Raw genomic sequence first — 72,089 nt, 5'->3', positions numbered from 1 at the left:
AGAGCAGTAGCTTAATTAACAGAAGAAATAAAGCCTATTGCATAATTAACTAGACATTTACCCAAAATCAATAATCTAATTGCCACACCTACATAGGGGATGGCCTGTTATCCTATTGAAAACAATTCATTTACATCTACACGTTAACGAGGTGATTGGTAGTTTATTTAAGAGACTAAACCGATCTGTAAAGTGATAATTTATTGAACAATCAATTAATCTTTTCCATACTACAAGTATAAATAAGCCAGGAAGAGCCATAAGTGTGTCTGCTTATGAGAGATCGGATTTAGCAGACTCTTATCTTGAGTTCTTCTTCAATCAGCACAAAAATATGTGGGCAATGAACACGATTTTATTTTAACACTATTCCTTTGGACATGTTTCTTCCATGGGGAGCAAATCACATGCAAAACCTTCGTAAATACATAAAGCGCCGATTTAGAACTGTATCCTGTCTTTACAATGGGTTCCTAATCTAAATGGTATTTCCCTTTTTTCCAGATACACAGCAGCCTAAATAAAGTGGTTTTGATACAGCCGGCTATATATATTCTCCCTGGGCTTTTAATCCACCAGTGTGAGGAATTGTTTCATATTTAGGAGAATGAATTATTACATTTATCCAAGAATATGGGTCAAAGTCAAAAAAACCATAAAAATTTAGGTTGAATTAAGTATCCTTCAGTCTGCAATCTTATCCAAAGTTTATTTTAATCTTTTCACTCTGTACAATTGGATATGAGGTTTTCCAAGACTTAAAACCCTTCCTGCTTTATGACTGTTCTCAAAACATTTTATTTTAAAAACATTGTCACAACTTAGTATGAATTCTCTTGTATCTATCTTCAAATTTGACTATCATTTAAATTCTAAAATGTATACCAAGGTACTCCTATCCATTAGACACAGATATTGTATAATAATTATGATGTCAACCTGACTCTTAGGTAGGTGGGACAATCAAAGTATCTGCAAAAATCTGTAAGACTTGGACTCTTAATGGCTTTATGGACTTCATAGAATGGAAGAGTATGTGCTGAACAGCAAACAGGGAGCGTGATTACAGAAAAACATGGCATTCAAACTGAGTCTGTGAAAACAAGGTTTTAAATTTTATATTAGGGATTCTTGGGGTTCTAAAAGAAAGATTCTTTAGGGTTCTGGGGTAATGGGGCTGTGAAATTTAATAGACAAAAATTGCATCTTTATTTTCAATAGTTTTAAACAGAGATTTTGCATTTTCTCTCATTACCAATGTGGACAACACATAATGGTTATTAGTGATACCTAAGCTTTATCACCAAGACCTAGCATGGAGTGGTTCCTAGGATGTTGCAGGTTGCAGCTGTTTCCATATCTAATATGTGTTTGCTGTGTCTCTGGCCTGATGGTAGTCATTAGGCCAGCCACAAAATCTTGTTATTTGATAGGTTAAAACGTCACATATTACAGTATACTGAGTTTATCTTTTTAATATTTTATGCTTGTGTTTTTGACATATATTTTATATTACTCATTTAAAATTGTTTTTCTGGGACTGTAGGCTTAATCCAATTTCTGTATAAATCCATGGGCGACTTTCTTTGAAAAGATCCCTGCCTTAGAGACAACATGGAAAAGGCCTAACACCTCCCCGCACAGTATATAAGGCAGACTTTGCTTATAGTTCAGAGGCTAATTGCCCTGAGTGTGAGCTCAGACACAGAATCCTTCTTATCAAAGCACTACTAAAAATGGATAGTTCCTCTAAATCTTTCCAGCTTATGGGAACCATCAGGGTAAAATTTTCTGCAAATAATAATCATTGAGAAAAATGATCATTTATTGATTACCAACATCTTTACACCTTATTTCACCATAATTACTTCAATCCAATCAGCTGTGGATCACTATTTAATAATACAGAAACTAGCTTAACAGGGGGCAGCTCCCATTTTCCAAAAGCTCTGCTTCTTCAACATACAGACACCAACAATTGCATTTTGTTTGAATGAGAAAAGATAAGGTCACAGATATTCGTGGACCCCCTGTTGTAGGTAACGGACACTAACATAAACATTTTACTATTATTGTAATATGGTGTGAGATAAACCTATCAAATGTAGAAGATGTTCATATCTTGGGTCTGTCTTTTTAGGCAGAGCTTCTGGACAAGGTGAACAAGACTATTCTTGTCATATCATAAAACCTATAGCCCAAATGTAAGGTCCAATGATCATTAGAACTGACATTTATTGAGTATTGCCATAGGTCAAATGCTTTTGTAAATGATTTATATGTATTTACTAATTTAATTGTCAAAATAACCCCCAAAGCTAAGCACTACCATTATTTTCTTCATTGTACAAATGAGGAAACTAAAGCAAAGAGAGACTGTGGAAGTTGCCCAAATACACATCGCCCTAGTGGCAGAAATGGGATTCGGACCAGTGACTAGGCTCTTGGGTAGCTCCCAACAAACTAAGCGTTCCAGTAGTATTCTCTCCCAAGGGGTGTGGAATTAAAATGGAAAGATTAAAAACCACAGATCATTATCCCAAGTCGTACGTGCTATACATTTGAAAATTTACTTGGCTTCAAGGAGAGTTCCTGAGTTTCTGCTTTGATATTAGCTGCTTCTGACTAATGCTTCATCTCTGCTAATAAGGACATTTTTAAAACCATTTCTCATCTGACCAAAGAAAGACAAAAGCGGATTGGATCAAATTTCACATAAATACAAAATTTTTCATGATTATTTTCTCACTAGAAAAGTTGTCATAGTGAACAAAACAATTTTCTTTTTAAATTTAAAGAGAGAATCACCCAGGAGCAAAAATCACAATGAGTTTGGGAAATAGTTAAATGCATTCATCACCACGAAATCCCCTCCATAGTCACACACATTTACTTTTAGGTAAATTTTTTAAACTCGAGGAGTATGTTTGGAATAAGAAGAGGGCATTGAATGATTAATTGATTGGTTTTGACCTTTTCAGGGTTTTGATACTGTGTTGTATTTGGTGTGGAAAGAATATTGTAAAAGAATGCTCTGTCTTACTGATTCCAATTTTTTTTTTTTTTCTGAGAGCTTGTCTTAGTCTGTTCAGGCTGCTGTAATAAAAACGCCATAGACTGAATAGTTTATAAATAACCAAAATGCATTGCTCATAGTTCTAGAGGCTGAGAAGTCCAAGTTCATGACAATAGCAAATTTGATATCTGGTGAGGTTTTGTTCCTCGAGGATGATCCCTTGTCCATGTCCTCTTAAGGTAGAAGAGGCTAATAAGATCACTCTGGTCTCTTTTATAAGGCCACTCACCTCCCAACGGTCCTATCTTTTTACACTATTGCGCTGCAGTTGAGATTCAACATACAAATTTTGGAAGGACACAAACATTCAGACCATAGCAGAAATGAATTTTTCTATCGCACCAAGGAGGGTTTATTTTATTTTTTGTCAGTTTTAAAATATATTTTACACTTATTCTTAATGTAACTTCTCAAATAAACATTTAAATATTTTGGTCACTGGAGTGCCTGTTTAAAATAAATGCTTTTCGTTTTTCCATCATTTCTTGAATCATCTTTTTTATTAATAACTATATTGTCACTGCAATCTGATATATGGTTATTCCTATTGTAAAGAATACACTTGGTGGAATGCTATACTAATGGTAAAAGGCTAATTTTCTAACTCAAAGTTGGTGAGCATCTCAGATGGGCCATTAAGGATTTGTATCTATGCTCAGGATATATATCAAAATAAGGTCTATCACATGATATTTGAAGTATTAGAATAGAATGGAGTTTACTTGTGGCTAAATAGAAACCTAGTTATGGACCATAGAGGAATGTGAGTCCAAGTTCTCAGAAACTAGTTCATTGCAGAGAAGGCAGGAACAGGCCAGGCAAGGATGGGATCCTTACTATGCCAAGTCAAGACAGAACAAATACCATATAAGCAGCAAATCTGAAATTATACTTTACAAGGATTGATGAGATAATATAAGATAAGGGACATTTATAATTTGTACATTGGAGGCCCAGGAAAATTCATCTAGACAGGATTTTGAAATAGTGAAAATTCTCTATTCAAAACCTACAGACCAGACCATGAGATTTGCCCCCTTGACCAGTGTTAAAATATCAGTATTAAAAACTATCACCTCACCTGCTTTATTTTACTTTTAATTCTCCTTTGTTAATTTGAAAGAGCTCACTGCATCTTTGCCAGAAATAAACTCAGCTATTTTCTTAGACTCCATGAAGCTAGACAAAAGGTGGATTCTTGTTGTCAGAGGAACTCGAGTGGGGGAGGGGGGAGCTGGTGAGAGGAAGCCCACACAGGTGAACTTTATTTTTTTTATTATTATAAAGAGAGCAGGTACGGCTGCTATTTCTTTTAAAACAGAGTTTTCACTTCACCCCTCAACCTGCCCCCGATAGTTTATTTCTAATGGTTTGCCCATTATCAATTATTTCTCACCTTATCTGTTACGGTTATCTGTTACGGTTTCTGCCTTTAACCCTTTCTGGGTTTTGCCCCCTCCCGTTCTGTGCCTCACTGTTATTTTATTGGGCTTTAACCAGCCATACACAAACATCCCAGCTAATCTTTCCAAATTAGCACAATACCAGCTCTGGAGGGTCTCATTAGATGTGCAGCTGAGATTTATCAGATCTCATTTGCCTAATATGGAGCCTAACTTTGGGCACCTGGCCCTTGCAGTAGGGGGTAAGGGAGAATAGGAATGGGTCTTTTGTCACTGCTATGCAGACTCACTAATTTGCTCCGCCTAATAAAATTACAAATGGATACAGCTTTATTCACATTGCCTTTATAGGTTATAATAACCTTGGTACCCCATAACCTCCTGCTAGCTGAATTAATCAGATCATATTAATATTTCTTCTTACTTTCTTTTAACTGGTTCTTCTCTTAATTAAAGGGGCCAAAGATGTAAACAGGGTAGGTGACTGGAAACATGGCGTTGGGTTATAAACAAGGCTCATTAAAAAGATGGATGTGCAGGCAGACTGCAAAAATTGCTTACTTTGCAAGTGTACATTTTGTAATTTCCTGACGACTAAAAGAACTAATGCCAGATTCCAACCCCTCCCTTTCTCCCATGTATAAAAGATGATAATTTTTGAATGCTAGGGTGGGAATGGTGAAACTGAGCAACCTATTCATCAACTAGAATAAGGTTTCTCACGATACGAGACTGTCCTCTGTTCCCACAAGCCTCCAAAGGTGAAATATACTCAAAAGTGGAGGAAAGAAAACAAGAACCACAACAAAAAACAAGCAAATGATTTTAAAAGAAAAAAAGATGATAAACTTTCAAGACAGAATATTAAACATACTGAACTATAGTCAAGTTTGAGAGAGAAAATGAGAGACTTTGGAAAAGACTAATAAATAAACATTCTGGTGCAAATGTCAGGGATTTGGGGGGACCTCACCTGATGTGCATGATGCAATGGTACATTTCAAAACTATTAAGAAATGAGTATAATTGTGATGGATGTGCTATTTAGTTCAGTGTAAGCATTTCACATTGTATATCAAAGCAGTACCTGGAACCCTATAAATGCATCAATGTACAAAGTTATGATTTAATAAAAAATAATAAAAGACTAATAAATCTCCTGAAGTTGTACACGTTCAAGTGCGCATGGACTGTGCACACATGTGTTTGCTGGCACACAGAAGGCCAAGGAGAGCTCATCCTTCATGCCTGAGAACAGCAATTGTCAGAGTAAACAGTACACAGTATCAAGCTTACAGGAGCCTACAACTGCAATGATATAGAACAACATATAATTGAAATAGCTTGGTTTAGGAAATTTAATTCAGGTATGTATTATATTATTACAAATATTTTGCATCCTTTTTGTGCATTGAATTGATGGTGGATCTATACAGTATTGACAAATTCACGTAAATGAAATACATCTTTGTATTATGTATTTATATATAAAATATGTTTCTTATTTATATTATGTATTGATGTATATAAATATTATGTGTATGGCATATATTTTTTCCATGCACTCATACACACACATATATATCCATATGCTTATTTAGTTTTCATCCTTGTTTGTAAAACTTTTGCTCACATCCAGCAAACGAAGCAAGAAGGTGCTGGCGTTTTTATTCTCACAGCAATTACTAGAGAAGCAGGAGCGGCCGATTTCCTGTCTTTCCATCTCCCTTCTCAACAAGAGAGAAAGTCGTTCTGACAGAATGATGCACGGCACGGCCAGCCGAGACTTCGCTCCTTCATGAATAAATTAGAAATGAAACTTTAACTGATCCCCTTGCATTTTTATGGAGGGACCTCATCCTCATTTACCTAAATGCTTTGAGTGGAAGGAAAGAAAATGTAAGAGGCTAAGGTGGAAAGGTTAAAATCCATGTTTAAATGGACAGTTGTTTTTTTTTTTTTTCTTTCTGAACACATCACAACACATAGGTACCTGCAGCTGAACCAATGATGATTTCTTATGCAAATAGTTAAGGGAGGAAAAATACCAAAGAGAGAAAAATGTTTTCTTCCTCCCCTGCCCCTGTGTTTCTTTTTATATAAACCATGGTTGGTGTGACCAGTAATTCTTAGTCTAAGAAATTCCCTGCTGATAGGAGACTATATATATTTGATATATATATATATATATATACAGGCATCAAGACTCTGAACAATCTATGTCTAAGATATTGTTTTTCTCAATGGAGCTCAAATTCTCTGTAAATGGCGTTTTGCTTAAAGTGCTCCTAGGCTATGCTTCAATGAGTGACCTATTACAATATGTTCTTCATCAATGCATTTTTAGTACCTGGCAAGCGTGCCACGAGATGGGGTGTGTGATCAAAATGTTAGGTTTTTCCATCCACGGGCAGACCAGTGGGCTAATGGTTTTGGAATCCTGCCTCTGGCAGTGGCCATTACCTGATGCTTCAGAAGCCAGCAATGAGTTTGCATGACCCCAGCCCTTAAGACGTCCCCATGGAAAAACAGGAAATTGGCAAGTAGGATCATTTCACGGATGTGCTGAAGCTGTCATTCCTAGAAGTCTCTGGTTCCAGCTCTCTGCCTGACAAGTTCACCTGAGACCATGGGGTGAACTGTTCCCATTTGCCTATAGCTCATTTTCTAGGGAGATGAAGAGCCCCACGTCCATGTCTATTCTTAGTCTTCTTTGCCTTTGGCTATTGAAAAGGCTGCCAAGTTCCACGGCCTGATAATATTGGGGTTGAATGTGCCACCCCCTCTGGCTTGACTGGAACATTGGGATATAACAGTTCTTAGGAAGGGTCAGTGAGGTAAAGTAAATCATTTCAGTCTACCACTCCTTTCTTTGTCTGGTTTGGTTTTGGTTTTACATGAGAGTTTAATATTTAGTTGTAAAGCTGCAGAGGGAACAAAATAAGCAAAAAGCAGGCATAAGACTATTCATCTTGTGAGTACGCTATTCCCTTAAAACTTAGGCAAAATATCCTTGGGGTTGAACTTTGTTTTTTTCTAGCCTAAAATCATGCAGTTATCTCATTGTACTTGGTCCTAATAAGGTCCATGGTCCACAGCATAAACATTTTTATATGAACCTTTTTAATTTTGCTTTTTTTATTATTTAAGAATAAATAAACTTAAAGACGAAATACAGTATTTTCACCCCAGTTCTGTGTTAGTCTGTGTTTAAGTAACAGTTATAATTTAGAATTATCTAAAAGCTCCCTGTGTGATAGGAGATTCTTATTCTACTTTGTTTTTTGTTGTTGTTGTTGTTAAAATGAATAAAGTTTCTGATATATTCAACCTGATCCACCATTAAAAATTTTGATAATTTTTCAATTAGCATTTGGGTGCTCCCAGACGAATTTTACTAAACAGAATCTTTTTTCAAAGGACCCTCAGGCAAGCAAGGTATATTTTTTGAATGTTAAAACTCTTTTTACCCTTCCTCTTTTGATCATTTTTCTGAAATGGTTTGTCTCTCTCTCTCTCTCTCTCCCCATGTGTCATTAAAGGAGTGTAATTTCATGACCCTGTTCTTCCACTTGCAACTTCCTCTAAACAAAAGGACATAATAAACAAACATAGGAGATAAGGCCAGCTCTTCCCCCACCCTCCTCCACCCGCTTCCTTTGACCGTCTGGAGCAGCCAGAACCACTTTAGCTCTTCAAATATTGTCCTGAATTAGTATCTACACTGATGCAGAGAGGCTAGAGTGCATGATAATAACAAATACCAAATGGGGGCCAGCTGTAATATGTGCCGTGATATATATTTTTTCTAGGACTTTTGGCAAACCTATCTTGCTGACTCTACTGATGAAGGTTGCAAGTAATTGTGTACGTGTTTCTGTGAAAGATAAATGACCTTCCTTCCCAAGGACGCTTGGCCAGGCCTTAATGCTGAATGAGGGTGTATGTGAGAGTGTGTGTGTGTGTGTAACTGTTTTCTGACGGCCTGACAAGGCATCTTGATCATTTCCTCATTTTGAGGCCTACCCAGAGCCTCGCACATGGCCCCCCTCTCTGAAATGTTATTATTCTGTCGTGAGGCCTTCTTCGGCCAGGATGTTACTTCATTTCCACCTTTTGTCTCGGCCTGAATGTGAATGATGCTCTTTCAGCAATATACAGCCGCTCAAACTCCCTGCCGCTGCCTTACATAAATATACAACACCCGTCTCGCCCTATAACTCACTTCAGGCCTGGAAAAATAGTGACTTCCTTTATTGGTCAGATTCTCTCGCAATTCCCAACAGCTGTGTGTTCTCACCTCGGAGGATCCTTATCTTCAAGTTTCCATTTGTCTCAGCACTATTCCAGTGGATTGCCAATAAAAATGATTCCCATTTTTATAACCCCTGAGATCACAGGAGCCAGCTTTCCAGAGAAACTGATATTCCCTCACACACATACGCACACACAACAAATAAACACACACACAAAACCTCTGGACAGCTTAACAAAAAGGGATATTTTGTCTTCAGGAGAGGTGACCTTAGAACTGAGTGTGTAGGGAATTCAGTAAAATGTGAAATGTGGTCTCTAAGCACAGGAATTACATTTGCGAAAATCTGTGTTTATTTTCCTCCACGAGAGACTCCATAGAGAGACAGGGCATGTAATCGTTAAGACCACACATGCTCATTGGTATCTAAAAGGAAGACTGCGTTAACATTATATTAATGACCCTACCCTCATTAATACATTTAATCACTTCTCCGTGCCTTTGAATTCAGGGCAATTTTAAAATGTGGCCGGGTTCTCTTAAATTTACTTTTTAAAGAGATAGATGGAAGAAAGAAAGAAAAGTGCTTTGGGAGTAGAAATTGCTGTCATTGTAAGGGAGGAGGATGAAGGAGGCACTTCAGTGATAGGTGGCGACAACATGGGATGTAAGCTCGGTGTCTGCTGCTTCCTGCTGTGCCGTTAGGGACGACTAGTTAAGTAACTCTGAGTGTCAGTGACTATATCTGCCAAATGAGCACTAAGTAGCTCGCTTTCACAATGTTTGGAAAATTAACTAAGAAAGTGTGCACTAAACAGCAAACTCCAAAGTGCTCCACCAATACCTCTCTTTCATGATACATCTGTGGTCATTATAGGCAAACTTTAGGGAAATGTTTGAAAGAGTAGGGGAATAATATGAAAAATATGAATACTTAGGGCATCTGTGTTACAGGACCACATACTGAATTAGAGGACACATTACTAATGTGTCAAAGCCACACCTTTCTTTTTTAGGTGCGAATTCAAGAACAGAAAAATACGTCAGATTGAAGTCAGTGATACCCCTCTATTTTCTGACTTCACAGCTTTCTACAGGAGGAAGGCAGACACTTACTGACAGACATTAAATGTTGGGAGAATGGCTTGTTGGGCAGGTTTATTGCCAAGGGGAAACTGTCAATTGTTAGCATCTTATTCAAAACTTTGGCACTGGGAGTTGTTTTCCCTTTCTGCTTCCTCCGTCCAACATTATCCCAAAGTGTGACTGATGATTTTGGAAGTCACCTGGCTGTGATCAACACATCCAATCTGTCCCCAGAGACAATTCCCAAATAAACTAACATGGTCTGTTCAGCATTTATGCTGAATATATACTAGAAATGTGCAGTGTCTTCACTCTGACAGCTCCTGGTCTTTGGACCTATGTCCAAAGGTAGCCTTTTATAAATTCTCCTCTCCACTTTCCATTTGAACCAAATCATCATAACGACATTTGCACTCGAATGTTTATAGCAGCTCAATTCACAATTGCAAAGATGTGGAAACAACGGAAAAGCCCCTTGACTCATGGATAGATTACCAAACTGTGGTACATATATATCATGGAGTACTATTCAGGCATGAAAAAGATGGAGACTTTGCATCTTCTGTATTTACCTGGATGGATTTGGAGAACATCCTCCTAAGTTAAACAATTCAAGAACAGAATTGTTCATTCATTCTTTATGAGGTTTTTGTTTCTAGTCCTTATCTTAAACATTGTTATTGTTATTAAATGTCAAGCCTTTTTAATTTTGTGAAAGCAAAAAAAAAATGGGAACCTAATAAACACATGTATATGTAAAAATAAAAAAAAATAAATGATTCAAGAACAGAAAAGCAAGCATCCAATGTACTCGATGCTGTGTTGAAACTAGTAGATCAACAATTACAGGTCCATATGAGAGAAAAAGACAATTAAATTCCAGAAGGGAGAAGGGGCTAGGTAAGCTCCCAGCCAACTGGTACAATGTAAGTATGGCACACATCCTTGGTGAAGAACTCAATTGAACTTCATTTCACAAACATAAACAACGCAACAATAGTATATACCCTCATACTAATCCTAATAAAGAAAGAAAGAAAATATGAACTGTGGGGGGGAAAAAGACCCAAAGTGAGCTGGGGAAAAGAAGCCAGAACTAAACAAACCTGAGGGCCTCAAAGAGAACTTGTGATCCTCAGTGAGTTTTAAAAATCACATGCTTGAGATCCAAAATGCTATCATTTTGCATCCTTCTCTCTCCTAGACCTTCAACTTTTAAAAATAGATCCGAAAAGAAACATTGACATTGTAGGTGGCACTTCTCAATCAGGGCTCCATCCTGTGGCTTGTTCCCGAGAGAACTTCCTGTGCTTCATGAAAGGGAAAAAAACCTGGTGTGGGGCAGCCAAGGATGGGTCTGGACTAAACTGATTTGTGTTCGTAAGAAAACTGATCACTTTATTAAGTTCAGAAAAAAGGGCAAAACCAAACAAAAACAGGTGGGTCATTTACCCGAAGCAGCACATATTGGTGAAGGTGGCATAATTCCTTCCTGACCCTTGCAAGAAATCAGTTTATGGCCTGAAGCATGAAATTTGATTGTAATTATTTTAGCTTGCTCGGCTACATATGTTATTGATGATCTTTCCTAAAAATCACCAGCCTTTTAGAAATCTTGCCACAGTACTTGACTCAAAGACCTATAAAGTATACATAATGGAAAATAAACCATGCAGGCTTTCTGTATCGATTTTTCTATAGAAACTCCACTCTTCCTAAAGAGCAAAGTACCAATGATACCCAGCAGCAGCACAGAAAACAAGACTACATTTACAAATGTCTAAATATTTATAAAAGATGCAAAGTTCACATGACTTAATCACCTGCCTAAAAATCTCAGGTATCTTAGAACACCCCAAATTCAAATAGAAATTTTACCCTTAGTCGATACATCCAAAGCCATTTTGTTTTGTAGGTACACTGGAGTGATGAGTTAATTATCCAGGTGATACAGGCTTCCAACTTTTGAACACCCCAAGTGGTCCCCGAAATTTGTTAGACCTTTTTAATAACTTGGCAATTTCTTGCTTTGCCTCCCTGCTGAATGAATGAGTACACGTTGTAGATATGTACATAAGTCATCTAGTCATCTATCAATCAAATAAGCCAGACAAAACCAGATTATAGCTTCCTAGGGCCTCTGGCTCCCTGAACTGAAAAGGGGAGGCTTGTGGTATCTATGGGTTTGGTTGCAAAATAAGTCACCTTTCCCGCAGTGTCTTCATAAAGTCAGAAGGTCTTCCTGGAAGGGAGAAAAAGTTCCTTTTTTTGATCCAGGAACCACATGGCAGCATATCTATGCTTGATGTCATTTTGCTCTTTATAGACTCTTCTTATCCCTTCGGAATAAGAAAACCTAGCAATAAAATTAAATCTTGATTATACCTCCCATCTCCACCTAAACGTCCTGTTAAAAAAGTTTTACTCCAAAGTTCAAATGGCTTTAGGCACATTTGTCTGTTTCTTTTTATGCTGTGCTTCTAAAGATTTAATACAAATTCACTACATGTTGCATAACTGGCTACAATTGGGTGCACCAATGTGAGTACCTAGCAGGTGGAACTTCATCTCACTCTGTGAGAGCAATGTTTTAAAAAGGAACAACGCAATTAATTGTTGACCATCCTTGTAATAAGTATGAAGAAGTAATAGTGAAGGCTGTTCTCTAAGGGAATGGCCAGAGAAACTCAGCCCCAGATGGTGGCTGAGAGTGAGGGGAGTCTCCTTGAGTGGGGATTTCTGAAGTGGGCTTTGGAGTGCCGATAGGAGCTAAGTGGTTAAGGCAAATACGCTCTTTCAGTCAAGGGCATTTGAGTTTGCTTGAAGGTCACAAGTTTTCATCTGAAGAACAAGTCAACTTCAGCACCATTAAGAGACAAAGTAGGTACCAGAAACCTGTTTCATGAGTTACTGCAAAGACTCTTCTACTCTCAGGGCTTCCCTCTGGCTCTTTTCGACTCCACAGTGATTTTTCTCTAGCTTTGGCTCCCATGGCCCATGATTTGGCTCTGGGCCTTACGAAGTCCTCTGGACATGAGATATGGTTCTCTAAAGTACAGCTCAAACCAGGCTCACGTCAGAGTGAGGACGTTAGGATATAAAGGGGTAGGAGAAATATTTTACCACATGTGCCAATACTGAGAGAAGAGGATGAAAGGGAAGTGACAGGTGTAGAGGAAGAAGGGAAACTCTTCTGAAGGTGTTTCCTATATTGTTAATAAAAGACACAGGCGCAGAATGCTTAAAGGAGTGACAGCAGGCAAATAATGGAGAGGAACCTGGGGAAGGCAGACTCGTGTTGGTTTGTGAAGATGCAGTGTTTCCTTCTGGCCTCCGTCACTCCCACCAGGTTAGGCTCGGCAAACTCACTCCTTCCCTCAGGGGGAAATTCCCCCCTGCAGCCTGACTTCTACCAGGTTAACCTGGCTTATGAACACTGAGCTGTATCCTGTATATTTCATACATTATCTCTAAGGATAATCATTCTGGAATCTGAACTAGTTTCTGTTGTCTAGCTCCGTTTGACAATGATTTATGAACCAGAAAACAAGACGGCTTCATTTTCATAAAGCAAATGGAACCTTCTGGAACAAGAGGAGCCGGGAAACTTGTTTTGACTAGGAGACTGAAACAAACATGACATAAAAGTCAATACAACTGCACCACTGGGTTCTCATCAAACAAAATAACTTTTCCCCTCACTCCAGCAGGATGACAATTGAAATGTTGCATTACCCAATAGCGGTTTTTATTTGCATTAATTACCCGCCTGATGAGGTGATGAAGGAAGCAGGAAAATGAAAATAAGCACAGGACAATCATCTCTTAGAAATGTCAGTCTCATTCAGAAATTGGAGCGTACAAAACATTTCAGAGGAAATATTTTACGGTTCCTATTAAAAACCCTTTGGTGTCTTAACTTACAGTGTGGACATAATTTACCTTCAGTAAATATTACTTATAACGAGAAGTTGCAAAGTAATTTAATCGTGAACATGAATTACACTAAACACTTTGAAAACAATCTTTTGCCCATAAATGTGCACAATCTATGCGTAATTACAGCTGTAAACTTTTTTGCTCATTCACGTGGTGGGGGAGAGTGGGTAACATAGCAGAGCAGGACAGAGGGAAAATCACTCTACTTCAGACCTGAGCGTGAATAACTTGTTTCTGGCATCTCTTTATCTTCTCCATCTATCAGTTTCTCCTCTGTAAAAAGGGGGGGGGGGATAACAGTGATGTGAGCCTCCTGGAGACGTTGAGAGAGAAATCAACAAGACGCTACGCTCTACCTGGCTTGTACCACTATGATGGGTCGTTCAGTTCAGCAAACGTCAGAGTTCCTGCCACCTGCTTTCCATTTGCTTTTGGAAAATGAAACCAAAATAAAAACTATTAAAATATTATCAACTATTCTAAAAGGCAAGAATGATAAGATGCATCTAAAGCTCCTAAAATTATAAAACAGTGGGGTCCTACCGTTATGTCATGACCACACCTGGAAATGTGATGGCAGAGCCTTACATGTCTAATTCGGTCTTTGAAAATTGTCTTAAAAGGAGACAGGAATATAAAACAAGGGGCATTTTAATGGACTGCATTTGGTAAACTTACACTTTCAAATAATTTATTTAAAATCATAATGTACATGTATACTTTTAACTATTAAGCATATAAAGAAATTATTATATGGAGCACAGGAGCACTCAGATAATTGTTGCACATTTTAAGGAATCTGTTTAGCTTTGATTTAAATCTAATATGCTACAGAAATACATTTCTTTTTTTTTTTCAGAAATACATTTCTATTTATGATAGAAATCCATTAAAATGATTTGAAAGGATGCCCATTTTTGCTTACACCAAAGAATACTGGATGGACATTGTCAGAGATTTATTTATTTATTTATTTATTTTAGTGAAGACAACAGAAAGGAGCCAAGATGTGTCCTCAGAGTTGTTTCTGTCTTTGAAGTGTTACTTTTTTGAACTTTATACTCAAAAGATAAATTATACATGTGCGTTTTAAATAATTTGCTTTTAATAAACATCCTTATACTTACCCTCCTGTGTTAAGAAATATTTCATTTCCAACGCTTTAAGGAATCCCTTTATCCCCACCCATTATATTGCCATCCCTCAGCCCACCCACTCATGATACCACTATCCTGAAAAATATATATATATTTTTGAGACAGGGACTTGCTTTGCCACCAAAGCTAGAGTGCAGTGGCATTATCATAGCTCACAGCAACCTCATACTCTTAGACTAAAGCAATTCTCCTGTCTCAGCCTTCTCTGTACCTGGGACTACAGGTGTGCACCACTACCCTGGCTAATTTTTCTATTTTGAGTAGACAGGGATCTCACTCTTGCTCAGGCTGGTCTTGAACTTTAAGCAATCCTCCTGCCTCAGCCTCCCAGAGTGCTAGGATTGCAGGTGGGAGCCATCATGCCTGGCCACTATCCTGAATTTTGTGCCAACAATTTCATTTCCTTTTCCATATATTTTGTTCACCTTTATATGGATCTCTCATCAATACAAAATTTGCTAGTTCTAGATTTGCTAGTTCTTAAATTTTAGGTAAAATTTATTTGTACATCATTTCTCCATCTTCTACTTTTGCTCAACAATAAGTTTTTGTGATTCATGGATGTCATACACATAACTGCTCATTCCTTTCCTCCAGCATGCAGTACCTGTTGAATGAACATGCCACAACTGAAGTTTTCATTCCCTCGTTGATAGATATTTGAGTTGGGTCCACGAAAGAATTTCTGTAGATATACCTCTCAAAGTCTAACTACTGTGTTGAAAGGTACATACATTGCCAAGCTATTAGATCATCTCAAACTCCTGTTCAAGATAATTATATCAGTTTATTTGCCTTTCAGCAGCAGATTGAACTTCCATTGTTCTATGAGATCTGACAGTTAGGTTCACAAACTCATCCTAGGGAAAGGGCTACATAAGTCATTGCTGAATAGCACTACAGCCATCTTTGGAGTACTCCCCTTGGCCATCTGGTGACCATGGCAATATTCAGCAATGAGGTATGTAGCACTTCGTCTACGATGAATTTGTGAACTTAATTGTCAGACTTCATACATCTTCACCAAGTCAAAATAATGGACATATTCATTGAAAAAACAATTCAACCAAGGAAAAATAAATCATCAAGGTGACATTTTGATTTTAAAATAAGTTGTTATTGAGTCTTACAAACATAGTAGCATTTAATTAAAATATTCTTAGTTAATTAACTCAACATTTTTGTTTTTGAGCACAAGAGGGTCAAGAAGCTTGGCCAGGGTTTTGCTCAGAACAATCTTAACAACTGAAAACATCCTACAGCTTCTAGAATCTTTTTTTTTTTTTTTTGTAGAGACAGAGTCTCACTTTACTGCCCTCGGTAGAGTGCCGTGGCATCACACGGCTCACAGCAACCTCCAGCTCTTGGGCTTATGTGATTCTCTTGCCTCAGCCTCCCGAGCAGCTGGGACTAAGCTTCTAGAATGTTAAAAATGGAAATGGGGAGGTGAATTTGAACATGAGACAGAGGACGAATAAAGAGGCCCCCTTTTCTCCCTGTCTGTCTCCTTTGGGTTTGAGGTAGATGAAACACAGGGGTTCGTGCCAACCAGGTGTGTCTAGGAATGGAGGCTTAAAGAGTAAAATTCTGGTTATAATGATTAAGGAAGACCAACAAGGTAATGTTGAAATCTTCTACCTCTAAATCCTCTAAATACCACTTTAATATTGTCATTGAATGATGATTTGCCTTTTTTTTGAGACAGAGTCCCATCCTATGCCTTGAGCAGAGTGCAATGACATCATAGCTTGCTGCAACCTCAGACTCAGGCTGTGGGCATCCTGCTGCCTCATCTTCTGGAAGCTGCTGGGATTACAGGCACTCGCCACAGTGCCCGGCTGGATTTTTCCCACTTTTTTAGGAGTCAGGGTCTCACTCTCACTCAGGCAGGTCTCAAACTCCTGAGCTCAATCAATTCTTCCTCCCTCCTCAGCCTCCCACAGTGCTGAGATTCACCCCACCCAGCTGTTTTACTTTTTTTATTATACTCACAAGTTCTAGAGACAGAAGGCATGGCTTGCTACTCAGGTCCCATGGAGAAGACACAAGACACCAGGGGGGTTGGGTGGCAGAAGACATGAGTCCAGAAGGCTTAGGCCAGAGCCTGCATTGGGGTTTGTGTGGAAAAGGCAAGGCAGAACAGGGCGAATAATTTAGGACTGGTTAGTTTGTATGGCTTGGCAGGCTTTCAGCCAGGAGGGTGCTCCAAAGTTGTTTATTACCTGACCCAGGGATGGTTAAGGAAGAGGAATATTGCCTCCTGAGGTGTAAGAACCAGAGAGAGGAGATATAGCTCTGATTTGTTCATCTTGTATGTTAAAGGCATGCTTTCGGCTGAGTCTTTGCTATCTCTAAGAACATGCTAGTCCTTGGAAGGGCAGTCTCTCCCTAGCCAAAAATGTTTTTCAAGATATCAATATACAGAAAATTATATATATAATACAGCCTCCATAGTTGACCACCTCTCTACATTGATCATCTCCTAAAGGTGACGTAATTTTCATAGACCAGACATGCACCACATGTACACATCAGTACAGTTGTCTTAGTTCCTTATGCTGACCACCTCTGTATATTGACTAGTTTGTTACGGTCCCCAGAGGTCCTACTATATGTGAATACACATGCATATATATGTATACATATACATATATACCACAAATATCAATGCAACAGTATCAAGAAGCTGCAAAGCTGTTTAGATACAGATTGTCCAGAAATCCACAAAGATTTTGACTAATTAATCTGGTTTTACACACAAAGACTTAGTCAAAAGCTATTTTCTCACTTTGGATCCAATGACATAAACCTGGTAAATTTATGGGCGAAATAAGTCAAATTCTTAATGATTTCTAGCAATAAATAGACCAAATGATTTTATGAGTAGCCACGTGGCTGCCGGGGAACAGTCCCATGTTGAGAGATATTAAAAACCTACTCATGTTAACAAGACTGTATGAACAAGAGCACTTTGGCAGGACAGTTCCTCAGCACATCAAATTAATGGTTTTCTTTAAGATCATGAGGCATAAAGTCATCAAAAAAGGTTAGGTTAGGTCCTCATGTGGTGACCAGACCTCACTGAAAAATACACGATTTGATCATTTCCATTCTAAGAAAAATTAGCCTTAGTTACTACATAATTAATCCATCATAAGCTATTATTGTAATGACTATAAAAACAGACAAAAATATGGGTTTGACCCTGCCCAGTTTTCATGTTCAGTAGATGGAAAGATGGTCTAAACTGTGAATTGTCTTCAGACCCAAATTAGGCAAATGAAATAGGAGTATAGAATTTAGGTGGGTATTTCTAAACAAACTGACACCAAACTATTATTAAATTGAGGAAACCTGACAGCTAAACTCAACAGTACCACTTTGTAAAATATGTCCTGGCATATTTGCATAACTAAGGAACTTAAAAATCACATGTAAAGATGGGGATAAAAGTCAAAGTCCTTGGGTTATTTTTAATCTTATTCCCAAAATAATTATTTTTAAGTATCTAATAATAAATATTTCAGATTCATTAACATAACTTGTTAATAAATGTTCTGGACTGCTGAGTGGTATCTATTTGCCAATACGTGGTACTCTTGTCAAGAGATCATCTGTATGTGGTCTTGCTGTCTGTGCAAGAGCAGGTATGTAAGTTAATAAAGAAAGGCCTGGACTGGATTAGTCTGAGATCAAGATGTCATACCGCCTCCCATCTGGCGCAAGTTTGTTTTTGAGTAAGTACCCTAACCTGGCCGTGGGTGGTTAGGAATAGACATCTTCATATGTGACAAGGGAAATGATAGATTCATTTGTTCAACTTTTCCAACCAATATTATCAATTACCTACTATGTGCCAGGTCCTGAGCTAGACATAATGATTTTCACCAAAAGGAAAACACTCTAGAAACCTCCGGATTTCTCATTTGAGATTCAGGGACAAGGAGTAGGGAACCCATCCCATGACCAGCAGCTGAACATACTTTTGGTGCAATGTGTAGTAAACACGGATGACATCACCTACATGAGGTTGAAGTCTCACTAGCACTCCACAACAGAACCAAACTTTGCATTTGACGCCAACTGTCTTTTAAATTATAAAACAATTTGAAGTTTACTGGATAATAACAAAATCCCCTTTGATTATCTGTGTATATGTGTGTGTGTGTGTGTGTGTGTCCCTTCTTATTTTTCATCTAGATTGAAGGCTGACAATAATTGGATTTTCATGATGTAGGTCATATGTGATAATATTTATAATGTTATTAAATGTATGTCTTGTTTCAAAACTGAGATATAAATGAAGTTTATTATTTTATTACATTCACAAAGCAATAATTTGCTTATTTCTGAAACTTAGAACACTGATAAAACTCTTGTACTATTGAGTCAACTCCTAGGATTTCTGTCTCTGGGTTTACATTAGCAATGTAGATAGACATTCTTAAGTCAATATGCTCATCACTGCAAGCAGGAAAAAGCCTTGCAGGATTTGCCCAAAATAAATGTGGGTCCTTTTGAAATGCACCATGAACTACCAGAACAGATTGTAATTTAGGCTAGTTTACAGAAAAGGGAGACATGTATGTGCAGAAATTTCAAAGGCGTCTGATTTAGGCCTTGCCTGTCTAGAAAGTTCTTGCAGAGTTTTGGTTCTGGCCCTGCCCCTCTCTCCTGCAGGTGGGTGCCTCAAGGGGGACAGGATATAAGTCCGCTGGCACCTATCAGATGACTGGAACAGGCAGGCGGCGACATTACCACAGAAAGCCATTCACTATGTACTTTCAATATCTCTAAAAGGGTGGCCCACCCCTAACTACATATTCATACCTATTTACTTGATAATCAATAAATGAAAATGGCTGCATTATTTTGATTAAAATATCAACTCGACGTGTTAGTATAAAATCACATTGAAGAAGCCAGAAAAGGGGAGATAGCAGTTCGTGCTACCCTCCAGCCTATGATATATGATATTTTCAGGCTTTGAGGAGAGCAGACACATTAAGAAAATAGTGCTAATGATATTAAAGTACTTTACAAGGCTTGTTACTAAGAGCTGACAAACCTGTCAAGTGTATAATGTAGGAGGCTATCGTAACGTCCTCAGAAAACCATACCTCTACCCCATTTCACTGCAATCTCCTAATAATGGAGCTGCTATAAATTCTACCCAGCAATGGGACAGAGCCATGGCTTCTCACCCCAATGTGAGGACATGATAAATATAAAAGAAAATGGCTGTCAGTTTTGGCGCCCGAACCTTATTACAAAGTCTTAATCTTACTGGCCTCAGCACCTTTTATCACCGCCTTGTTATGAGCTGATGGCTTTTTTATTTGCTGGGAGATGGAGGATGTGTCATTTGATGTCCTTTTATGTAGCCACTGCTCTGTCCTCTCATGGAAAAAAAAAAAACATTTTATATGTTTATTACAGTAACCGATTAAATGCAAGACTCACGCTGTTGGCTCAGGTACTGTGGGCTCAGGGTTTAACAGAGTCTGGATTTGGATACATCATTATGAGTATTTATGTGAATGGGGCTCAAATAGGAAATCAATTTTTCTCAGCCCTGGAGAGAGAGCATTTGCAATATTCATAATGGTTTATTCTTGTTATTATTGTTATTGGGATTGGTCATTCCCAGTTCCAAGGTCTGCCGGAAATCCCAGCTCTCACTTTTCTCCTTCCTTTAGACTGTGAGCTTGTGTGGAAGGAGGCCTTATAAACACAGCCCAGCTCCAACTCGGCTCAAGTTCAATCAGCTTGATCCTTAAGATGAGATAAATTGCAATTATCTAAATATTAGTCTGGAGATCTCAGAGCTCACTTCCCATCTCTTTCATTTATGGCAAATGAGAGTCCGAGCTTCACTTGGAGCACTGACCCCGCCAGAACCTTTATCCACCGGAACTGCTGCAAAGTGGCAGCCTGGGGTACTTAAGGGGACCTGACATTGATGGGCTGGTTCCGAGCTGTGGCCCGAGACTCCATCACAAGATCTTGTCTTCAATTTGTGTCCATAAAATGCGATGGCCCAGGTATCAAGGCACAGAGAGCTTTATCCTGTGTGTTGTGCCTTCCAGCTGAGGCTCAGACCTCAGAGAGGGAAATCACCAATTCCCTTCAGTGGTGGGACTGGCTTGGAGTCTGCGTGCCTCTGAGCTGGTGCTCAGGGCCCCTTTCTCTTCACCCAGGACTTTTGCATTCTAAAGTCAAAGGCCAAGGAGGCCCCAGAGATTTACTTCCCTATATGTTGTAGGAAATCGCCAAATTGATTGCTCCAACTGTTGGCTCTACGTATCGTCCATCTCTGAGGCAGCACATAAGTGAAGCTAGTAGAATTGGTTTGAAAACAAAAATTCAGTTATATGACTGAGACTTCCTTGAATTGCATCCCACCAATAACTGATTTGACTGTGTTTGTGACATAATGAATTATTTATTTTAATAAAGGGACAGAATAGTAAATCAGGCATTGTACAGAGGCACGAGTCACATTTCCTTTTTATTTATTACATTGTTAGAAATTGCCTGAGTTATTTGCTGGAGCCCATTTTGTTTCAGGATCCAGTTCTGAGCTATGCGGAGATATGGAAATGTCTTACATTCTTTTCTTTGAAAACAAAAAGAATTGGGGTGTTTCCCTTTCCTGAATGTGCCCGGTGGGTGATAGTTAAAAATCTCCTTGACTCTTCACTTGGAATTTTCTGTCGAAGAAGTATTTATGCTTAAAATGCAGCTTTGGCACCAGTGGGCCCTGAAGTGACCCCTCCTATGATTGTTCCTGTAATAAGCCATCCGTGATTTGCCACTATACAAGGGGAAAAAAAAAAACTGATGAAAAACCTAATACATTGGAAAAGGCAAATTGCATGTCTAGAAATTTAATTAAAAAAGAAATAACCCTCCCTGTATAAAGGTTGGCAGTCCCCTTCACAAGCTTCCTCAGACTCTTCTCCTCTTTCCGAGTATAAAAAGTACTTACCAGTGATAGCCACATATGCATATTAATGAGAAAAGGCAGTCAGTTGCAAGTTACCCAGAGGTGCTTGGCCCCTGAGAAGGGGTGAACAGGTTAACTGGCCTATAACTTACAATCTATCCTCTCATTGACTCTCATCGTACCCTCCTCAACCTACTTGTGAACCAGTAATGACAATATCTGTGCTAATTATGAGAGCATTTCTTCATGTCTGCATCACATGGACCATTGTACAAAGCTTTTGAGTGTATATTTTTTTCAGATCATCCTCACAATCGCCCTCCAAGGTAGCTAGGATAAACGTGAATATGTTTATTTATCAGATAAGAGAATTGATACAAGGGTTGCCCAGTAGAATCCAAGAGGCCCAGTTATGTTGGAATTTCAAATGAACAACAAAGACATTTCTTATAGTACAAGTATATTCTGACTATTTCTTGGGATATCTTTCATTCTAAAAATAATTTATTGTTTATCTGATATAGAAGTTGAATCGAACGGCCTTGGATTTTTCATTTGCTCAATCTGACCAACCCTAACAGAGACACAGAGAAGCATTTGCAAGTTCACACGGTAATAAATGGCAGGGTTGCTTCCAGACATTGTAAGAATCAACAACTATTAAGATTTATTATATGCGTTGTCTCATTTAATCCTGGCAATATGAGGTCATTCTCCCCATTTTTCAGATGAGAAAACTGAGGTGCTCAAGGGGTAAATAACTTGCTCAGGGTCTCACAGCTGGTAAATGGCAGAGTAGAGGTGTAGTTTCCACAGTCTCTGGTGTTACCACTCTGCTGTGTTTGGGATCTGGAATTTTGGCTCTGCCTTGAAGAGCCTCATCCGATTGCATGTTTCTGGCAGCAGCTTCATAGCTCCCAGCCTAAATTTTGCAGACCTCCATAAAGTCACTGGAGGAAGAGCTTCTGCAGATGCTCAGTTTACCCTGGAGTGTCAGCTTCCCTTAGCAGAACCGTTTATGTGAAATTTTGAGGCTAAGGGCATCTGCCGTAAACTGGCATTGCCCTTTTCTGAGAAAGTCAACGTCAAGTGAAATCTACTTTCACCAAATGAGACCTAAGGTGCGGATTAAGGGCTCTCTCAAATCAAGCCATTGGGGCAGGTGGGAGAAGGAGCCGTGGCAGCAGGCTCACTCTGCAGCAGGGCTGAGGAAGCCCGAAAGGTCTTCAGTGAAACATTTTTTCAGGCATAAAAACAAATAAAAATAAACCCTCAAAAAAACAATAAATATATTAATTGTGTCAGAAATCAAATTGCTATTATATATACTTATCCCCCAAATCCAGATAAAGGTGAGAAGCAAAATGAACTTTAGAAGGAAGAAAACTAGTCGGGCGTTGTGGCGGGTGCCTGTAGTCCCAGCTGCTCGGGAGGCTGAGGCAAGAGAATTGCCTAAGCCCAAGAGCTGGAGGTTGCTGTGAGCCGTGTGATGTCATGGCACTCTACCGAGGGCAGTAAAGTGAGACTCTGTCTCTACAAAAAAAAAAATTAAAAAAAAAAAAAAAAAGAAGGAAGAAAACCTGTTGCAACTTTTCCATCTGTTCAACATCTTCATGCAAACATAGACTTTAGAGGTTTTATCATTCTCCTTCTAAGCTTTCAATCCTGTCTCCTATGGAAACTGCCAACAACAAATGTACAGGGTCTCTGGATACCACACAATGTAGACACGCGATTCATTCTGTTACTTTGCTATTCCTTTGCTTATTTATCTGCCAATATGTCACTGAGTGTTCGATGCATCACTTTCCAAGCCCCCTGTTCCGCATACTCTAATAAACTTTCCGACTTAAGTCGTTGCTGCATTTTCTTTCCCTCCTTCCTACATAACCCCTTTAAAGAAAATACGACACTGTCTTGATTCTCTGTTGCCTTTCATGTTTTGATGACATCTGGAAAACAATTTTCCCTGGAGAACCAAACTTTCCTATTCCTGACGGCTCAATGAGACTAAAAGTTAAGATGAAAATCAGCGACCCCTCAGCCTCTCCGCACGAGTAAAGTGTAAGAGGTTTTAATTACCCTGTTGTGACTACCTTGTACTCACATGACCAAAACTACGGTTGTGCATTAGCGAAGTGAGAGATCACTGACAATGTTGCTAAGTGGTATGCTTTGTGGCTATTTACAAGAAGAAGATTCACTACCTTTTCCCAGTTCTGTGTGCAGTATAATTGAATCCAATTTCCTCTGTGAATTTAAATAAACATTTTCTATAAATATGCATGACCAGTGAAAAAAATTTTTTTAATTCTACTAGTCTCACTCAATTCTTACCCCCACACTTCCTAAGGTGACAATTTAGCTTGATACTGGAAGCAAGATTCAAGAGGGACACAGTATAAAGGAAGTTAACGAAGTGTCAGGTGACTCAGCGCCAGTAAGGAAAATGAAAGAAAGCAGAGAGATGGGGGGGAAAGAAGATGAGTGGTATCCTCCTTCTTTCAAGTTTTGGCCAAAAGAAAAAAGAGACAGATGTTCACTGGATACATTGTGGGGAACATCAAGGGCAGAGACATTTTACCCAGTTCAACATTTGGGACCCAGAAGGGAGTCACTTCAGAACCTGCACACACCACACCTTCGGGCTCCCATATCGCAGTGAACTTGTGATGGTAGCACAGTTAGAGAAAAGGAGGGCATAGTTTATATTTCTCAAGAAGTCTTCAGTTACACCTAAAGTGAGCCCGGTGTGGAAATACATAGGTGTGTCCTGCAGGTCTGCACAAAGGTAACTAAGTGAGGGGCAGGGCAGTCAGCCTGTCGTGGGGCCCAAAGGGACTGGGGGACAGCTTGACTTCAAAGCAGAAGCTGCCAGGTGCACAGCCCAGACCTGGGCCAGCTGAACGATGTGATGGTGGCTTAGAAAATCTGGTTGCACCTGGATAAATGAAGTGAGGAAAGCTGGGGAGCAGTAGTGATCCCTGAGGAGGCAGACTGAGACAGACTGCAATTTAGACCAGTCTGCATGTCCTTTGTGCTGAGTGAGTGTCACCTCTCAGGAAAGTAGCCCAGAGCAGCAGCTTGGTGGATAGGCCAGGAATACCAGGAAGACTCAGGGACTTTGTCTCTCCTTGAGCCTTCGCAATAAAATACTTCTCCCTAATATGACAGATACCGAACTGGGGGAGAGAAAGGAGCATGAGGGTGTTCCCGAGAGAGTAAACATTTTACATGGAGTAGATCACATAGCCTAAAGAACTGTTCCAGTTATGCTGTTACACTGAGGTCACCAGATTGTTCTCAAATTTCTGTTCCTTTCTCCCCCATGAAGCAGAAGAAACAAAGACCCATGAGAGAAATCAAATAAATTCATGCAAAAATTAAGTGTATCAATTCTGCACAGGGGAGTGTTTTTCAGCCACTGTGTGATCCTGCTGAACATGTTTATGTAATGTGTGTTAAAAGAAAAAACTTTTAACAAATTAAATTTGAGAGTATATTTGAAAAAAAAAAGTTCATGAATTAGGCAGCACTCAGAGGATTATAAAAGAGTCAAAGAGCTCTGATCACAAAAGTGGACATTGAGTACTTACAGACGGAATAGAGTAATCAAGTACAGAAATAGCGTGATTGACCATAGCTGGAGTTTTGCCTTATCTGGACATGGTCTGATCAGTTGGCATCTTGGGACTGGCTGAAGCTTGACTGGTTGTGAATGTCTTAGCTATGTCTTGCAAAAGTTAGAGTCCTAAGTTATTGATATTGTTTGCATGTTCAGTAACTCCAAATCTCATGCTGAAGTTTGATCCCCAGAGTTGAATGTGGGGCCTGGTGGGAGATGCTTGAATGATAACGGCAGATCCTCAATGAATGGCTTGGTGGCCTGGCTGTAATAATGGGTGATTTCTCACTCTATTAGTTCATGGAAGAGCTGGTTGTTTAAAAGAACCTGATGCCACCTTCTCTTGCCTCGCCCCTCCTTTCCTTTCCTCTCCTCTCCTCTCCCCTTCTATCTCTTTTTTCTCTCTCTCTCCATTTCTTCTCTCTCCTTACCTCCCTTTGTAACACACCACTTCCCCTTTGCCCTCCGCCTGGATTGGAAGCTCCCTGAAGCCCTCATTAGAAGCAGACACTGGTGTGATACTTGAACAGTTTACAAAACTGTGAGCCCAATAAACCTTTTTTCTTTATAAATTACCCAGCCTCAATTGTTTTCTTTATAGCAATGCAAAACAGACTAATAGAGTTAGGTTTGGGTTCATTTACATACTCTTAGGTTGCAGTTCATTACATGGGAACTCAAAGTACAGAGACAGCCTCAGGCTGAGGGTCTCCTGCTTATTTAATTTAACAAATGCAGATGTGAGTTTCAAAGATGCTGAATTCTTCATGAGCCAAGTGTTAACTTACTCTTGGGAAATGCAGCATAGTGGACAGTGGATGGGTTTGTAGATTACACATATTTCTAGATTTAAGAAATATTGTGACCTTATGTAGGAGATATTTGGCTTAGAAGTGCTCTGAACTTCAGCATCATCCCGTTTTCTCTAGGACTGTGCTTACTGGGAATCTCTCACCCCTAACCATTTAATCCATGTGTTCTTCAAGACTTTCCATTGCAAGTGATGGGATATCCCAGCTCAAAGCAGCAGGTGGGTACTGTATTATCCTGCATAGCCCAGCAATGGACAGGTGAAGGCTAAATGTGAAGGCTGCTCTTCTCTGCTCATTCTTACAAACTAGCTTATTCAGAGTCTCCTGGTACTTCCAAGCTCTCATCTCCTTGACTACATACTTTACCCACCAGCTATGCCTTAAAAATTCTGGGGGCAACGTATCTTTCTGACCTAGCTTTGTATGCCATGAATACTTCTGTATTTACTTCTCATCACTGCTGCAGCAGACTATTATAACACATGGTAATATGGTGAGGGACTTATCAAAGGAGGCAAAGGGAGGTGGATGCCCTTCTGCACCTGTCCAAAGCAGAATGGTGGGAAAGAAGTTGAAATCACATCTCCCTCATGGTTTTAACAATAGGAATTTATCATCTTACAGTTTTGGAGTTCAGAAGTCTAAAATGGATCTCTGAGCCAAAATAAAGGTGTTTGCAGAACTTCATTCCTTTCTGGAGCATGTAAGGCAAAATGCCCATTTCCTTGCCCTATCAAGCTTTGGGGGTCAACTGCATTCTTTATTCATGGTCTCAGTCCTCCATCTTCAAAGCTAACAGTTGTAGACTGAGTTCTCATTTCATAGAAATCCAACCTTCTCTTCCATGTCCCTCTTCTCTTCTTAAGTATCCTTGTGATTACGTTAGCTCTACAAGGAAAATTGGCCAATTGAGCATAAGCTATTTAAGGTTAGTTGATTAGCAGTTTTAATTCCATCTGCAACCAAAGCCCCCTTTGCCATATAACATAACATATTCAGAGTTCCCAAGGATCAAGATGTGCACACCTTGAGGAAGCTGTAAGTCTACCTACTACAGTCCTTTGAACCAAGCATTTTGCCAAGAGAAGTAAAGCACTTGATTGACCCAACTTGGATCAGAGTTTTGACCCTATGGCCAGGGAAGCTGTTTGTCTGCTAGCAGCATGTACGGGAACCACAGATGTGTGCAGGGGAATGTCTGTCTTTACAAGGAAGGAAAGAGTGGCTATACAGATAATACCTGTCTATGCACACTGGTAATTCAGTCTTAGAACAATTGTAGACCACACTGAGGAAATGATGTCTTCAAATGAAGTAACAGTACAAAGCACCAAATGTTGTAGACGGTCACAAGAAGTAAGATTGCAAGTTAAAATAACTTTGCTTTAACACCTTGGAAATGTTGACTGGGAGATTCCCTGAGCATGTGATCTGAAGTTTATACTATACTAGAACTTTCCAGCTATGTCCCTCAAATATCAAATAACACATGGTGATATAGTGAGGGACTTATGAAAGGAGGCAGAGGGAAGTGAATGCCCTTCAACGCACCTGTTAGAAGCAGAATGATGGGACAGAGATTGAAATCACATATCCCCCTCAATTCTGAAAACGTCCTCAGGGAGATCACACAGCTTAGAGTGGGACTTACGGCCACCCGGGCCAATGTTACTAATGTGACCCTCCCTCACAGTGGCACTGTCAAGAAAAGAAGACTGAACACGACGTAGCTGGGAGTTGGCTTGAAGAGAGTTAGATAACTAAGCGTTTGCTCTACAAACAGAAATATTTGATATCTTATTGTAGAGAAAAAATATTTGAAAACATAGCACTCAATGGGGCGGGAGAAACACAGAAGAAACACTAGGTACAATTAAGTAAGAACTTCCTGGATGGCATTTTTAAAGGTATGTGACACAATTAGGGATGAAGCTGCCGTTGAGAATGGCAGCATTCTTGAATGCAGGTAAGATTTACCTCATGCACCTGACCTCGCTCTTTCTGGACAGCTTTCCAAAATGCTTTTTCATATATTAATCCATTCACGTCTTATTATAATTGTTTGAGGCAAGCAGAGCAATTATTATTGCCATTCAGTTATAGATTTGTCATTTCATAGGGACTTATGGTTAATAGTCTCTCTCTATTATAGTTTTTCTTTCTTTTCCTTTGTTTGTTCTTCTCTTCCTTCCCTCCTTTCCTCCCTTCCTTTTTTCCTTTCCTTCCTCCTTCTCTGCTTGCTTGCTTTCTTATTTGCTTATATGCATCTTTCCTTTCTAAAGTTTATTTCTTCACCACGTGGTTAGTTAACAGAGGGTAGAAATTTGCAATTCCAGTGCCTGGAACTATTCTTGGGGAACAAATTTAATACATCTTTAGTAGAAACACAATTTATACAATAATTACATAAATGTTTAAAAAAATCACTCACTCATAAATGGGAGAAATGATGAAACTTGGAAATAAAGGAAAGTTTAAACATATATGGTCTAAGCATATTACGCAATAAATACAAACAACTTTAAGCTAAGCCCAAGAAAGTAGAAGGAATGAATCAACAATAATAAAAATCATACTGAATTAAAAATAAAATAGCTGGCAAACATCCAAACATGAGTCTTAGCAGAGAATAAGAAAACAGAAAACCATCTGGCATGTCCAAGCAAGGATACCAAAAAAAAAAATGTACAAAATAAAACAGGAAAGCAGCATTAAAAATTATTTTTAAATGATTCTATAGATTTTGAGGAAATTTAAAAATAATTATATGAGGATACTATGTACTCATTTGTGCCAAAATTATAATTCATTAAAAGCATTGGTTATTATCTGGAAAAACAAAGAATGAAGTTTCTAACAATTTCAGGAAAACCAATAATCATTGGTATAGTGTAGAATGAACCAATAATCATTGAGGAGACCTAAAAGCTTATCAGATATCTGTTCCTAACTATAACTACATGCTTCTGAGACTGAGTTGTATAGAAACTTTACATACAGATCTGTGTTATGGGAAATGTCCGAAGACAAAAAAAGATGAACATCTTTATTACTTACTAGATGACACTAAAATTATATAAAGATCACATACACAGAGGCAAACTCATTCAGTTATTAGAAAGCAAGCCGAAAGCTAAAACATCTATTATAAACAGATGTAAATACAGCTAACACAATCTAGTAGTAGATTAGTCATGGTCAAATGGAGCCTGACCAGAGATACAAAAAATGGTACAAAATCAGGAAATATACTAATATAAGTTGCTGTATTAACAAAAGTGAAAGTTAAATGAAAATTTTTATAATAGTAGTAATAATTCTTATTGAATGCTATACTATGTACACAGTACTGTATTAAGCTCTTTAGCATTCATGAGCTCATTTAATTTTTAAAGTAGCCCAGCAGAGTAAAGCCTATTATTTCTTCCACTTTTCAGATGAATAACTGAGGCAGGGGAAAGTTAAGTGGTGGAGACTGGCAAGATTGGTAGAATTCTCACTCAAAAATATGCTCTCTGAACCAACATATTATGTTACCACTCTATAAATGACATTTCTGATTTAGATGGAAAACAAATAAATGATGACAATAAAACATAAACTAAGACAGAAAAAAAAAAATGCCTCAACCTGAAAAATGGTATCGACCAGAAATAGATAGTTCATATCATACGTAATGCTGGAATATTGGAATCATTCCCATCAAAATTCACCAAAAATAAAAGACAGGGAAAGTGACTGTTATGCTAAAATTTATCACTGTATTAGAGATTCTGGTTAATGCAATAACATAACAAAAAGATTAGAGAAATAAATATTAAAATGAAAAAGACAGAAGGACCATAATTTAGAAACACCATGATTATTTTCCTAGAATTTTTAAGAAAGGAATGAAAAAAATCAGTGATAAGAATAATACAGCCCATAAGATGAGGGTGTCCAGATACAAGATCAATGTTATAAAAGTAATATGCTTCCTTAAGACAACAATAACCAATTAGGAAATATAATGAAATTAAAGGATGTCAATTGTAATTTAAATAAAACTATTACACCCAGGAATAACATTAATTAGAAATAATTTTGTGAGCAAAACAATAAAATGAAACTTCCTCAGCATAAAAGAATACCCAGTTTAATGGCAATTAAAAATGCACGTCAGAGAAAAAAGGTGGATTTTATGCATATATAAATTTTCTGAAATATATCTGTAAGTTAAATAGAATTTGAATAAACAATTCAGTAGGATATTTAATGGCACTTGAAAAGTTGACTTTAAGAAAACATACAGTGAAGAAAGTTTATAAAAGATGACTGGTAATGAGACCCTATTATAATATTAGATTGCAAAATACACTGCAAGCTTATAGTAATCAAAGCTCTGTGGTACTCCCAAAGTCAAAAAAATATCAATGAAATAGAACATACAGAAAAAGACCTATGTGTATATGACTTATTTATGATAAAATGATTTTACATTTTAAAGGAAAGGAAAAGCATTTAATAAATGTTTAATTGAAGGATAACAACTTATTTTAAATACTCAAGTTAGGCTGGGTGTGGTGGATCACTCCTATAACCCTGATACTATTGGAGACTGAGGCCAGGAGTTGCAGACCAAACTTGGCAACATACTGAGACCCCAGTTCTAAAATACTTTTTAAAAAATTAAATGGCTATGGTGATACATTACTGTAGCCCCAGCTACTCAGGAGGCTGAAGCATGCTGATCACCTGAATCCAGGAGTTCAATACTGCTATGAATGCTTCTGCACCCTTCCCTGAGCAACAGAGCAAGACCCCAGTGCTTGGAAAATCAAGCTAAATGTCTGCTTCACAGCAGAGAAAAACATTCCAGGTGTACCAGAGAAATATATGTACAGACATGGACAGCATAGAAACATTTCCGTCAAGGATGGACCACACAGACAGATGATGGTGGTCACACAAAATTGTAATACCATATTTTTGCTGCATCTTTTCTATGTTTAGATATGTTTAGGTAAACAATATACTTACCAGGGTGTTACAGTTACCTACTGTATTCCATACAGTAACATGCTGTACAGGTACATAGCCTCGGAGCCATAGGTTAGTACACCACATCTGGCAGGTGTACGGTAGGCTGTGCCATCTAGGTTTGGGTAGGCACACTCTAGGATGTTCACACAATGCCAGAGTCACCCAAGGATGAGTTTATCAGAATGTATCTCTGTCCTTAAGCAATATATGACTATATATGGAACCATAAGAATGTTAGAATAAAATCGTGGATAATATTTTTATAATCTTGAAATAGACATAAACAAAAGTCATAGAAAATGGTCACATTGATGAGTTAAGGATTACACAGTTCTGGCTAAGAAAAAGCACAAGAGTCAGTTTGAAAGAATGTGACATATTTAACCAGTATTACTCTCTGGAATATATGAAGAACTACCACAAACCACTATAAAAAAAATAAAATAAATCTAAAGATTATGTTGAATTGGCATAACTTATTTTTTCTTTTGATATTTAATTATATACACTTAACTATATTGTATTTGTTTAAATATTTAATCAGTAAGAATAACACCTGCAAGAGTTTTCTTTCACTTTTCTCCAATTCCTTTCTTCTAATTCCTTCTACCCTCTCATAGTTCCATTCCTCCATTCCCAGGAAATATCAACTTTCTACAATTTTATATGCATGCTTCAAGTCACCTTTTGGCAAATCTGCATACACATTTATACATATATGCTCTCCTTTGCATATAGACATACAAGTATTGCTTATTGTATTTTTTTTACTTGATATGTCTTAGACTTCTTTCCATGCCAGGTATTTTTGGAGGGATGTGTGGATTCCTATGGCACAGAACCACTTGCCCACTTGATAGACATTGAGGCTATTTCCAGTGTTTCATTGTTATGAACAAGTCTGCCTTGAAAATACTCGTGTATGAATCTTTCTGTACCTATAGTAATAGTTCTTCAGAATAAATTTCTAAAATTAGGATTGGTGGATCAATTTACATTTGATAATGCAAAAGTTCTTTGCCAACTGCTATCTACAATATATGATTGTTTATCCTTGCCAATACTCATTTATTAATATTTTGCTAATTATTTTCAATAGGTGAGGTAATAATTAATAATTTCCCTATTTGCTTTTGTCTGATAACTAGTGTTTCATACATTAATTGCCTTGTTTTTTCCCTGGGAATCACTGTTCATGTTTTGTCCAGTCTTCTGTGGGATTTCTTATTGATTTGTAAGAACACTTTATATACTAGAATACTAGTGATTTACACTCAACTCAGGACAGATATTTTTGTACAGTAAATTTTTTTTTTTTTTTTTGGCCGGGGCTGGGTTTGAACCCACCACCTCCAGCATATGGGACCGGCGCCCTACTCCTTGAGCCACAGGCACCACCCTGTACAGTAAATTTTTAAAAGCAAATACAAGTTCATCAGGGGAAAAGGAAAACACATCTTAAGACATGGAAAAATTGACTATTTAATTTACTCAGGTAAGAGGTAACCAGCTTAATTTTAACTAGTTTAGGTAAAAAGATAAAGATTTTAAATGTGTACACAGCCTTGCCCAAATCTGAATGCGAGAGAGCTCCTTTAGGCAACTTGAACTAAGGGTCCATATCTTGTAAGAGGAGAAGGACATGGCTGTGGTTGCACATGAGACACAATGCAAGGTCTGCATAATTTGACCTATTAAAAATAACAAATGCCATAAACATTCTGGTACAAATATCTTTGTTATAATGTGATTTTGGGTCTTCTGGGTATATACTTAGTAGAGGAATTATAGGATTGAATGGCAGATCTATTTTTAGATCTCTAAGTGTTCTCCAAACATCTTTCCAAAAGGAATGTATTAATTTTCATTCCCACCAGCAGTGCAGAAGTGTTCTCTTTTCTCCACATCCACGCCAACATCTCTGTCTTGGGATTTTTGTGATGTGGGCTAATCTTACTGGAGTTAGATGGTATATCAAGGTAGTTTTGATTTGCATTTCTCTGATGATTAAAGATGATGAGCATTTTTTCATATGTCTGTAAGCTGTACGACCAGAATGTTTATTGCAGCCCAGTTCACAATTGCTAAGTCATGGAAAAAGCCCGAGTGCCCATCGATCCACGAATGGATCAATAAATTGTGGTATATGTACACCATGGAATATTATGCAGCTTTAAAGAAAGATGGAGACTTTACCTCTTTCATGTTTACATGGATGGAGCTGGAACATAGTCTTCTTAGTAAAGTATGTCAAGAATGGAAGAAAAGATATCCAATATACTCAGCCCTACTATGAAACTAATTTATGGCTTTCATAGGAAAGCTAAAACCCAGTTATAACCTAAGAATATGGGGAAGGGGGAAAGGGAGGGAAAGGATGGGGAGGTTGGGAAGAGGGAGGGTGATTGGTGGGATTACACCTGCCGTGCATCTTACAAGATGAAGCTTAGTGAATGCAGAATGTGATTGTCTTAACACAATAACTAAGAAAATGCCAGGAATGCTATGTTAACCAGTGTGATGAAAATGTGTCAAACTGTTTATAAAACCAGTGTATAGTGCCCCATGATCATATTACTGTACACAGCTATGATCTAATACTAATAAAAAATAAATAAAAATAATTAAAATTAAAAAATAAAAACAAAAAATAAATAAATAAAAATAACAAATGCCATCTATCTGCCGTATTCACTATAATTTCTCTTAGGGGTGTGTGTGTGCATGTGACTGGAGGAGGGAGGGTTATGTTGGACAGGACATGGAAGGGAAGACGGAAGAGAAGCAAACCGTGGAACCCAGGAGCACTCTTCTGTCATGAAACCGTTGAGGACATCTGGCATTGACAGCTGCCCAAATATTTCTACAAACATCTCAACTCTCAAAGGTGATGTGTTCAGAAGTGTAAGCCCCGTGTGTTCTGTTCAATGCAACCAAATCACTTGTTGAGCTCAAGTGCTGGTAGGGAGGATGACTCTTCCCTTCCCCCTCCCTCTTTTCTTCTTTGCCTCATAAAAATAATTGTAAGCCCGAGCACTCTGGGAGGCTGAGGCAGTGCATTGTCTGAGATCAGATGGGTCTCTACTAAAAACAGAAAAACTAGCCAGGCAGGTGTGGTGGGTGCCCGTAGTGCCAGCTACTTGGGAGGCTGAGGCAAGGGTATCTTGAGCCCAAGAGTTTGAGGTTGCTGTGAGCTGTGATGACTCCACGACATGCTACACAGGGCATCAGAGTAAGACTCTGTCTTAACAAAAAACAAAACAAAACAAAAATTGATTAACCTGAATATGTTTTAATTTTATTTCTTTTTGTTTTTAGGGAAATTTAGTTTATCAGAGTAGTTAATTAATACCCAACAGTGATGAGGGAAGTATAAGAATGTGACATAGGTCAATTTGTGGATTCATTCAAAAACTGTTCTTTTTTTGTCAACTACTATGTGCCAGACAGAGTTTCGGCACAAGGTCTGAGAGAAGAGCAAAGAAATGGACTTGACCTCATGGCATTGACCTAGAGTCACAGGCACCACCTCCTTAGCTTGGTAGACTCAGCTCAGAATGTGGCATCTGCTAGTTAGCAGGCAAGCAATACATGCGCGCTTAGTCAATCTTCAACTTGGAGATTGAATGAACTAGTAACAACAAAGAGAACGAAAATCACTAGTGATTGAAACATATTGAATGTCCTCGTTTTAATGTTGCAAGGAAGGCTACTTTAAAACTCTTATCTACTGTCACCATTGCCGAATAAACACAGAAGATATTTGAACATTGAAATCTCCTGCAGAAGGTGGGAAGACAGGGATCGCTGTCGCCATGCCTGGCCTGGGGCTGCCTCAGCTTCTCTTGCTTCAGAGTTGGGACCAGTCAGCACCTGTGTGGTCACAAAGCCTGCTCCTGCACATCTGCCGCCACCACTCCTTGATGGGTTCAGATATCTGGACCTGAAGATCAAAAGATTTGCTTTCTACATGAATACAATGAAATGGAACTCCCAGTTACTTTTAGGTGATAAGAAGACCAGTGGCAAATATTTGGGGTAGTTGAGATGGTTCTATAATAGTGTGTGTGCCTTCAAGTTCATTACGCTGTACATTTATATCATGCATTTTTTTATGTATGTGCTATGCTCAATGATTAAAAAGTGTTTTTTTCTTTTCTTTCAAGTGACTAATAATAGGATTAAAAATATCTAATATATAAAAGTCTGTAAGTTCATAGTGTCTCTTAACAGAAGAAAACATTAATAAAAAGAAACCTCATTAATCACTTTTGGATACCAGTGAGGAACAATTTCTTTATTCTGAAAACTAATAAAGTGAAGAAGAATTTAATAAAATGCAACCAAAAATTTCCTTTACGTTGTTCCTCATCAGCTCAGGCCCAGCCTGAAGGACTACAGCTGAAATGGGGAGAACTGATCAATTAGATTCAACTCCTCTATCTCCCCATGACTCCCTTAAAGACAGGACATGTGACAAGGACGCTGACAATACCAGGGGCACGGCCTTTATGAACTATGGTGGCTGGCACCAACACGCTTAAGTGGCTTCTCCTCAGTAGCAATGAGGAGACCCCACAAAGGCAAAGAGGGGAAATAGTTAACCAACAAGGGTAAAAGGCAAGGTCTCAGCTCTAAATCAGATTTATCCAGTGAAAGCTCATAGCAGTGGGATTTATACATTTTGGACGTGGTAAGGTTCAAAATGCTAGAGAACTGTGCATAGCAAACTAGTTTTACTTGGTTACAAAACAGGTTATTTCAGGATCTGCATCCCTCCTGTTATTAGTATGCAAGATGAATGACAGTTGCGAGAAAAAGTTAATCATTACTATTATTTAGTAATAGATACATAGTACCAATTATAGAATTATCAATGGCACCAGTGACTCTCAGGTGATACGTTGGCTCCTTCTGAACTGGGCCTTGTGACATATTCCTTGTTTAATGTCAACAAAGGCCACTTATTGTCTCCATTGCACATAGGAAGTAACCAGCTCCCACAAAACAGGTTCAGTGGCTTATTAACAAGTAGCAGACTGGGGATTTGAACCCACTGTGTCTGGCTGAAACCTTTTGTTGATGAACACCAGCATGTACTCCGTCTCACAATTTCAACCTCAGGAAGAAGTTTTAAATTGTAAGAAAAACCTTTGGCATTTAATTTCCAATGATAAAAAAATCATTTCTTCAAGGAACAGGGCTAGCTCTTAATCAGTATTTGCTGCATGCCATCAAGCCCATTCTCACCACAGCAATATCTATTTGACAACCAGGGATAAAAGTGATATTCTTTGGAAAGTGATGCCACAATCTAGTTTTTTTTTTTTTTAAATCGTTTCGTGCAAGCTATGCTTTAATTTAATTTAAGTCTTGTGAAACAGCTTGCCCAAAAATGACTTTTGCAAGTCACGTACAGCATTTCAATCTGTCATTTGGTATTGACCTTCACAGCCTGAAATATATTGCCCTGGACCTGTGAAGCTTATGAGAATGATATTAAACTTGGTAATAGTTTTTAAATCTTATTTTATATCCATTCCAAATTTTACTCCACTATGTACAATTCTGAAAGCAATGCTATTATAGAACATTTTTAGATATCTACTAATGTTTTTGTTAATTAGAATTGAGGTTAAGTCAATAAATCTGCGTTAAAGTAGAAAGTTTACTCGAATAAAATGCAGAGAATCATTTATTCAGAAGAATATTTCCCTCTGTACTGCTTAGCAGATTTTAATGTTTTATGTAAGTATATTTAAGGCCCAACAGTCAGTTTATTAGAGTTTGTATACGTACGTTGAATTTGAAGTAACATGCTTTAATTAAATCTTACATTGTTGAATGTGACTCTTCTATTATCTATTTCTCCTATTTTAATTTTCTCCCTTCAATAATACCACAATAGAAATTAATTTTTAATGTGCACCACCGTTTGCTTTGTTGGCCAATGCAGAATTCAATTCTGCATCATTCATTCTGCCAGGAAAATGTCCACAGGATCACTGAAGTGTACGTCTGCTTTGAGAGGAAATGCAGAGATTGACAGAGAGTTTAGTGACGACTTCATGGTAACTACCTGGAAAGTTCAGTTAAGGGGAGTGGGTGGTGGTTGGAAACAAATCAATTGTTAACACCAGGGAAAATAGAAATTGTGTAAAAAAATTGATCACTTACTCTCTAACACAGCCGTCAGTAGGATTTATCGGTGATAATACACACTGAATACTAATTTAATGAAACAATCACCATATCACTTTCTTCAGAAAATAAGAATGGGATAGTTACAGGAAGGGATAGAAATGGAAAAAAACTTCATCTCCTTTAGTGGAAAGTCAAGAGATAACTCCTCAAAGTCAAATCATCCTCAGGAAAAGAGGAGGAAGACTAGCATGTTACACAAGGACAGGGTGGTGAGTTCTGCAAGAAATGTTGGAAATAGTTGCCTTTAGGAGAAGTGAAATCAGGGATGGATATTCTCCACAACATTTCTTTGAAATGTTTGAAACTATGATTTGTATAATTATACCACATATAATCTGCAAAAGATATAAATGCATTTTACTTAGAAGACCAAGGTTGAGAATCCAAAATTTAATCTGAGGACAGTCATCAAAGTTCAAGGCATTTGGAATTACTAATAAGCTATGTGCTCATTCTATCAAAAAAAAAAGTTCTCTACCAAATAAATAGTTTCCCTTGTCAAATGTAGAAGTACATGCAAAACCACACACAGTTTCAGTCTCGTGCATGTTCATGGTTATTTACCTGTGACAATGTAGGATCCTAAGTACAGGAGGTGAGTTTTCCAAACTCAGTTTTTCTAGCCAATGGGATCATAATTTTGTGAATAAAATGTATTTTAAAAAACACACTTAATTTTTAGGAATAAGAAACTATAATACAATATTTACTTTAATTGAAGTCATTTAACGTGATAAAACCCGTAATTTTGTTCCATCTCAAGCAAGTGGTGTACAACAATAAACATTTGCCTGCATCTGTTAATGCACATAATTCAATAAATACGTTGGGGGGGGTCCTCAGGTGCTCATTATATGGGAATTTAGTGATGAAAGATGTAATCAAGATGTCTGGCTCTTGGTTCTGCTCATCCAACAATATGAGATTCTTGAATTCTCAGAATTTAAAAAAAAATTTCCTTTATCTAGATTTTCATCTTCCTTAGACAGGTATCCTCAAATTAAGATCATGAGATCGGTATCATTAATTCAAGGTAAAAACCTCCTTTAATTTAGGTATAGTTGATTAAAGAGAGAATAGAAACAAAATAGGCAGAAAAGACTTCCCAAAGTGTTCTTAATAATCTTACTTGAAACCCAGAATTCATTTTTCCTCTGGAAATAATCACATGGGAACAGCTAACATTTTAAGATGTGTGATGCTCTTGGACACCTAGGGCTTATTTATTTTCTTTTGGCAATATTCACGTGTGCTTGCACATACAAATCTACTCAATCCATGTTTTTTGTGTGGTAAAAAAAATAATAGGGTAGTCAATTGAAGTAGTTACAAATGTTTCTTTTCTCTACTTCTTGCTTAAGTCACACAGAGTGCTAAGAATACAGACATGACCCCAGAGGTTTCTCAGTAACTTACATTTCAGCGTGAAATTCGATATTAGAAGATACATTATTTTCTCATTCCTATCAACATTTTTGCATGAATTGCATTTTGCATAGCCTGTAATTTGGGGAAGGAAGTGCACGCCTTCTGCAATGAACAAATTGCTTTTATTTTTTTGCATGTAAAATGCCACAAAAAAAAAAAAAAGAGAGAAAGAGAGAGAGAGACTTTTGACCTAAAGTGACTAATGTAAATATATTAAAATAAAGACTTGAGATAATTACCTTTTTAAGAAACATTATTTTGGTGCAGTATAACATTTGGAAACAGCCTAGTATGTGTATGTTCTTTCTTGGGCATATTATTCCAAATGTTTGAGTTTCTCTTTTCAAAAGAAAGACACTTTTTTGTAAATGCCCTTTTCTAAAATGTGGAAGAACAATTTTCGTTGCAAAGTAGATTGTGCAGAACCTCTGCTATCTTACCTAAATTATTAATTTGGTTAATCAGTGCATTCCCTTTACAGACATTCTGAAGGGAGACTGGCCCTACTCCCTGTCCAAAATTTCACACAATATTAATTAATAAATTTTTATGTTTTAAATTAAAACATTTTCAGGCCATTCAATGCCCAATTATCTTCTATAATATATATTATATGATACCAACCATTTATAACAAAAAGTGTTTCATTTAATTACAATTTGGACAAAGGAATTCGGTCTATATTTCCCCTACACATACAAATTGCATTTTATAACTGAACAAAACCTGTCCCCTCCCAAGCCCAGTACAAATAATTTCTTAAGATGTATAATTAGGACACCTGCCTGAAATCCTCTGATAGGTTTTTAGTTCATTTCTTGGGAGAAGTGTTCTGGCTGTTTTTTTTTTTAATAAAAGCTACTTTGCTAAATTGCTTTCCAAGCAGACCTCAGAACATTAGCAGTCAAAGTCTGGCTCTGGCCCTGTTGCAATTTGAATATTAACAGTCCTAGTTTTACAGCCATTTGCTTTTGAGTAATGCGCTACAACTTCCACAATTCAGCCATCATTTTTTCCCTTCCTCAGCTGGCCATGGCCCTTAGAATGTTTGCGTGGTGTCACCGTGAATGTGCTCAGAGTAGAGTTATATGGCATCATTTGAAGAAACATTGCGTTAATAACCAGAGTTCAAGGGCAAAGGATATAAACGGAGCAAATTACAAGTCTGAACAGATATATAGCTTTTGCTAAAAGGGAAATGGGCTGCTACTTTATTTACTGGGCACTGGAGCACTTGTGGAAGGTGCCAGAATGCAGGAAGGCATTTTTAAATGCCCACATCCCAGCTTAAGAAAACAACACATATTGTCAGATTAGAGAGAAAGCTAACACAGAGAACAATGATTCTGAGTTTCCTAACGAGAGAGTATGATTCGCTTTAACGTACCTTAAGATTTCAGGGTAATTTCAAAGATGATATTATCATTTTATCTGCCAACACGGAGGATAAGTAGAAGCTTGCTGGAAATATGAACTCAAAAGATTATATCAAACTGCAATTTGGCCCAATTTGTTGAAGATTTCTTATCCTGTGTGCTGTAACCATTTTCACTAGGGTTCCCACACTAGTTCAAGAATGATTTGTGAAAATGCTATATTTTGTCATTATATGTTGACTTCAGAACTACTTCAACAATTAAATGAAGAGGAACCAAAAATTCAAAAGAGAAGGAAAAAAATTGTAAAAAAGGAACAAAAGGACTTTATCAATAATAAAAAAATCAAAGAAACAACTTCTACTTGCTACTTTACCAAAGCAATGTTTACTACTATTCACAACTCTGAGCATACTTTAAAATATGTGATTTATTCCACAATATATACAGATACAAAACATCACATTATATACCTCAAATATATACAATTTTTGTTTGTCAATTTCACCTCAATAAATCTGAAAGAATGTGATACAAAATTTTCCTACTGGCAGGATAGAAAGCTACAACTTTTTGTTTGTAAAGTAGCTTAGAAACTACTGTAAAAACTACAAAATGTTCATAAAACATGGCCTTTTAATTCCATTCAAAAAATTTCTCTGCAATTCATTATTTAAAGCACATTTTGCCTCCAGATGTTCCTTACTGTATTATTTAGTTTTGTGAAACCTAGAAGTGATCTAACCATCCAACACTGGGGAGATGGCTAAGTAAATTATACATACATTCAACGAAAGATTAGGCTTTACTAAAATTGTTGATATGAACACTCTGTAATAACATTAAACAGTGTCTTTGACATAATGCTGTATAAAGAATCCACAGGATTCAAATGTATCCTTGTATAAGTATTTAAGCATACATAAAAACAATTCTAACAAAAACATGCATTGATTTAATTTCTGGGTGCATTTTTTTGATATGTTGCCTTAGCCTAATGGGGTTATGAGGTTTCTTTAAAAAGTTTCTTTTATCTAAATTTCTTATTATGCTAATATGGTATTTGAAAGAGAAATACATATACTTAAGCGTTCTCCTTCCCTCTCCCTCACTTTTCAACCACCGTTAGCTAAAATACACCTCTGTGACATGGGTGACAGGTTTCCATCTCATTCATTGCTATTTTAAACACAGCTTAGGGGTGGTGGTGGTGAGAGCACAGGAGGAGGAATAGTAGAATTTTAAAGCACAATTAATCTGAACAACGTTTTCCTTATAAGAAAACATCCCAACTGTTTTCTCTAAACTATTTTGCTCTCAGAAGTAGATGAATCCGCTGACAGGCAGGACCCACTGACACCTTGTCTAGAGACGTATTACCTTCAGCCAGGCGCCTCGCACAGCCGAGATGCTCGCAGCTAGAGGACTGTCCTTTGGTTGCCAAAGTACATCCCGGATGACACAATAGTCCCTCCACCTGCCCCATTGCTATGGGGGTTCACAACATTATTTTCTCCTGCTCTCTCTCTGTTTGCTCTAATCTCTGCTCTCAACCTAATGAGCTTTTAAAGGAATACCTCTTAAATCGAATTGCCTAAAACAATGCCAAATCATCTTTTGGCAAGGACAAACAAAACATATTCAAATCACTCATGATTTTTAAACACATAAAAGATAGATAAACAAAATGTTGCACATTTTAATGTGCAAAATATATACCTAGAACACATCCTTCCATTTTGTAATTTTTGAAAGAAAAAAACTTGTTTTAGCATTTAAGAGTCTCATATTTTGACCCCACATGAACCCCACATGGACCCCATCTAAAATGCATCTCTCCGCCTCTCCCCACCCCACCCCTATTTTCAGTGGTTTTAATATTGCCTGAGATAAGGGAATGCAACTGTTCAGGTCTGATTTCACAATTTCACATCAGTTCCCAGGTGCTGATAGGGCATCACGCACCTAAATGACAAATAGGACTTCTGAACTGTTTGCAATTTGGGAAGAGCAGTCTGGAGAATTGTTCTGATGGTGAAATGATTCGTCGAACATCAATCCGGAATCACGCGGGGTTTTCGCGGTCCTCTTTCCCATAGTGCGTTTTCCTTTCTCCCACAGAGATAGAATAGAAACTATCTTCAAAATCTAAACATTCCAAGCCCCGTCCTTTTGTGCAGGCATCTTGCTCTCCGGGCTGGGCTGGGAGCTGCACCAGCGCGCTCCTATTCGCATTCGCCGGCCCCCTGCTGCCCCAGCCCAGGGCGGCAGACAGGACATCCATCACCCGCCCTCCCGCCGCCCGCGCTGCCACCGCCGCCAATGGGCGGCAGGTGGGGTCGCACCTGCGGGACAGCCCACCGCCTCCACGCGCGCTCCTGGCCGCGCCTCGCAGGCTAGCGGTGCCCTTGAGAGCCGCTGCGTTCTCCAAGCCTAGAACCGGACAGGTAGGCTCGGGTGACAGGGACCGTATATGCGCTGAGCCGGCCGCTGGCAGCTGGAGGGTGAGGGAGCGGTTGGAAAGCTGGAGGACACGTCCTCTCCTAATACGCACGCCAGCTTGGGAAGCGTCTGCCATGGATTGTGTGCACACGCTGGCCCTCACTGGGGTTAGCGCCCCAAAAGTTGAAGAATTAGGATGCCTACTTTGGGACGGGAAGTGTAAATGAGAAGGCATTTTAGTGACAGAATGTGTTGCCTCTGGTCTGTTTCACGTGAGGGAGTTGGCAAAGCCAGGTCTGAATTCTGCGCCCCCAAGCACCCTTCAGGCAGTGTTGCCCCCAAACCCAAGTGAACAGTGTTAACTGGATGCTAAGGATTAAATAGTCCCCATAGGGTGCAAAACCCACCCTGAACAAAAACCTAACCCAGACCTTAAGGGCCTTTAAAATGATCATTAACAATTCAGAAAAAAAAAAAAAAAAAAAAAGAACAGGACCTCAAACCTCAGAGAAGCTTCTTTTTCCAAACAGGCAAACTCTTTGGAGTGCGATCCACTTGCCTTTGGTGGACGGTGGGGGAGTTAAGGTGGTGCTGAGTTCACTGGCAGCTAGAGAAGTCCTACTAACATGTTACAGATTTTGTAAGTGGGCTCGATAACTCCCCCCTGGTTTAAAGGATCCAAAATATCTACTTTATCATGTAATTTGAGAAGAACTAAGGACAAGCAGGATCCCTCCCTCTCCCCATATGCTCCAGGACTGTGTCTATGTCTGTAATGTAAGCACAGGGCCTGAGAAAACAGCAGCCTTGCCCAGGAGCTTCAGGATTTCGACATTTTTCTCACAAAAGCATATTTCTAAAAAATAAAAAAATAATGAAAATAACAACCGCAGCAACAAGCATCACTTTCCAACCTCCTGCCCCTGGCTTGCTTCTGAATCATAAATCATGAAAGAGAGAGAGAAACAATGACTCCAGTCTTCCTGCCTTTAACAACTGGAACTGATAATGACAAAAAGGAAGAGAAATAAACAAGTGAGCCGCCTTGCCTTAGAAGAGGAGGGGCCCACTCGGGAAACTGGAGGTTCCTGATCTCTAACGACCTCCCATCCCAAAGAAAGGTCACTCCTCTAAATTGACAGCTCTCAAATCTGGCCTCACTCGAGACTCACACATATATCTATATATTTGTTTTATTTAAAGATATAGGAATGCCTAGAGCAATATCCTGATATGATTGGTCTAGGGTGCAGTCTAGACTGCTGTGAATTCCAATCCTGTTTCGTTTCATGGGATACATGAATGGGATTCTTGGATACTCTTCTGTTCTGTTTCATGAGATATAGTTATCCTCCTTTTCCATGCTCTTCCTTCCTACTCAGGCATGTACACAGAACCCACATCAGGGAAACAAAGTCTCTCTCCTTTTTTTCTCACCCGTTACTCATTTCCATTAGCATTCTGTTCTTTCTGGCTGCTAAAAATTTACCATTCTTCCTCTGATCACAGTGATGGGAGTTTTGGAGTTGCTGTTCCCCTAGTGATGCATTTGTGTTTGTATCATTATTTAAAATACTGACTTTCAGGGGGATAGACAGCTGTGAAATTTTGAAAGATAAAATATTTTTTTTCTCAGAACTTAGGAGCCCAGGGAAGGGGAGAAGCCCACTTTCAGGTGGTGGTGGTGGTCCATCCACTTCTTGCCTACCTGCGCTGCTGCAGGCCTCCCGTAGAAGTCTGCCTGCACATTTTGTATGAGCAGAACATTCTTCCTGTTCACCAAAGTGGAACTGAAGTTTCTCTTTCCCTTGGTTTTTCTCACTCCCCGTAGCCAGCAGCGACGCATTTCTGGATTATGTTGTACACTTTACCTTGAGAGATAGATGATCTGTTCTTTGATTAGACACCCTGACCTTTTACGGGTGTTGATCATTGATCTTGATCTAGGCTGGATAGAAAGCTCTTGACTCTGAGAAGTTATTCTGCTGCTGACACCACAGGGGAATTCAATTTCTGGGTCCTGGCGGCCCCTGCAGCATGGCACTTTCTCACTGAGGATTTCTCTTATTAGTATTTTACTTTTATTAAGCAAGTTGCAGCCTCTGCTTTCCAGCTCCAGCTTTTAGTTACAGTAATCAATTTTTCAGGGTAACCGGCTATAATCATGGGCTTAGATATTGAACTTTCTTGGGGCTGAGACATAGAGTGTCCCCATGAAGGGGTTTCTCCATACATTGCAGACAGATGGGTAATAATACCATACATTAATACCTCCTCATTGGTTTATGTCTGTTTGACCACAGTGCAAGCATAATTATTTTTGCCCAGTGAAAGCTATTAGAGATCTATTTGGTAGGTTTTACGATCAATAGCTCCTGTGATATTTGTGTAGCAGCCACAGAATAATCAATTGAAGGTCATATAAAGTAAATTACCATCCTCCTATAATGATTCTTTTTTCTAGATGAGAATTGGGTTTTATTATTTCATCAGGAGCCTCTCACAGAGCATGCTCCGTCTGTTGGAGAAAAAGAGATATGAAAGTTGGGAGCATGTTTTGAACATAGTATTAATATCCATTACTTGAATTTATGTTATTGGATTATTGAATTAGTGGATTCACACTGGAATTCCTTCAAAACCCTTTCTTATGTACTCAGTGACACAGTTAATAATAGTCGAGAGCAAACGGATACCTTTGCCGCATGGTGGAGTGAGTCACTTTGCAGAAGTCAATCTTTGTAACTGTCTCTTTAAAGCAAATTTGGAGTTGGTTAAATGTGTTATATTGACAGTGTGACCAACCGGGAGCTTCTCTCTGCAAACCCTTTTGGAGAGTGACTGGTGAACTAAGCAGGAGATGGAGTCAGGAATGCTGAATACTAATTCATTGTCTACCAGTAGCTCAAGGTGAACTCCAAGATGGGGGTGGACAGGGGTGGGGTGCCTGTACACCTGCTTGCCAGCCAGGCCTCTCTCTCACATGAAATGCCTAACCTGAATTTTCAGGCTGGCAGTGCAAGCCACAGCGATGGCTATGCCTCTGTAAAAGATTGCAATTTGCCAACCGGAGGCATGCAATCCCCCAACTGTCTTAAAGGGACCCATTTTCAAAGTTGAGCCTTTCTTTTTGTGGGTGCAATCAGTTGTGCACTGAAAAACTGCAGCCACAGTTGGATAACTGCAGACACAACAGGCCACGAGAGGCCTCTTTGCTCCAAATTTTGTACCTGCAACTAATTGCACTTACACAAAATGGGAGTGTGGTAGGAGCTTTTTTATAAAATTTGGGCCAGTAAATTCTCCATGGAGAAAATAGGCAAGGAAAGAAAATTACTCACTTTCTTAAAGACAAAGGCAAATGGAGACATTCTTCTTTGATCTAGTCTGTGTAGCATGGTCTTGAAACCAAATATGAGGGACCACAAACAACCTGATCATTTGGGACATTGCCTGGGACTCAATGACACTTTGCAAATGTATAAGAAATAATTTCCTGAAAAGTGGCCCAGGGAAAATTTTAGTGAGTTTGAGACTATACAATTAGTGATAAATTAATGAAGCATTTTAGAATAAATTGCAATGGAGATTTTTTTTTAAGAAATAGTTCCTATTAATTCTCATTTGTTTTGCAGACAACTAATGAAAAAATTAAGATAGTAGTGACTCTAGATTTTAATCAGAAAGGTAAATCAGGAGGTAGTTTAGATGTATATAAAATATATACACACATACTATAATGTATTTATGTATTTGTACATACATATATAAATATATTTAATCACATTATATATATGTGCATCTCTACCTCATATATACAAATATTTTATAGAATCATACATTTTATTTACTGCTTTTTGATGAGCCAAGGGAAAGGGCAGTCTTGCTTCTTAAAGGATGTCAAATGCAACTTATGGTAACTTCAAGTCTCTGTGGCTGAACCTCTGCAGGGAGAGGCTGCAGGACCCCACAGGGCCCCCATCACATCATCTATTCTTTACAACATGGTGATAAGAAAGTTGGGGTTGAACTCATGACCTTGTTTTTTGCCTTTTATAAATGACTAAATTAAGCTCATATTCTGAGATTTGCAGTCAAGTGCAAAAAAGTACCAGAATTTTGAGAAACTGTTCTTACAGAAATAGTTTGCAATGTAATAGTGTGTCAAGGACAAATTTAACAACCAACAGAATGAGAAAAGGTTTTGGCGGCTCTTATGGTTTCTAGGAAACTGATGAAGGATTCACATAGCGATAGTTAAAAAACAAAGTCCAGGTAGACATAGAACAATGGAACAGAATAGAAGGTGTAGAAATAAATCCATACATACGTGATCAACTGGGCAAGGGTACCAAGAATATACAATAGAGAAAGACAGTCCCCTCAACAAATGGTGTTGGGATAAACAGACACCCACAAGTGAAAGAATAGTATTGGTTTACACCATACACAAAAATCAACTCAAAATGGGGTCCAGACTTAAATATAAGATCAAAAAACTGTAAAACTCCTAGAGGAAAACAGGAGAAAAAATGTCATGACATTGGTCTTGGCAATGACTTCATAGATGTTACCCCAAAAGCACAGACAACAAAAGCAACTATATGTATCAGGCTACAAAGTTTCTGCACAGCAAAAGAAACAATCAATAGAATGAAACGGCAGCCTACAGACTGGCAGAATATATTTACAGATCACATTATTACATTATAGATCAATATTATATTAAATAAAGGATTAATTTATAAACTGTATACAATGCACTATTCAATAGCAAAGTATAATGGTAACACCCAATTTTTTTAAGTGGGCTAAGAGCTTGAATAGATATTTATCCATTGAAGGCATACAAATGGCCAACAGGTATAGGAAAAGATGCTTCATGTCGCTAATCATTATGGAAATGAAAATAAAAACCACAGTGAACTATCACTTCACAATTGTTAGAATGGCTGTTATCAACAACAACAAAAAAAATAAATAAAGAAATAAAGGAAAGAAAAGAAACTCAAATGACAACAAGTGTTGAAGGATGTGGAGAAATTAGAAGCTTTGTATATTACTGGCAAGAATGAAAACTGGTGTAGTCACTCTGGAAAATCGTATAGAGGTTTACAAAAATGTAAAATAATACTAGCACATGGGGGTGGTGCCTGTGGCTCAAAGGAGTAGGACACCGGCCACATATGACGGAGGTGGTGGGTTCAAACCCAGCCCCAGCCAGAAACTGCAAATAATAATAATATTAATACCATATGAATTAGTAGTCTCACCTCTGGGTATTTATCTGAAAGAATTGAAATCAACATCTCAAAGTACCATTAACACTACCACATTTGTTGGAGCATTATTTACAATAGCTGAGATGTGACAATAGCACAGGTATTCATCGACAGATGAATATACAAAGAAAATGTGGCACATACCTACAAACAGATACCACTCAGCCTTAAGAAAAGAAAATCCTGCAATGGTCACCAGTGTGATATTTTGAAAAATACAATTAGTCTTATCCCCATCTCCTGGCATATAACTCCTAAAATTCTTGGAATCTCAAAAGTGATAATTGTATTTTGTATGCTGGCCATCTCAGGTAGGTAGCTTCAGGATGGTGGCTGGTCACTAGAAACATCAAAACTAGATTAGAAGGTTGGGACTTCAAGTCCCACTCACCAGCCACCTGGGAGTGGAAAGGGGCTGAAGGTTAAATTGACCACCAACGGCCTAATTTAACCAGTTATGCCTACATAAAGAATGTTCCATGAAGACCCAAAGAACTCAGTTCAGAATGTTTCTGGAGAGCTGGACAATTAAAAGTTCCTGGAGGGTGACATTCCCAGGAAGGACCTCAACACTCCACGCTCCTTTCCCTGAGTCCCACCTTATGCATCTTTTCATTTGTATCCTTTGCAATATTAGTTACAATACATTGGTAAATGTAATCATGTGTTTTCCTATATTCTACATGTATAAGCCATGGTAGTAAGTTAATCAAACCCAGGAAAGGGGTTGTGGAAACTCACATGGATAGCCCACTCAGAAGCACAGACAAAATGACCTGGGACTTAAAGGGGGGGCCAGCCTGTGGGACGGAGCCCTCACCCGGGGGAATCGGCTGCTATCTCCAGGTGGTTGGTGTCACAGCTGAATCAGAATTCCCAGCTGCAAGTTGATTGCCTGCTTGATAAGTAGGGGGAACGCCCTACACATGTGGGGTCAGAAGCACACCGTGAGAGTGGTAGAAGAAGACATTTGATTTGTATTATTGTCCTCAATGAGGACGAAACCTGAGGACATCACGTTAGGGGGAATGAGCCAGTGACAGAAGGACAAATGCTGTATGTTTCCATTCGTATGAGGTATCTAAAAGTGTCACATTTACAGAAGCCAAGAGAGAGAATAGAATGGTGATGTGAGAGGAGGAGGAATGGCGTTTGGCTAATCCATGGGGACTAGGTTTCAGTTATGTGATACAAGTAATGTCTAGAGATCTGCTCTGTAACATTGTGCCTATAGTTAACAATATTGTACTGTACTCTTAAAATCCAAGAGGGTACATTCTATGTTCAGTGTTCTTACCACAATCAAATAGAAGTACAAATGTATAAACATAAATGAAAGTCCATGATACCATGGCAGGATACTCTTGGAATAAGACCATGGAAGGCTGGGAGTCTTCCCTTTGGTTGACCAGCTGCCTTCATATGGCAACATGAGTGTAAATCATGTTTTGAAACTTGGGTACTTTTTCCCACAGAATAACACTCAAAGGAATTATTAGGTTCTCTCACATTTTTTTAAACGGACTTTCAATGTAAATATAAAATCCAGTGATCCAGCACTGAATATATCTTGGTATGAATAACGGCATTTATTTCTATCTAGGTATATCGGCCTGGTAATGCAGTCTCCCTGGCAAAATCCTTCAAGACAATTAAGAGCCAGTAGAAATACAAATTTACCCCCAAGCAGCATATTAAACGCCACCAGTCTACACCATGATGGGGCCGCTGCAGACTGCAGTGCTCCTTCTTCGTCTTTCCCCATCTTTCCTTTCATGACACATTATATAAAGGAAGCCTCTGTTATTGCCCTTTGGAGAGGATATCAAATAAGGGATTAATTTATCTTATTCATTCAGCTGAACCTCAGTTCAGTGTGGGTCTCCCGCTGTAAAGGGGATGGAGAGCTTGTAGAAGGTTCAGAGAGGAGGAATACAAATGCGATAAGCAATGGAATTTGAGATATGCTTAGAAAAGTGTCCTATTGAAGAAGAAGGTGAAAGATGACAGACGTATGAAATGACGAAGAGGAAATTGCAGGACTTTTTTTCTTCAGAGGTAAAAGTAATAACATTTGGGGAAATGGACTTAAATTAGGAGCAATTTCACATGTACAGAAAAACAGCCCATTAAACTGCGAAAGCAAAAAACATAGTTTTAATGAACAAGGAAGTGAAGCCAGGGAATATCAATTCTTACAAGAAAAAAAAAAAGGTGCCCTGTGCAAATGAAACCAGCGACAAATGAACAGCAGCTGTCGGAACTGACTGGTGGTGGTGATGATATGGTCATTGGAAATCTTTCATTGCAAGTCTTTGCTACAACCTGGCACTCCCTGGTCTGTCTAGTACTTGCCTTGCCAACGCCAGCCTTGGATTAACTCAATATACCTGTCCAGCACCTGCACTTGGGTAAGGTTGGTTGATCCTGACTGATCCTGGTTTCACTGTAAGGGGAGGGGGGTGGGGCCTTGGTGTGTGTCACACTTTATGGGGGCAAGACATGATTGCAAGAGGGACTTTACCTAACAATTGCAATCAGTGTAACCTGGCTTATCGTACTCTCAATGAATCCCCAACAATAAAAAAAAAAAAGAATAAAATCGTAAACCCCCAGTTGTCTCTTACCACAGTCCTGCAGCTCTACGAAGTCTCCCTGTTGTCTTCAAGACAATAATAACATGTCCTCTCCTCTCCTCAAATCTGCAGTTCACCCTAACCCGACCTTGCCTCAACCTTTAACTGGAAAATAAGTGCCATCGACAGGAAATTTTTTTACAAAATTTTTTTTAAACTTCAAAACTCACCTACACCTACACTGTCTCATCTTTTTCTTCAAGATTACAACTGATGAAAGGTGCCTCCTGCTTTCTGAGGCCAGACCCTTTATTTGGATTCTGAGTCTTCTCCTGCCATCCTTCTCAAGAAGTTTGTAGACATTGGTTCCTTGTTCTTCTGAATCCAATGCCCCTCTTTACTGGACCATCGTATTACACGAATAAGCAATATAAACACCTAAACAGAAAACGAACAAACAAAAATCAAACCCTACACTTGGCAAAAGATGATAGTTGATCTCCAATATCCATTGCCTCCCTTCTCCCTGTGCTTGTATCTGGGTCTGTGAACACGTGAAATAGGCCACAGTCCCCAAATTCCCTTCCAGTCGGAGTGGCCTGTGAATGAGTAAGCAGGGGCCTTATGTCCACCTGTCTGAAGCGTCCTCAGTGGGGCCATCTGAGCCTCTCGTCCCTTCCTCCTCTGTGCAGGTTGGCTCTGCTGTCGGGAGAACAATCTGGGTGCCTGTGCACTTGGGTAAGGTAGCGGAGCCACCACAGCAGCCCCGGACTTCTCATCTCCTAACATGATTAATAGTGGTGAAAAAATAGACATCTAGTTTAAACTGCTGTTATATTTTCTGTATTTTCTTGCAGCTCAGATTAATCCTAGCTGGTACACTAACAGTCCCTACAACTCATCTCCCTCAAGCAGCCACAACTTTCACCGTCCCCTCACAGGTGAGAACTCAGAGTTACCCCCATGTGTGTCCTTCGCATCCTCATTTCCACCATGTTTCAGATAACCCCAGGATGGCATCTGCCATTTCTTCAAGGATTTGTTATAAAAAGTACTGCATGGGAAATTAATATAAATTTTAATATAAATTTATATAAATTAATATACATTTTAATATAAATTTATGTTAAATTGGAGAGTGCTGTGCAAACATCTACTTGTAGTGTGTGTTCGTATGTCCTACATACTGCCTAGAAGATGAAGGCTTTTATTTCTTGAGTTGGATTTCTAAGAGTGAAACTGTTCAGTGAAAAAACATACAGACACACATGTATACACAGATACATTTTTTAAAGTATATTTAGAATACATTTTTAAAAATATATTTTCCTTTTGATGGCACCATTTTTTTTTTGGCTTATTTCTTTCCCTATTCAGCTTATAAACTCACTTCCCTCTCTTCTCTATTTACAAGAGCCATCCAGAAAGTATCCAGCCGTGTACTACGAAAAATGGTATCCATGTGGGCTGGGTACTTTCTGGAGTTAAATACCAGATATACCTGTGGATCAGCCCAGTTCTCCACGGGGAAGTTCCATGAACTTTATTAGTGATAATAATCCTTCCATATGCTCTCAAGCACAGGCATTCTTATACAGATATAATCCTATGATCCTCTGTGGCTTGATACAGAGGGTGCATGTATATATATGTGTATAATTACTTATTTTTCCAAAATGGGCTGTATAATTCCTATGTAAGGGTTTTCCTACTAAGTCAATTTGTATGGAATTCCATCTCACTTTGTATGACTTTAATTTATTCGTTTTAGTGGTTGCAAAATATTGCATGACATGGATGTGATTCACCTGTTTTTCACATTTGCCACTATGGAGAGTGCTGTGGAAACATCTACATGTAGTGTGTGTTCATATGTCCTACATACTGCCTAGAAGATGAAGGCTTTTATTTCTTGAGTTGGATTTCTAAGAGTGAAACTGTTCTGTGAAAAAACATACAGACACACATACACACATACACACACACATATATATAGACACACATATACATAGACACACATATACAGACTCACACATGTATACACACACACACACACACACACATATATATATATACCAGCAGTTCTCAACTTGTGGGTCACAACCCCTTTGTAACAATGAAAACACATTGCAGCATTAGGAAGGTTTTTTTTTTTTTTTATTAAATCATAGCTGTGTACATCAATATGATCATGGGGCACCATACACTTGGTTCATAGAATATTTGACACATTTTCATCTCATTAGTTGACATAGCCCTCCTGGCATTTTCTTAGTTACTTTGCCAAGATATTTACATTCCACATTTGCCAAGCCTCACATGTACCCTTATAAGATGCACCACAGGTGTGATCCTTTCAATCCCCCTCCCTCTACCCACCTCCCCCCTCCCTCCCCATGCTTTCCCCCTTCCCCCTGTTCTTAGGTTGTAACTTGGTTATAGCTTTCATGCGAAGGTCCTAAGTTAGTTTCATAGTAGGGGTGAATACATTGGATATTTTTTCTTCCATTCTTGAGACACTTTATTGAGAAGAATATGTTCCAGCTCCATCCATGTAAACATGAAAGAGGTAAAGTCTCCATCTTTCTTCAAGGCCGCATAGTATTCCATGGTGTACATATACCACAATTGGTTAATCCATTCGTGGATGGATGGGCACTTGGGTTTTTTCCATGACTTAGCAATTATGAATAGGGCTGCAATAAAGATTCTGGTACAAATATCTTTGTTATGATGTGGTTTTTGGTCTTCTGGGTATATGCCCAGCAGAGGAATTACAGGATTGAATGGCAGATCTATTTTTAGATCTCTAAGTGTTCTCCATATCTCTTTCCAAAAGGAATGTATTAATTTGCATTCCCACCAGCAGTGCAAAAGTGTTCCCTTTTCTCCACATCCACGCCAACATCTCTGGTCTTGGGATTTTGTGATATAGGCTAGTCTCACTGGAGTTAGATGATATCTCAAAGTAGTTTTGATTTGCATTTCTCTGATGATTAAGGATGATGAGCATTTTTCATATGTCTGAAGTCCGCTCGCCTGTCTTCTTCGGAGAAGTTTCTTTTCAAGTCTCTTGCCCAGCCTGCGATGGGATCCCTTGTTCTTTTCTTGCTAATACGTTTGAGTTCTCTGTGGATTCTGGTTATTAAACCTTTGTCAGAGACATAACCAGCAAATATCTTCTCCCATTCTGTGGGCTGTTTGCTAGCTTTACTTACTGTGTTCTTGCCTGTGCAGAAGCTTTTTAGTTTGATAAAGTCCCAAAAGTGTATTTTTGAAGCTGCTTCAATCGTCCTTCTCATAAAAAACTCACCCAACCCAATTTCTTCAAGGGTTTTCCCTGCACTCTCTTCTAGTATTTTTATAGTTTCATGTCTTAAGTTTAGGTCTTTAATCCAGTAAGAGTCTATCTTGGTTAGTGGTGAAAGGTGTGGATCCAGTTTCAGTCTTCTACAGGTTGCCAGGCAGTTCACCCAGCACCATTTGTTAAATAGGGAATCTTTTCCCCACTGGATGTTTTTAATTGGCTTGTCAAAGATTAAATAACGGTGAGTAGCTGGGTTCATCTCTTGGTTCTCTATTCTGTTCCAGACATCTACTTCTCTGTTTTTGTGCCAATACCATGCTGTTGTATATCTGGAAAACACTAGGGACTCTACTACAAACTCTTAGAAGTGATCAAGGAATACAGCAACGTCTCAGGTTACAAAATCAACATTTATAAATCGGTAGCCTTTATATATACCAACAATAGTCAAGCTGACAAAACAATTAAGGACTCTATCCCATTCACAGTAATGCCAAAGAAGATGAAATATTTGGGAGTTTATCTAACAAAGGATGTGAAAAATCTATATAAAGAGAACTATGAAACTCTAAGAAAAGAGATAGCCAAGAATGTTAATAAATGGAAAAACATACCATGCTCAGGGCTGGGAAGAATTAACATTGTTAAAATGTCCATACTACCCAAAGCAATATATAACTTCAACGCAATCCCTATTAAAGTTCCACTGTCATACTTTAAAGATCTTGAAAAAACAATACTTCGTTTTATATGGAATCAGAAAAAACCTCGAATAGCCAAGACATTACTCAAAAATAAAAACAAAGCAGGAGGAATTACGCTACCAGACCTCAGACTATACTACAAATCGATAATGATCAAAACAGCATTAGGAAGGTTGAGAACCACTGATATAGACACACATAGACGTAGATATACACACATACACAGACACACATGTATACACAGATACACACACTCACACAACTATACATGCACATCTAAAATTCACAATATGCTATCAGAATGTTTTTCCAGAATGCAAAAAACTTCATATTTTTACGATAACAGCATTATTTACAAAAGCTAAAATGTATGAATACACTTCTCTGCACATCCCTGTCTGCAATGGGTTACATTACTTTTTTTGTCTTTTTTAATATTATTTTTATTTGTTTTGTTTTGTTCTGGGCAGCTTGATGGATGGAAAATGGTACTTCACATTTTGGTTATTTTCCCATTCCTGCTGCCAGGTGAGTTTGACCGTCCTCCTACCTCCCCTGGCCGTCCGGATCGGCCCTTCTGCAGACTGCACACTGTGCCTGTTCATGCTTTCCTGGGCTGTTCATCTCCATCTTGACAGTCTGTGAGAGCTCTTTATATACGTTAGCTATTAATTCTTTTCCTCCATTACTTTTATATCTTTGTATGTAAAAGCAATCTTTTTTTTTTTTTAAGAAGGCAGAAGATTAAAGGACCTGAAATTCATTCAAAGACACAAATGCTTAAAACATGCTCTTTTGTGAAAGATTTGCATTTAATTGGTATCAAGCTTGAAATGAAAAGAATGAAGAGGTACTTCTAATCATCAAGGGAAGAGTAAACATAAGACTTCTGATGGCCTGATCTGCACTTCTCCTGCAGGTACTGAATCTGTGCATACTATACCATTTGCTGCATGATAATGCTGAAAAGTCAAGGTCACAGTCAAGAAGGGGCAAGAATAGGAGGCCCAGAGAAGCAGATGGTGGTGGCCTGAACTTCCAGGTCTTAGGCGAAGGTACTGGCCCCTTATTTTGATTTTTTCTAATTATTTTTTGTGGTAAAATGTACGTGACACGAAATTTACTATCTTAACCCCTTCAAGGGTATAACTATGATATTAAGTACATTTATATTGTGCAACCATCACTGCTGCTGAAACTCTGTGCCCATTAAGCAGAAACTCCCTATCTACTCTCACCCCCATTCCTCCCTGGGGATCACCGTTCCACTTTCTGCCTCTAGGAATCTGATTACTCTAAATACTTCATGTAATTGGAATCACACAGTGTTTGTCTTTTTGTGACTAGCTTATTTCATTTTGTACAATGACCGCAAGATGCATTCATGTTGTAGCACATGTGAGAATTTTTTTCTTTTGGGGGGTTGAGTAATATTCCATTTATGTCCACCTCAAATCCCTATGTTGGGAAGCTCATCCCACTAGAATGGTATGACGGTGGCTCCATTAATTAAGGGCTCCACTGTCATGAATGGAATAGTTCTGCTTTTAGAAGCTAAAGATGTAGTAGTTGGCTTTATTTCTATTATTAGAGAACACAGCAAGAGTTGGCAGCCTACACCCCCATAGAGGTCCCTCACTAGGCTGGCACCACGATCATAGACTTCCAGCTTCAGAACTGTTAGTAATAAAGTCCTGCTGTCTGTGAGCTACCTGGTCTATGGTATTGCGTTATGGCAGCTCCAATGGGTTAAGATATAGGCATAGACCACTTTGCTGTCAGTGGACACTTGAGTTGCTTTCACACTTCAACTATTGTAAATAATGCTGTTATGAACCTGGGCATACAAATTATCTCTTCAGGACCATAGTTTTGTTTCCTTAGAGTACATGTATGTCCAGATGAAGAATTGCTGGATTAAATGGTAATTACATTTTTGGTATTTTGAGGAATTACCATCCCGTTTTCCACAGTAGTTGTGGAATTCCTATCAGCAGTGCACAAGAATTCTTATTTCTCCACATCTTCACCAACACTTGATGTTTTCTTTTTTGGTTTGTTTTTGTCTTTTATGTTAGCCATCCTAACATAAGGTGTGAGGTGGTATCTCCTCATGTGCTTACTTGCCACCTGGACATCTTTGGAAGGATCTTTTGTTTTGAGGTTGCCATGGGCTTTTCCCCCCAAAAGAGCTAATAGTCAGTCTTTGTAGGCCCATAGAAAACAAAATCTCGAGCGTTCTTACAGCACTCCAGATGGCTAGGGAAGGAGCGCTGACATTTGCCTGCAGGTGTTAGAGGCGGCAGGGACAGCCTGACATAGTGCAGCACTCTTCACAACCACCACCAACAACCAGCAAAGTAGAGCACAGTGACTGCAGCAGCAAATGTCCGTGGGCAAATATCCTCCCTTCATCTCTTCAACTTTTGGCAGCTGGTGTCCAGCATAGGTAGAAGTGTGGGCTCTTTGACTGACTAACTTGTATAACTTGAGCAACTTGGATATGGTACTCCCCTTATGACATAGACCTTGAGTTTCTTTTTTTGTGAGATTGGAAAAAATACCCCCCAGGAGCTGTTGGTAGGATAAAGCATTAGAGGTACATGAAATTGCTTTGCAATATTTTTAAAAAACAGAAATACTACTGCTTTGGCAACTTATCAAAAAAGACCTAATTTTATTCTATTAGATGGTAAGCCTCCAAAGGTAGTCATTAACACACTTTTTTTTTCTTCTGAATGGCACTAAAATGGTGATTTAAGCTTAGTTCCCTAAATATGTGTATACATTATTAAAACCTCTGCTTCCATGAGGATGTCAGAGACGTAGCTATGGTAGGATGGTCCTACTCAAAATGTGTGATTCCTAAGATAATGCTGAACCATCAGATCTGCTCCCTCTTTCTTCCATTCAAAATTTCAAACAGCACAGATAAGCATGATGCTCAGCCTTTGATAGATAAGCCTGGGGGTGTCGTGAGCAATCACAGCTCAGGCTAGAGCAAGAAAATATCCACACCGTTCACTCTACCTCCTCCTTATGGTGGCCAGGTGTTTTCTGAACCCAGAAACATTATTTCTGCCACTTACATCACTTTTTAAAAAATATTTGGAATATAATTAATCCAATTAAGCCTGCTGGTAAGTAAATTATGTTATGAACCATGGCAGTTTTCTGAAGAATTTGAGCCAAGAGGATGTTTTGGTTTGAATAAATCACATAATTCAGGTCAAAATGGCTTCCAGATTCAAACTTAAAAGAAAAAAAAAAGGAGACCTTGCCACTTCACTTGCCTGCCTTAAAGATGGTGATCCCAACTTCTGGGATGAAGTGCTTTTTCTAGGGAATTCTAAATCAGCCAACATATTTTACCTCTGGAGAGGATGGGAAGAAGAGAGATGAGATAAGGCTCATCATCAGGTTGTAATCTGTTAGTCTTCCAAAATTAAAAAAAAAAAAAAGAACACGTTTCTCTATGTTCCATAAATTCTACTGCACTATTGCAGCTTCGTAAACTGAACTGGAACTCCACACACATGCACACAAGCAGAAAAGAATGGGGGCCACTTTAACAACAATGTGCTCATAAACCAGTGCTCTGGCATTTCATCAACATGACATCATTCCCAATGTGACACGGGAGAGCCCACCCTCTGTTTCCCCTCCATCTCCCCCTCTCACACGCCCCCTTTCCTCTTAAAGAGATGATGAAGCTGCCTGTGCGGCACAGAAGGATAATAAAAACCTGTATCCCTTAAGCTGAATTCAGCCCAATGAACTGCACAAACAGCAATAAGGAAAACAAAGCTAGCAGGAGACGTTTGCACACAGCATCTGTTATGATCGCATAACCACGAGACAGCTGTTTAATCCCAACTGTTAACATAAGATCATTTGTGTGTTTGAAGAGCGATCCCATTTGGATTTTCCCCACTTATTTATTTATTTTCTAGCTTTTCCAAGAGTGAGGCTTTCTCAGCTGTAGGATACAATTTGTGTTTCTGTTTTTTTCCACTTTCACCCTGGGCTTCCGAATGAGAGGGATGGGTGTGTGTGTGTGTGTGTGTGTGTTTAAACTATAAATACTCAGAGGGAAAAGAGCACAGCTGTGTGGTCTGCGCCCTGAGCGGGGGCACGGCCCTCTCTCAGCCTTGAGAACTTGCTTTCTGCTCCCCAGAACATTCATAAACCATTCTGGTCAGATTATGAGAAAAGGCCCTCACGTGAAACACATCTGGTGGTCTCCGCCAAATTCTGGTGAGGCTGAGTTTTCTCAGCACCACCCAGGTTTGGAACCAATCCCTATAAAGTTCAGTTCCAAAACCCCAAAACACAGTCATTAGGCACACAATTGCTTCAAAAGGTCAGTGAAGGACGTAGGCAGTTTGGGTGGCCTGCGTGAATGCCCGCATTGGAAGCCTGAGTAAGACACCTCCACGGCTGACGATGGTGAGTGTTACAGGCCATACTTTTTCTTTCTTCCCATTTACACCATAACTCCTTGCCTGTAGTCTCTACAAAGGCTCAGTAAAGAATAGGAAAGCTTTCCTACTGGATGGCAGCCAACCTGTCACACAAGTGGCTGATGACAGTGACAAGCATTACAGAGCTGCCCACATGGTCCTTGGGTGAGAGAAGTTGGCCGTGGACAAGCATTAACCTTGAAATCTGCCTGAAATTAGCATTACATAAATCTCTCTTCACATTCTCCTTTAGTATTTCATCCCAGGAAATCCTCTTTGTCGATCTCAAGGACAACATGTGGAACACCAAGTTTATCTTTAAGGGCAAGTTGAAACTGAAGTTCTATAGCTTCAGAATAAATGTGTTAAACCTGATTCTTAGGACAAGTTCATTTTTTTAGGTCAGATGAACCTTGAGAATGAGTAAGGGACTTTTCAGTCCTCACTCGTTTCCCATTATAACTTTTAGAGAACATAAGTTGTTTAAGAACTCTCATGTCCTTTTGAAATGAGAAATAGCACAGCAACAATTTTTGACTGGCCTCTGAATTTCTCCTAATTACAACGGCCTCTGTCCTTCTCACTTGTGGTGCTACCTCCTCACAAATGTCTTCTCAAAGAAAAGTCAATGGAGATTTCTATAAATGTTAATTTTCTGAGATTTACTAAGAAAAACAAAAGCCATCAGTTGAGATAGCAGTCAATGACATTGACTACCAATGTTAGGAAATAATTAAATATTTAGGTCAGTCTATGCTGTGATTTCTTATTATACTTAGGTAACTGCTTTTACCTTTAGCCTGACATGTTTTAATCACACACAGAAAAGTTTGCATCCTACAGCAGGGAGGGAGAGTGACTGTGGTCTCTTCAGAGTATGAACATCAACTTTAATGTTCAACTTCCCCCACATGGGACAAAATCACCAACATCTTTAATGGGAGAAAATCCTTTATCGACTGATTCATTTCCATGTTTTGTTTCTGCAGCCAGACGGGATATCCTGTAAGGTGGCAAAAAGGGAGGGAAATCGAGTACTATCCGTTTGTGATTTGCCATTATTATTATTATTATTTCTACTGTCAAGGTGGTATTACATCTGTGTGCCGATTTTCAGATATAATATCTATTTTGGGGATTTTCATTTCCCTCTCTCTTTTCCTTTTCTAATCAACTTAAAAATATCACTTTCGGGAGGTTATGGAGGAGAGTTTATCTTTGCTGCACAAAGAAGTCATACCTCTTAATATTTGCTACTTTTGTTAAGAACGAATAATAAAATACTGTAGTTATTATGTATTCTGGGTAATTGTGTAAAAACCCTGGTTTATTTTGTTGTTTTATTAATATATGGAACCAGTTGGGAAAATTCATTGACTGATTTTAGAGGAAGAGGGACCAGGTACCACAACTGGAGAGAAAAATTCCAGTGTGAGCAAACCCAGAGAAATTACAAGTTGATGTTCATTAGTAAACCAAGGCCAGAAAATAAATATCCTATTTTTTGGTGATCATTCCCAGTTACTGATGGAACAGGGCACATACATGAGAGGGAGATGTCCGGGGCAGGCCTGAGTCCCAGCAGGACTCCAGCTTCTCTGCACCCCACACCTCACTGTGCTGTCTCCCAGGTCACAGTTCCTTGAGGAACTTCCACTGCCCCAGCCATGTTTGCAACTGGTCACATTTACTTATTTATTTTGCTTCTGAAATCGAATTTTAGTTACACAACTTTTTTTAAGGGCATTCACATATTAACCTTTACTTTTGATCAAACTTTTATCTGATTGTTAGGCTTCGTTGCATCTTTTTGTCAAATAACAAATTGCTCCATTTCAAGGCAGTCTATACCTTTGAAGCAAAGCTTGAGGTTTTTCTCATTCCATATACTTTAGTGCTTCACAAAGCCTAAGACAGATCTTGGCAAACAACTATTCATCAACAAATCATGATCTTAAAAACAAGCCCGTTGGAAGGGAAGCGAGGTGGAAAGACAATTGCTCGCTCGACACCACCAGAAGGAGAAAAATCTCTTGGGAAATTAACCAATGCTAAATTAGACATAGATTTCAGGTTTTGCAAGGTGTGTGTTCCCCACGCTTACATCTTTTCACTTTCTGCATAATATGACTCATGGCGTGGCAGCCCACTCGCAAGCTGGTCATCTTAAATGTGAGAAGCAAACAAAAAACCCTAGTAAACAGACAATAGAAGTGTAGGTTGAGGAATGTGGACAGTGCACTGGTAGGAAGTGCAGAGCCCTGCAAGTTTGCACGTCTGCTGAATGCCTTGTCCTCCCCCGCTGCCTCCCATGTCCCCTGCCCGTCCACATCATTCTTGTGTTCTCCAGGATGCTACTTACGGCACCCGGCATGACTGTGCCACTTAGGATTCCATCTTTGCTTTTACTAACCTTTATATGCCCTCAAGATTAGACCAGAGGCCAAAGGGAGTTTCGTTTACCTATTACATAGTCCTCTAATTGTTTCATAGTACACCACGTTTCCTTGTGACTTAGTGACAAGCTCTGCCTGAGAACTTATTCAATAGTTAACATCTTTTAATACAAAACGACGAGGGGAAAATTATGAGCATCCGTCCAGATTTGCCTTGTACTCATCGTTGAGAAGGCTGGTATCTGAGTTACATGAGGTAAGAAGAAAACATTTGCAGACCATTCTAATTACTGGACTATTTCCTCTTCCTTCTTCCCCTTCAAGCCACCGCCTACCCCCACCCAACAACAGGCCCACGCTATGGGGGCAAAGGGAAGCCATGTCCAAGACGGGTTCACATCTATTTGTCTCTATAAATATGCTTAGACAGAACTCAGTACGATATGAAAGCTACATTTAATTTTACTCATTAAAAAAATTCTAGGGAATATTTTATACCCTGAAATATCTCTTTTAAATTTGTAAACTGACTTGATTGCCTTTAGGTTTTCTTTTCTTTCTTTCTTTTTTTTTTATTATGAAATTGTTTTGTCCTTTGGAAAACTGGAAGATTCTCTAGACAGTTAAGTTGAAGTATGATTAATTTTCAAAGAGGCTTTACATTGAACAAAAAGAAAAAGAAAATGTGAAATATAGTCTGACTAAGCATTTTATATACAATCAGGACGAAAAAAAACTTGTGCCAGCCAATTCCTGATACTTCATTCCCTCAAATAATTGAAGTGGTAAATTGAGGCAATAATCCCAGACACCTTCCCTTGACTATAGGGATTGTGTAGGTAAGCAAATCCTGGTCCTTTTGCAATAATTATTATTAGTATTTTTTTTTTTTTTTTGTAGAGACAGAGTCTCACTTTACTGCCCTCAGTAGAGTGCCGTGGCGTCACATGGCTCACAGCAACCTCTAACTCTTGGGCTTACGCGATTCTCTTGCCTCAGCCTCCCGAGCAGCTGGGACTACAGGCGCCCACCACAACGCCCGGCTATTTTTTTGTTGTTGCAGTTTGGCCGGGGCTGGGTTTGAACCCACCACCCTCGGCATATGGGGCCGGCGCTCTACTCACTTTGTTTCACATGTGAAGACATAGCCTTTGTACATTGGTCTTATAATTTTGTATCCAAACTATGTAGCTAAACACATTTGAAATTTGTCCAAAAGATATCTTAATACCACTGCTAATTTTTTTTTTCATCTTAACTCCTTTTGGGTGCATTTTCCAAATTTTCATTTAAAAATGCATAATGTTTATATTTCAAAAAATAAGCATATCAAAAATTTTATTTTAATAAAATTAATTGAATTAATTTACAGAGTTTCTCAGTGGGTGATCTTGAGATGGGTGATGATTGCAGTCATCTTTGGAAAATACAATGAGTCACAGAGCCCTTCTGTTACAATGTGGTACCTGAGCACATCCCCTGTTTGAGAAGCTCATGCTGAATATTAGGCAACTTTTCTATAACCAATGTGTAGTGTTGATTTCCATAGACAAAGTGTTCGCTTAAAGGTGAGCTCCTTCCCTAGAGTGTCCCATAGAACTTGTTTCCTCTACGTAGAAGGCCCCCGTTTTCTTCTCTTTGGCCCATCATTATCCCTTTAATGAAGCAAGAAGAAAAAAAGCAAGAACAGGGGTGGTGCCTGTGGCTCAAAGGTGTAGGGCGCCGGCCCCATATGCCGGAGGTGACGGGTTCAAACCCAGCCCTGGCCAAAAACTGCAAAAAAAAAAAAAAAAAAAAAAGCAAGAACAGTTGCTCTAGATCAGCGGTTCTCAACCTATGGGTTGCAACCCACAGGAACTGTATTATAGGGCAGTGGCATTAGGAAGGTTGAGAACCACTGCTCTAGATCATTATGACCTGGTGAGTCTTCGACCTCATTCAGCTTTCCTATAGGCATTGCTTTATCTTCATTTTTTATACTCCAAGGGCAACTCTGAAAGTTCAAGGTCATCATCCCTATTTTACCAGTGAGTACAAGGGAGGCTTGGAAAGGATGTGTGGTACCCAAGCTCACAAAGCCAAGACATGCCCGCAGAGAGAGTGAATCCAAAAGTGTCTTATCTCTAAACCCAAGCTTTTCCTGCTTATTTCACCCAAAACTTTTGACAATGATATTGGAACTTCTCCCAGAAAACTCCAACTGAGAACTAAAAACTTTTCTGCAATTTTTCAAACTAAGAAGATAGCTTCAGTTCTGCCCCATCAACTCTGCCTGGCATCTATCACTTGATAGAGCAGTGAAGAACAGGGACACTTCAACATTCTTTTCTTTCAGAACTCACTTTGAGGAAGAGAACTTTGATGTTAGGGAAAAGTAGAGGTAAACTTTAATCATTCAACTAATTTGGGGATGGATATTTCACACATACTCTTTTCTATACTTCTTACACCAAGCAGTCTGATCACTTCCCACTTCAGAGGTAGAGAGCATAGAGATTAGTAATTTACCCAAGATTAAACCTCAAAGGAGCCACAGGCTGAGATTCCAAGTCAAGGTCTTCTATCCAGTCTGCCACAGTCTCTTCTAGTACAGGAATTTCTCAGCCTCAGAACTATTGACATTTGAGACCAGATAATTCTTTGTGGCTGGGGATGGGCGTGGTGTTGTCTGCGCATTGAGTGTATTTACCTGTATCCTTGGTGCCTGGCAGGTGCCAGTAGCACCTACCTCCACCACCACCAAACTGAGATACCTAAAAATAACTAATAAAGTCTCCAGACACTACAAAATGGATACACAGATCCAAATTGATCCATGAAGTAAAAAGAAAAACAAATATTTCAGCTCGGAATCTGTAGCACAGTGGTTACGGCACCAGCCACATACACCAAGGCTGATGGGTTCAAACACAGCCCGGGCCTGCTAAACACTAATGACAACTGCAACAAAAAGATAGCCGGGTATTGTGGTGGATACCTATAGTCCCAGCTACTCGGGAGGCTGAGGCAAGAGAATCACTTAAGCCTAAGAGTTCGAGGTTGCTGTGAGCTGTGACGCTGGGGTACTCTACTGAGGGTGACATGGCAAGACTCTATCTCAAAAGAAAAAAAAGAAAACAAAAATAAATATTTTGTTGGGTTGGTCCTTGAAATAGATTATACTTCGGGTAAGTTTGTGTTGTTATTATTCTTGGAGAAAACTAGGATTTTGAACAATAAAACCTGAATTTTAAGAGAGGTTTAGACATGAAAGTCTCTATGGATGTCTGAATGGATACACTGGCATGTCTACTAAAATAAGGGAGAAAAAAAAAAAACAGCAGTCAGAGGATTTCTGATTAGTTAGGTTAAATTGGATAAGTTTTCCCAAGAATTCAGACTTTCTAGTTATAAAGGGGGTCCATAAAATTCATGTGCAATTTAAAATAGACAAACTTTATGGCCATCCTGTATATCCAACCCCAGTGGAAGAGGGCTTTCATATACATCCAGTCAGATCCCAAAACACTGAATAAAGGAAGTATAAGAATTTTGAAATACATCTCCTACTTTGGGGTTAAAACACTGACCACAGAACACGCACTTATTTGGAAAGACTTACAAAAAAAAATCACAGCTATTCAGCCTTCAGTAAGGAGTATTCACGAAAATTCACATCTCACAATTTGGTAAGTGGCTACTTCCTACTACAAATGAGATGGATGTTTCCAAATGAAGAGAAATGATGACCCGTAGCAGAGGTGAAAGAAAACAAGGAGCCGAGAAAGCCTCGTCTTCAGAACTTTGCAAAACAGCATCTGCTCTCTCCAGCTTACACCTAATTGCCAGACGGGTACCTGCTCCCTGTTCTGCCAACCTAAGTCAGCCAGAAGGGCGACCTTTACCTTGGCAAAGACCTTAGAGTGACCGCTGTGCCCCGCGGTTGTTATGCATTTCATATCTCTGCATGGCTGACGTGTCTTCCTCAGAAAGCTCTGACAATAAAGAGCCATTCAAGTTTTCCTCTGTGACCTGATCCCATCAACACTGTGATACTGGAAAAATGCCATAAATAACTGTTCACTCATTTTGTAGCCTGGAATAAAAGGTCTTTACAGGAAGTTATTATCAACGGTCTGTAAAGAAAGGGGTCAGAACTTTGCTTCCCTCCCCTGTCGTGGGAGTCATCCCAGCCAAGCTGGGACAGGTGAACAGTGTACAAGGAGAAATCTCTACCCAGCCTGGGAGCGGGGGGCACCTCAAGTTCTCCCCTACTCACACCCCAAGTTACATGACCACGGGATCACCATCATCATCATGCCTGGGACAACTGTACCTGCAGGGAACACAAGGAAGGGAACAAAACAGAGAGGAAAATGTTCAGATGCTGAGATATGCCACACAATGTCCTCCAAACCCAGAACTGTAAGCCCTCGACCCCTTCTCCCCAGAAGAGAGAATGCTGTCCCTCCCCCGGACCTGTCCAGCCCCACCCTGCACCCCCACCCTCAGCACCAGGGCTCTCATTCTGTAAACTTGGTTGCTGAAGAAAAGTTAACTTGGCACTTGTCTTAAGTATTGACTATCTGTCTTGAGGGTGAGGGCTGTAAATTCTCTCTCCTAAGATCCAAGTCGATTTGTTATCAAATCAGGCATTGAGAAGCTGATTCATTGCTATTCAGCGCTATGCTGATTTATATGCAGAATGTAAAACAGATGCCTTATGTGATACATATTTATGGTGAGTGCTGTTCTAGGAAGATTTATTACGGATTCCTTTGTCGGGGTTTGCATGAGCAGAGCCATGATGACTTGTATTTCCTCTCAGCTGCCAATGCCAAACTCATTAAAAAGAGGTGTGACTATTAATATACATTGTAATACTGACAGGCTCTAATTTATAACACCCTGGCTGGTTGGAGTATTCTCCTGACTTGAGAGGTGGTTTCTGTGTTTCGTCCTCTGTAGCTAAATGGTACAAATAGAGATGTATATTCTCTCACCCCCTCTCTCCGTGCACGCTCTCTCTCCCTCTCTCTGTCTCTCTCTCTCTCTCTTTCTCTTTGTCTTTTCCAGTCATCTAAGTCAAGTCACAATCTGCTAAAAAAAGTCAAGTGCTATAGTGGCTTTTTCCCCCCCTTCTAGGTCAAATACGCCAGGAGTTTATAGCAGCGTGGAGCTGCACTTTAATGCCCGTAAACACATGTTAACAGTGTTATTCTCCATGCTGGCACGCTGTCTCTCTAGGCTGAATTAGCAAGGACGAAGTTTGCAGCAGGCCACATCAAGCATTCTTGGCAGTGACCATGTCCGGACATGAGGCTCCAGAGTTGAAGAGCATACGCTGCCCCGTGCAAGGACATCGGAAACCTACTGCCCAAAGGGCAGCATCAGAGAGAGACACATGACTCATAAGAGGAATCTGCCACAGACAGGGACAGGTAATCAGGTGAAGGATGAAGGGAAATGGAGAGGTACCTGGAGGAGCTGGCCAGGCAGCCGGACCAGGGGGACGCGGTTCGACCAGTGGTCTTGGACGGCTCTACAGTGGTGTCAGAAGATGGACGGCGCCCTAGAAAATAACTTTTTCTCCATCCTTAATCTGAGAAAAATTAGTTCCTAGACAGAGAAAACAGAACATACCGCAGTAGTTTTTATTTGAGTGTCGGGAGCACCTGAAAAGCGCCTTCCAGGGACAATGTAGGAAGTCGCCATCTATAAACAGGTTTTTAATGATTCTGCAAAAGTATGTTTTACCTAAAATTGATTTCTACGGAATCGTAAAAGGCTAAACCGACAGAAACAATACCAATGCGTCTCCATCTTTCTGTGCTATGCTAGCCGGGTTGGTAAATGAGGCACTTGTCTTGGGTGTAAAATTTAAAGGCACATCCAAAAACCTTAGTAAATAAGAGAAATAGTATTTGAATGCAATATACTAAAAAGTCAAGATGAACGCAAAAAATCCATGATGGAAAAAATGTCAAAGTTTAAAATAAGGACAGGATCATTATTCTCAAATTTTCCTTTTGCCTTAGGCTGCCAGCGGTTGTTGAACTGTTGTAGATTCTGTCTTCGCCAACCATGCTGATAGGCTCCACTTACGTCACATACTCTCACCCCAGGTGAGGAAGACAACCCCTCCTCCTTCTGTGTGCCCTTCCCTGTGTCAAGCACAGTGTCTGTTACTCAGTAGGAAATCACTCAATAGTGGACGAAGACAATAGTTGTGATGTTTTGACAGTCCAGTGAATGATTTCTAAATGAATCCGCCTTTACATCTTTTAAAATCAATATAGCTAAATGTCACCAAACCACTTTTAAACTGGAATTTTTTATTAGCACATTAATAGGTGCTTTTAAAAGAAGATCAGGATTTCCTTAGGTCAGAAGACTTTGTCTAGGCAATCCCAATACCAGAAATTCCTCCAATCCTTCTACATATTTAAACATATATATCTAGAAAGTACCCCTGTGGAAATCATGGACATGAGTTGAATAACTTAAACTACAGTCTGTATGTATGTAATATATGTATTTTTAAAAGATGCGTCAAATTTCTATTTGCTGCACCCAGCCAGAGTTACAGAGACTACCACATCGTGACCCCAGGAAAGCGATGAGTGCCTCAGGAAGGGAGGCCTTACCATTTCAAGGTTGTCGCATTTTGAGTTGTTTTCAGATAGTGAAATCCTGCAGCAAGGAGAAAGAGAGGCTGCAATCCTGCCACACACCACAAAATGTTCTATGTTTCCTATTATAAGAAAAAAAATTGGCATCCAGTATCTCCTAGATATGAATAATTTTTGCCTGTGTGAATGAGGATGAAATTTTCTTCCTCTAATTTAACTCCCATGGGGCTCCAGCAGTTTTGGAGTTGGTCTTAGAGAATGTTTTTCTCCTCTCCTCCTCCTCCTCTGCTCCTCCTCTTCCTCCTCCCCTTCCAGTTTGCAGAGAGCTTCCCAGAACCCCACTCAAAATCTCAGCAATGTCATCAGCCTTTCTCAAAACCACATGGAGAGGGTGGGGAGCTAGTTAGAAAGACAGTAAGATAAGAAGTAAGTGCTTCTCTAGCCCCATGTGGATCACGTGGGTCCCTGGAGCAATTTTTAAAGAAAGGCATTAAATTGGATGGTTACAACCCAGTTGACACGATTCACAGTGAAAAAAATCAACTAGTGTATTAATTTTTGTCCTGGACTATTCTTTTTGAGTAAAGCACTGGCCTTTTATGCAGAAATTAAAAACTAGCAAGCATTCTCCTTTAAAAATATTATTGATTAGTTATCACGGTAGCCCTAGCATTCTTCTTGAATTACTCCTGACTTCAAACCATTTGAATGCCAGTCAACACATCTTCACAAGCCAAGTGTGCAGAACCAGTCAGAAAAAAAAAATTTTTTTTTTCCAAAAGCTACCTAGATGCAGTCTGGTGGCAAAGAGGGCTCAGGAAAATGTGTTTCTGTGACTGGAAATCAAATATGGGTAAGGAGAAAACCTCTGTCTTTGTCCAAGGAAGTGATCACATGTTGACGGCTGGAATTTACATGGCTCCTTATTCAATAAACTAGCGCCTTGCCTACATTCCAACATCAGAAGCACAATAGTGGTGCAGAAGCAAACTGACACATTACACATGGTCCAGCTGTCCCGCCGTTCACTTTCCACAGACCCCTCCACCTCCCCAGTCTGTCTCTCGCTGTGCTCCCACATTGTCTTTCTCTTCTACAAGATCTGAGTCTGTGCTCAGTGGATGGCACCCACGATATGGGTGCTTGATTTCATGTGCCTTCCTCTGCTTGCCTGCACCACAAGATTCTCCATTAAAGATGATGAACACACAAGCAGAAGCACAGGACAGGGTCAAATCTCAAACAAATACTTTCCACTTTGTCGTCAGCTAAAAAAAAAAAAAAGCTATACGTGATCAACATTTCCCACATCCAGATCTTGTGGACATCGTAAGCGCCTTCTTTGCCCAGGGCGTACGTGGCTTTCTTTATGAACTTGAACACAAAAGAAACGTGACCTGTGGAGTAGCCAGTGCTATAATTAGTGTGAATTGTTTTTATTGCCTCCTGTACAAAAATAGTCATCCGAGATGTAAAGTTCCAAAATACCTGACAATATGTAATTCTTCCTTGGAAAATATATGTGTATTTTTTATATGATTTTGGAAACACCATCATACACTCCTTCACATTATGAAGTTTCATCATTTTCCCAAGAGGAAAGCTTGCTGTTATTAAGGACAATGTCTGTTTATAGTAGTGAGTGTATATTGTTCAGCAAAGCACAGTAGTGTATATAAAACATATATGAAATAATCCTATGCCTTGTAAAACAATCCATTCGGCATAGAAGTGTTTCTGTTTAAAATATACACTTTAGTGATTATGATAAAACTCATAAGCCATTCCCACACTACATCATGTCCTTAAAACAGGAAAAAGAGGGAGGGGGAAGAGTTATGTATTGTGAAGCAGTCATTAAACCTTAATCTCCACCACTAGGGGGCAGAATGAAGTTCTTTTCTAAACTGCTAGGCAATCAACCATCACATCATTGTAACATTGAAGACACTTCAAAAAGACTCAGATGTTTAACTATTGTGCTAGTGATCATACATTCATATTGGGCTGCAGGCCAAAAGAGAGAAGAAAAAAAAAATCCAGAGACTTGCAGCTGAAAAGCTATAAAGTGGTGAATTTTACCTTAGAGCAAAACCATCTTCAGTGACAAATTTCAAAGGCCATATGTATGCCATTTTCATGAAAAGCAGACGACCCTAAATTTCTTTGTTTAACTGGAAGCGATCTTCCTCACAGAACAAGCAGGTTCTTTTCTTCGGTTCCCGTTGTTTATTGTGCTGTTACAAAATTCACTTTCCTTTAGTACTACAATCAGGATTCTAGCAATGCTGTTTAACGCCAACGGGTATTTCATTAACACTGCCACCTCCAGCATCTTCAAGGATATCACCTCAGGCATGACATGACTGATATAGAACGTTTAGAGTATTCTGATATTATAGGGTGTTTTTTTTTTCCTTTTAAATTAAACCCTTCAAGCTAACCTTTATTCTATGGTAACAGCTCAATGTTCCAAATCAAATTTTCCCAAGACAGCACATTATGATTTTTTTTAAGATAGTTTAAATCACTAATAGTGATAAGTCAGTAAAATTGTTTCTTGCAGAAATAGAGTTTTGACTGACAAAACATGTTCAGAACATTTGTTTTTTAGACTTGATAGCCAAATATTTCTATTTGCTTTTTACGCTCCATAGCCAGGTATTTCTAATGCAACATAGAATATTTTAAAAACTAAGACACATCAAAACATAATCAGTACCAGGTTTCCTAAATTAATAAACCTTAAGAAATTGTTTTGCAGTGATGGGCAGGGTCCACCTGCCCGGTAGACATTGGGAGAGTTTGCAAATTCCAATTCCAATAAACATTGTAGTTCTAGAAAGAGGTGATCTTAGCTCAGTTCCTATTTTCACAAAAGTGTGATCCCAGGAAAGCTGAAAAAGTCCCCAGTGAAGTGCTGGGTTTGCTATTTTTCCCTGCCCCCACCTGTTTTTAAAGCACAAGAGACGGTTTTGTAAATAGAGATAATGCCAAAAGGATCTTCCTTTCTGGGTATGGAGTGTCACTTGATACGTATCAATATTTCCTGTCAGTGCCAACAAAGCAAAATCCTGGGCCTTGTGGTATCCTTAGATGGCTAAATATTGTTTGCTTAAGTCAGTGCGTTCCAGACCTTTTATGTGGCCTGACAGTTGATTGGGAGAAGCCCCACTAACTTTCTTAAAGTGTGCAGTCATCCGTTTGGCGGCTGGCTTGGGGGTTCCACATGAAATCCTCCTTAGATAAATTTATACTTGCAAGAGGGTGATTAGCCTTACAGCTTGGTTGGCTCAGTTATCTTTAAGAGCTAGAGTTTCTGATTGATCAACATGGGCCTGAGGTTGCCTTCTATTAACTACTTGTGCTGCCGTCTCCAAAGCTCAAAGCAGGTGAAGGGACATTCAACCAAAAAAATAGAAATAAAAAAAAAAAAAAAACAAGGAAAGAAAAGAAGGAAAAAGTAAAGCAATCACCCCTACCCCGACCCCAAAGATGACAGGCCGAGGTTGACAACCTAATCCTCCAGGCTTGTCTTACTTACTGAAAGGCTCAAGTAATGTCAAAGGAACCATCTGATAACCGTCTTCATGCCAAACCTAACAGCTTTATTGCAACAAGAAACTTTCACATTAAATTTCCATCTCCACACTCCTTAACTTTACTGCCCTTCCCTCTCCCTCCCCACCCCCGGCAAAGAAAGATAAGTCTTCCCCCTTCTGCCAAAAACAAATCGAAACTGTTGTACAGGGCCAGCTGGGATATAGTCAAATTAGTGGATTATTATTACCTTGGGGACCGTTAGAAATCAAGTTTGTTATTGGCAGTTCCTGTTTCTGTAAGAGTTGTTAATAGCTAAAATTTACAGGGTGTTTGTCAATCAACAGAATGTTCTTTTCTTAAGTGGGTAACTGCAATTTATCCTTTTTACGTTGCTGAGGCTACTGCCCTCCCCACCAAGCTTACCTCTACGAAT

The 72,089-nt window shown here is 39.0% G+C and overlaps 1 long non-coding RNA gene across 1 annotated transcript; it reads right to left on the bottom strand.

Moving 5' to 3' along the window:
- Positions 1 to 35,012: 35,012 nt before the first annotated feature.
- Positions 35,013 to 68,207, bottom strand: LOC128579717 (uncharacterized). The gene is made up of 3 exons (XR_008378249.1): positions 68,129 to 68,207; positions 66,960 to 67,100; positions 35,013 to 35,267 (listed from the first exon to the last, which is right to left on the bottom strand). It is a non-coding gene; the product is annotated as an uncharacterized LOC128579717 (long non-coding RNA).
- Between the last annotated feature and the right edge of the window lie 3,882 nt (positions 68,208 to 72,089).

This window comes from Nycticebus coucang, chromosome 2, assembly GCF_027406575.1.
Source record: "Nycticebus coucang isolate mNycCou1 chromosome 2, mNycCou1.pri, whole genome shotgun sequence".
NCBI lineage: Eukaryota > Metazoa > Chordata > Mammalia > Primates > Lorisidae > Nycticebus > Nycticebus coucang.
The sequence above is the reverse complement of the archived record's forward strand: the minus strand, read 5'-3'. Positions and strand labels throughout refer to the sequence as shown.